The sequence below is a fragment of the Triturus cristatus genome, chromosome 7 (genome assembly GCF_964204655.1).
Source record: "Triturus cristatus chromosome 7, aTriCri1.1, whole genome shotgun sequence".
NCBI lineage: Eukaryota > Metazoa > Chordata > Amphibia > Caudata > Salamandridae > Triturus > Triturus cristatus.
The window spans coordinates 1,594,489,374-1,594,561,462 of record NC_140590.1 but is presented as its reverse complement, the minus strand read 5'-3'; the positions used below and the strand labels follow the sequence as shown (position 1 = coordinate 1,594,561,462).

The 72,089-nt window shown below is 45.0% G+C and overlaps 1 protein-coding gene across 2 annotated transcripts; it reads left to right on the top strand.

Moving 5' to 3' along the window:
* The first annotated feature begins 41,722 nt into the window (after positions 1-41,722).
* Positions 41,723-58,682, top strand: PRELID3B (PRELI domain containing 3B). Of its 2 annotated transcripts, none has more exons than XM_085619457.1 (6): positions 41,723-41,877; positions 50,916-51,084; positions 51,210-51,299; positions 52,215-52,285; positions 53,229-53,331; positions 54,863-58,682. In XM_085619457.1, exons 1-6 carry the CDS (start codon positions 41,846-41,848, stop codon positions 54,980-54,982), a joined length of 585 nt encoding a protein of 194 aa, XP_085475583.1. In that variant the 5' UTR covers positions 41,723-41,845; the 3' UTR covers positions 54,983-58,682. The 2 variants fall into 2 exon arrangements, with proteins under 2 accessions (XP_085475583.1, XP_085475584.1); XM_085619458.1 differs by lacking the exon at positions 41,723-41,877 and adding an exon at positions 43,100-43,298.
* The last annotated feature ends 13,407 nt before the right edge of the window (positions 58,683-72,089 follow it).

Here is a 72,089-nt window from a genome sequence, read left to right as displayed (position 1 = left end):
TACTTTTCCTTGCATGAATTTATTTTAGAATAAAAGTTGCAGCATAGAAACAAATCTCAGGCTCTCTTAGTGTAAGCAGCAGACTCATAGCAGCATTAGTGGTTAAGGCGTTATATTTTTTAAAAAGAGGTTTTAAAAAAACAATTCGGAAGTTCAGATACAAATCGCATAAAAGGAGAAAGTGCAAGGTGCTTTGTTTAGTGTGCCCATCACATGGACAAGGAGAGACTGGTCGCTGTTTCATACTAGGGTATGCTACTAAATAGTGGACTAGGCCTAGTCTCATTCTTGTTAACAAATAGCGATGTGAGGGTCTCGTAACCAGGGAGAGATAGGATTGAAAACCATTAGAATCTATGTACAAATGATAAAACTGATAGGTTGTTTGCTTCCCTACAGATCTCAGTCTGCACTCCTTCTTATGGGACAAAAAAGTATTCTTTATCTCTTGTTTGGACAGCTCTGTTACTTCATTTGGATTTTCCATGATCATAAGTTTAAAAAGGTCTTTACACATATTGGCTATATATTTGAGCCAGGGGATCTTTAAACAGTTGTCCAGTTGCAAGCAGTCCTTGATGATGGATTTGTTAAAAGTGGTCTCCTCTTTTGACCATATTGATCTCCAAAGTAAAAGCGGTCTGAGTGCAATCAAGTCTATCAGGTAGTTAAACCCCACTTCACAGTGAATTAGTTCAGAGGATTCTGAAGCAGGCAAACATAGGAGCTTTTTAAGAAAAGGATTTTCCTCTATTTGCAGTTCTTCACTGGGATGATAGTCCCATACACCTGCACTATATAATACAATAGAGGTACATCTGGCTTTGTAAATATGTGTCATGTCTTTAATTCGGCGATACCCTAGTTTGGAGGCAAACCTGAAGACCCCATTCACACTTTTAGACTTCTTAGTACAAACGTTAGACATTTCCCGGTTCCATTTACCAACAACAGTTAAGGATATCCCCAGGTAAAAAAAATTATCTACAGTTTGCACTTTTTGCCCATCTATAAAAAAGGATTTCAAATTCCTTGATTTCGGACCACAGACCATGGTATATGTTTTGGCCTTGTTGATAAGCAGTTTCCTCTCCTTGATAAAATCTGCAAATCTATCAATCAACCGTAGTAGGCCCACCGGTGTTCTGGATAAGAGTACATACTGGCCCTCGACTCGGGGGGCGTCCGCCTGGACCAATTTTAGGGCTGAGTCTACTTCATTAATAAATAGGGTAAAAAGCAATGGTACTAGGACGCAGCCTTGGCGGATGCCATATTTTACTTTAAAGTTACTCATTCACATTCACCCCTTTGGCCAAATCGTACTCTGGTAGATAGTTTCTCATATAGCCTGGCTAAAAAGTAAATAATGGGCTCTGGGGCACTGATATTGAGTAGAACTGACCAAGGTATAGCGTGGTCCACTAGGTCAAAGGCGCTACTAAGATCAGCAAAACATTAAAAGAGGCACCCTTGCTTAGCACATGTATATTTTCCAATTAAAAGCTCTAAATTAATACACTGTTTTAACGTACCCAGCCACTTTCTAAAACCATATTGGTCCTGTCAGTATCCCCTTTTCCTCAACCCACTCTTCCAATCTTACTAATAAAACCCTGCTCATCACCGTTACAGATGAGTCTAATAAGGAAATTGGCCTGTAGTTCTTGGCTTCGGATTTGTTCCCCTTTTTATAAATGGGGATAATGACGGATTTGCCCCAGGTGGTGGGGGCTACCTCCGTCACTGCGGCATTAAAAACTCTAGTGAGTATCGGGCCCCAGAGGTCTGGCACAGTTTTATAAACATCTATGGGTACACCATCCGGGCCCGGTGCCTTTCCTTCTTTGCTGCATCTAATTCCTTGCTCAATCTCATTAAGGGTAATGTTTAGGGGGATAACAGGCCATGTACTTGGGTTTATGGGATCCTCAGTAAAGATATCGCGGGGTTAAAAATGCTGAAGAAATGTGCCACCCACTCCTCGCTGCAAACATGACTTAAAAATTTGGGGTAGGATTCATTTTTTAAAAATGTTGAGTTAACAGTATCCCAGAATAACTTATTATTAGATGAGTCTGCAGCCAGCGCAAGTTTATCCCAGGCATCCTCTTGGAGTTCCCTCTTCCTCTGTTTTAATGTTAATTTGTATGCTAGTCTTAGTTTGTTAACTAACACTTTATCCCTAGGGCGGCTGGAGAGTGCTAGTTTGAACTGGTTCAGTGAGTAGGTACAGGAATGGTTGAACCAGCCCCTAGTTTGGATATGTTTCCTGCTCGGTGGTGCAGTTAGTAACTTATCAATAGTGGTGCTGATTTTACAGAAGTTAATTAGTATCAAGGCTGGTTCGGCCTCGGTTTCTAAACTATCGTGTATCTCATTACCACATTCTAAAACAATGTTTTTTAAGATCTTATCAGGGTTAATACCTTTCCATCTTATTCTCGTGCCCTTTGGTCTGCACGGGGCAATATTACCTATGGCCGTTGGTTGTACTATAGATCCATTGCCCCATACCACCATAGACATAATAATACAATTATGATCGCTAACCAACAATTCAACAATCCACGGAGTGGAACAAAATCGCACAATGTTAGCGGACACCAGTACATAATCAATTATGCTGTTAGCATTTCTACCGGTGAAAGTGGGTATCTCTCTCCCATGACCGTCTCGTGCACATTGCATTATATCAAGGTCGTATTTGGCCAAAGTAGTGTTTAAAGGTGTCCCCGTAAGTGTTATGTGGGAAATGTACACAGTCATCGCTTTCGTCACTCCTATACCCACACACTCTAATCATGGACAAAGTGTAAGTTGGGATTGTGAGAAAGTGGCTCTGTATATACTGTTCCCAAATAGGTACAGTGTGCACAGAGTCCACAATCCCAAGAGGTTTGGCAGAGGTTAAACTACCACTTTAGAGATATAACCTTACTCTCTAAAGTGGTAGCTTGGTCGAGCAGTAAGGCAGTATCAGAGGACAGTGTAAAGCATTTGTTGTACACACTCAGTCAGCAAATGGTCTCACACACTCAATAACTGAACTCTAGGCCAATGGTTTATATAAAAAATATATGTTTTTTTATTTTAGAACCAACAATAGGTATTAAAATATACTTTCTCGGAATGAGAAGCTTTAGTTGAATACTTTTGCAATATGCAATTGACTTTTGTAGATAGTTACAGATTGTTGCAATAGGCAACACAATTTCAAACACAATAATGCATTGAGCTCAATGGAAGTACTAAGTTATTTGCAATAGATTACTTTCAGGACTACTTTTCTAACTCCAGGACTGGATTCTCGATTCAGTCCTGGGACAGTTCTTGGAAACAAGTGAGTAAAGTCGACTTAGTTACTGTAGTGATTTTTAGGCAATATTTTGCTATTTTAAAAGTTGACAGAAGAAATTTCATAGAAAAACAGTCAATGATTCCCTATGGGAGAAAATTCAAGTTACAGGTATGGTATGTTCTCGTTACTTTTGTAATCCAGTATTGGGCTCCTAGGCTCAGTACTGGGACCTCAATCTAAAACAGGTAAGCAATTACGTTTTCAGAGTTGGTACGATTTTTAAAGAATATTTGTAGTTTGCAAAAATCGACACTTAGAAGAACTTTCACAAAAAAACAGTCAATGATTTCCTATGTAAGAAAATTGGGATAATGGTAAGTATGGTTGTGAGTACTTTTCAGGGTTAGTGCTGGGCACCAAGATCCAGCACTGGGATCTCTCCTAATAGCAGGTGAGTATTTTCGTTTTCGTTACTCGGTGGATTTTTGGTGAATATTTTACGTTTTAGAAACTCCACACTTAAAAGAAATTTCAGAAGAAACCAGTCAATGTTACCCTATGGAGCAAAATTGGGTTATCAGCTTTTGGGTAAGTACTCGACTGGCAGAGTTAAGGTTCTGGGCACAGACTCAGAGGTCTCCCAGGGTCAGGTAAGTACAGTTGTTACACCCTCAGCGGCACAGGGGCAGCCGGGTGCAGAGTGAGTTAGGCCCAATGTTATCCTATGGGAGGCAGGGGGGCCTTGGTTGGTGGCTGCTGACTAGCAGGCCACGCGGCTGTGGGAGCTGGGCTCCTGGTCACTTGCTCAGGGCAAATGGGGAAGTAGATAGGTGTAGAGGTTACACTGCCAGGGCCACTCGGGCGGCTGGGTGCAGGGTGCTTTTGAGCCTTCTGGAGCTCAATGGATTTCAATGGGAAAGCTCCTGGTTGAAAAAAGGCTGCAAGCTCGGGGACGAAGATTCTTCAGGTGCCCACCACCACTTCGAGAGGTAAGTTGGGTATTTGGAGGATAGGTAGGTACCCAGGAGTTAGGCACAGGGGGCCGCAGGGTGCCGGGTGCAGGGGTGCCTTTTGGTCTCGGGAAATCTTACCCTCTGTTGATCGCGGTTGGGGTGGTACCTGGTTCTGAGGCTGCAGGCGTCGTCAGGAGCGTCGAGGTGAGTCCTTGGGTGCCGGATTCGGGGTCATAGTCGCCGGGGGGACGTCCTCGGGGTCTCTGTTCACTCCCGTACAGGCCAGGCTTGGTGGGTGCAGAGTGTGCAGGGTTCGTGGTTCCGGGCGGATGCCAGGGGTTAGAAGCTGGTTTTGAGCAGAGCCTCTGCTCATGGGAGTCCCAGGTGCTTAGAGCCAAATAGGTAGCCAGGTCCTCCGGGGTTTGTGAGGTTGCTGGCCACAAGAGGTGCCGGGATGTAGCAGGAGCAGGTTCGAGGGTCGACAGGCCGGTAGGGCTGGGGCCAAAGCAGTTGGTGTCTTCCTCTTCTTAGCAGCTGCACGGCAGGTCTTCTTTCTTCTTGCTCTTCTTTGTTTTTTGGAATCTGGAATCTGAGGAAGGAAGGTTCAGGGTGCCCCTAAATACTAAATTTAGGGGCGTTACAGGTAGGTAAAGGGCAGGGACCACTGGGTCCCTGCCCTGGGGTGGATACACCCCCTATCCTGCCACTCTCCTGTGGGAGGGGGGCAGTGGCCTAGTCCTGATTGGGCAGGGCTCCCCATCTTCAAGATGGCGAGAGCCCAGGGACATGTTTCACCTCGCCTCCCCCACCTGAGGGGTGGGGTTGGCAGATGCTGGCACACTCCCTGTCCTTCCTTGGGGTTTCCGGCCAGTCTTCCCGCCAGAGAGGGGTTTGAGAACCAGTAGGGGCCAGTTGCTGGGTACAGCAAGTGGCCTAGAGAAGCTCACAAAGGCGGAATGCCTTTGAAGCTTCCCCTGCCCATCCTGGGGGAGGAGAATTCGCACCTCACCCAGGATGTGCATTGTTGCAGGCACAGAAGAGCAGATGGCTCTCTACCCAGGGGTCCAGCAACCTGTCTGCTGTGTGGCAGCCTAGACAGCCCCTCAGACAAGACGTGGATTGTAGGTTAGGTTCAAGGGGCATCTCTAAGATGCCCTCTGTCATGCATCTTACAGTAAATCCCACACTGGCATCAGTGTGGGTTTACTGTGCTGAGAAGTTTGATACCAAACTTCCCAGTCGTCAGTATAGCCATCATGGTGCTGTGGAGTTCATGTTGACGACCTCCCAGCACCATATACTCTTAATGGCAGCACTGCACTTACAGTTCCCAGGAATGGACCTGGGTACTGTAGGGGCACAGGGCTCATGCACCTGTGCCAACACCTCTGGCATAGGGCACCCAGCTAGATGGGTGACTGAGGTATGCCAGGGCAGTGTGTTGTGGGCATGGCACACAGGGATGTGTGCCATGTCGACTCTTTGTTTTGTTCTGCACCCAGACACTCAGCCTGCAAAGGCAGAGGGTGTGTGTCAGGGTACAGGGCCTCTAAGGGTGGCACAATAAGTGCTGCTGCCCTTAGGGGCCTTCTCTGGTCACAAGGCCCTGGGCACCTAGGGTACCATTTACCAGGGGCTGACAGGTGACCAGAGATGCCAATTTGGTTTTGGCTGTTAGGCAGTTTTTAGGGAAGGAACACAGGCCCTGGGCACCTGATTGGCAGGAGCCCAGGGCACAACAAGGAAAAGTGCATCAGTTATCAGGCAAAAAAAGGGGGGGTTACTGCAACAGAAACCCACTTTCTTACAGGGATGTTAAAATCTCCGACCCATACAATATCGAAGTTAGTATTTACTTCTCTGACCACCTTATCTACTTCCATCTCTAGTTCGGTAACTAAGCTGTGGTGGGTAGAATCAGATATGTTGTTGTAGAAGTTAATCGATAAAACATCCCGATCTTCTTTATGGTGCAGCCACAGTATCTGTGAGTGGGAGCCTACATTGATAGCCCTTTTAACTACTAGGGGCAGTTTATTAGACAAAAGGATTAGCAGCCCGCCCTTCGCTCTGCCAACCGTGGAGGGTGATGCTGGTAAATCATACAATGTAAACCCATCAAAATAAGCAAGGTCGGTACTCCATATTTCTTGAAAGCAGATTATATTGTGTTTGTTGATAAAATCCAACCAGCCTAACATATCTTTTTTACTGGCTAGCCCAGCTATATTCCAGGTGACAATGGTATAGCCGCTAGCCGAGGGACTTCCTGTACTATCAATAAGTTGAGCATTTGTACACATACTGCCCTCTTCCTCGCTGATTAAAGGTTCCAATATAGGTGGGGTAATGACCTTTTCAGTTGATTGTCCTGAATTTCCATCTAAATTGGCCCCTAGCACCCTATTTGAAAGATTTGGTGCAGGCAGAATTATATCCCCGTCCGCTTTACTTACACTACACTAGCCCTGCACCCGTCTGCCCGGGACCTACAAAACCCACCCTCCCAACCGGTAGACGGGCAATGCTCTGTCAATCGTTTTCCTCTAGTGTGTTAAGTGGGTAAAATCTATTGGATGTAGGCAAAGCATAATGCAGCAGGGGTAACAATGCTAATTTAGTTCTATGTGGCTCCTGATCACCTCCCATATTTGCTGGTGGTCCTAAATGTCTATAAAAGAAGCCTAGGGGGAAAAGTGATATTTTGGAATCATTGTAAGGTAAAGCCGCTGCACTGTCCAGAGAAGTCCTAGCCCAGTTGGGGTTCCTAAAATTAATAACTACACAGTCACCTTGTGATGTTTTCCTTAAAGGGCCTATCCAGTTTACTCTTCTGGTCAAGAGTATCTGGTCTGCATGGTCCACAGGGTAGCCACAGTTTTGATTTAACCAATGCACCGCCTTATTTTTTAAAATAAGGTGCGTTTCCTTTTGGCTGGGCTCAAGTTGGGGTACGTTCACCAAGACTGCCACGTAAGGGCAGCATTCAGGGGGTAAAGTAATCGTCATGCCGATTGTACCCTCTGGGGCCTCCTTTTCCCTCAAGTTTTTAGGGACCTGAGTTGTCTCTGCGTTTAAGGTCTTAACCTCTTTGGTATAGCTGGAATTGTTACTAGTTAATGCTTGTTGTCTAGGGCCTAGTGGTGTCTTGTTCGCGCCAGTTTGGAGTGCATGAGGGTTGGTGCCTTGCTCCCCTCAGTCGCTAATATTCCTGGCGGTGGTGGGTGTGACACTAGTTGGTATGTTTACAGTAGTTGTTCCTAGTTTTTGATGTACGGGTGGGCCCCCCTGTGGCCCACTCACATTCTCCCTGGGGTAAACTATAGTATGTTTTAGTAAACTGTTGAGTTTAACAACAACTTCATTAAGTTTATCTATTTTATCGTGTAGAGGTTTGGTAAAGGCTTCTAATTTTAGGGATAGGAGTGCTACGATTTGATTAACTTGTGCATCGGTCAGGGGTCCTATGCTAGGGGATTTCTCTAATACCATTTGTTGGTGGTCCTTTTTTGGCTCTACTAGTGGTCCCTGTTTTTACAACTCCTTTTCGGTGTCGGTGAGCCGCTAGGTGAGTGCAATCGTGGTACTTTGAAAGGGAGAGAGGGATCTGGGTCAGGATCCGGTGTCCCGCTATAGGCAATGGGGATAGTATCTTGCACAATTAAAGGGGTAGACTCAACTTCCAGTCCGATAGTTGCTTCAGTCGCTGTGCCTACACCTAGTGAAAGGCGGCATTCAGCCCTATCTATTTCGACATTAATAGCGCTAACAGCCCTCACTAGGTAGGAGTCAATGGTGGAACAAGAGGGATCGGCTGCGACTTTATGGGTTTTGTGCAATTTGCGTTTCGACATCCTGGTAGGGGGTACTATAACACCACAATCTTAATTAGGTGGGCCACAGGAACACGTGGCAGGGTCCAAGGGAATCCTAATTCTGGGCCTATTGTATGCAGAGTTGCAGTATGCAGCCCTTAGAAGTGCTGAATGCCAATGATATAGGGTGAGACTAGAAGTAGTGAAGGAAGGGAAAATGCAAAAAATACAAGCACTACTACCCCGGAGCAAAAGGTAATAGAAGGCCGTGTCCTAAAGTGAGCGATATGGGCTAAAAGATTAAAACCAATTAATTCATGATATTTATCCAGGAAATATATACCATTAACAGACAAACAATATTATACTAAACACACGACAATGGTGGTAACTAATGTATTAAAAGCTGATAAGCTACACAACCCTAGCTATGATTTATATGTACCCAGCTTATTGATCCTCAAATGAAATCAATTAAGATCACAGTGGTCACAGTCACAATGGCCCAGACTCTGAGCGGAAAGTTCAAAGGGATGGATACAGGGGGATGAGTTATTTCAGAAAATGCCTCCCCGGAGGATATCCAGGTCCAGATCTGATGCCACCCTAGCACAATATCCCGGGCCTTAGAGGGGTGGCCCTGCCCTGTCTCGACCGGCCGCGGACGGGCCCGCCCTTGGCCCGGGCATGCCCGCGCTGCGGGAGTGTTGTGGGCCTTAAAAGCGCCTTGCGGCGCAGCGGAAGAGCGTCGGCGGCGTGTCCTGCCACTAGCGGTGCTGGGCGATGTGGTCCACGAACCCTCTGGCCCCCGGTGTCTGCTGGCGTCCAGCACTACGAGAGTGTTGTGGGCCTTAAAAGCGCCTTGCGGCGCAGTGGAAGAGCGTTGGCAGCGTGTCCTGCCGCTAGCGGTGCTGGGCGATGTGGTCCACGAGCCCTCTTTCTTTCCCCCTGTGTCTGCTGGCGTCCCACGCTGCAGGAGTGTTGTGGGCCTTAAAAGCGCCTTGCGCGCAGCGGAAGAGCGTCGGTGGCGTGTCCTGCCGCTAGCGGTGCTGGGCGATGTGGTCCACGAGCCCTCTGGCCCCCGGTGTCTGCTGGCGTCCCGTGCTGTGGGGGTTAAAAGCGCCTCGCGGTACAGCGGAAGAGCGTCGGCGGCGTGTCCTGCTGCTAGCGGTGCTGAGCGATGTGGTCCACGAGTCCTCTGGCCCCCGGTGTCCCGCGCTGCGGGAGTGTTGTGGGCCTTAAAAGCGCCTGGCGGTGCAGCGGAAGAGCGCCGGGCGCGTGTCCTGCCGCTAGCGGTGCTGGGCGATGTGGTCCATAAATTGGTGCAATTACGTCGCACTCTTAAGAATTGCGAAAAGGGATTACTTTGCTTCTGGGAGCGAGGTTGGCTGCTTTTAAAATGAAGTAGTGTATTTCTAGCTGTCGATTTAACGAACAGATCCACCTCTAGTATGCCTGAATTATGTCTAATTAGGATGTCTAAGAATTCTACCTGTTCAGTGCTAATGTTGGCAGTAAATTTAAGATTTGTATCTGCCAAATTTAGCCATGTTAAAAATTAATGTAAGTTCTGTTCCCCATCGGTCCAGACAAAAAAAATTTAATCTATATATCTGGACCAATGGGAAACAGACTCAAAAAATGAGGCTACCTCATTATAGATATATTTATCCTGAATAGCCGTATAAATATTCGCTATGGATGGCGCCACTGTGGTCCACGAGCCCTCTGGCCCCCGGTGTCTGCTGGCGAGACCTTTCAAACTTGCAATGAACTGTTAGTGCACTGCATGTTATGCTTCCGTTGTTGCAAAACTTGTGATGTTGTGAATCACAGGCCTTCCAACTGCAAAAACACTTCTCACTTTTGCCTACAAGTGCATTCTGAAAGGTGATTCGTTGTTGACAACTTGAACCAATTGAAATTAAGTATTGTATTTATATTGGAAGCACCCAACACTGTCAGTACTCTGGGGGAGTGAGTGGTAGGCAGAGTTTTGTATTTATTATGATCCCATCTTGGAAGTATTTTGTTGTTGTTCATGAGTGAGCACAGAGGTGCTCTGATCTTGACCTGGAGGTGCAGCACCCATTGGTGTAAGGGAGGAAGAGTGAGAGAGAGGACAGAAAAATATCATTGTAATTATCTGGTGGTTATAATCTACTCTGCAGGTCCTGTGTTATGTTTCTTTGTTTCTATTATGATAGAGGCAGGGGAAGAGCAGGACTCATCCAGGTGGTTTATTTCATCAGTAGTAAAACATGGGGAGAAGATCGGGACTGAAGGCTACGCAGCACTAGCTTAGCCAGAGGGTTAGTGGGGTAATGAGTGCATGTCCACTAACAAGCATTGAAAATGCAATAGGTCTCGCCTTTGACTTAAGTTAAAGCCATTTTCTTTGCTAATGGTATTGTATAGCAAAGCAAATGGCTTTAACTTAATAAAAGGCGAGACCTATTGCATTTTTAATGCTGGTTATTAGAGGTGGGTGAAGCACTTGCTTGCACTTTGCGGTAGGTATATAAATCGATCATAAACCGATGCCCTTGAGCCTTCTGTGCAAGCACTGACCTGAAGACACTCAGTTAACACCCTAACATAACTGCTAGGTTATTAATTATACTAATATTGCCCATGCACAGATACAGCTTCTTTTTTGCGTTTAATAGTAAGCATTTATTACTGTAGTATTGTTTACTACCTAATTCAATAGTACTCTGCTTCTTACCCTCAAAAGAATTAAAGCTTCGGTTAGCGCTGTATGCACGTAAACGTTTCCATGCACAATAGTCCCAGGTCTTTGTCAGGGCTGCATAACCCTCTGATGAGGACTGGAAACAGTTACCTGTGGGTTCCATCTGGAACACAATATTAAATACATGAACCTACAGACCAAAGTTCTAGGGTTTGGATCTATGACCTAGAGATGATACGTGGTGCTCTCTGCAGCAGGCACATTGAGCGCCTGAGCTATTTTATTAGTACTGGAAACTGTGTGCTACTGCAAAACAGACTCACCACTGTGCTAACATACTAGCTGACACGCTTAGTCACCAGATAACCGCATAGCTCAGTCTATTGAACCTCCTACTGTGGAAATCTTAAAGCATTTTTAAACTTTTACAGCCAATACAGCGTCCGAGCCTGCCGACTTGGGAGACTGGCAGCTATTATTTCTAGTGCAACTGAACAGCAAGACTGGGGTAAAATGCATGATGTACAAAAATTTGTGATGTATACACCTATGTGTGCATGTATATTGCCCTGGTTGGTTCTTTTAATTCTGTACTTGCACTGATAATCGGAAAACGAAAACTGAACTAACCACAGCAGTTAAACATGAAACCAACATTCAAAATAATTAAAAAAGAAAATCACCATAAAAATGCTAACAATTGCTGAAAAGGAAAATCAAACCTGAAACTTAAATAGTTACGGCAATTAAACAGAAAACCAAAATTAAAGAAGGTTACCATAAAAATACTAAACGCGTGAGAACGAAAATCAACCCGCGCATTCGGCCCTGGGGTGGAGCATCATAGTTTGCCAAGTTTCTGGGCAGGGCGGGTGCGCCTCTACATTTTTCCGGCTGCAGACCCCTAGGTGTTAAGACCAGGATGGATCGCCATGGTGACCCAGGAGCCTATCGGACGTTTGCATAGCGCGTGGCAGGGCAACAGACTAGCCCCGGAGAGTCGGCGCATGTGTGGTGGCCCCCTCAGAGGTGGGTGCATCTGCCTTCTACACTGATCTGTACTGGTCAGCACTTTTGGGGTGCTCAGGAGGGAGGGGGGGGCGGGAGTCAGATGTTGCGTTCACAGAGGTACACTAGTCAGGCGCCCCTCCCAGCAGTGCACAGAGGTAGAGAATGCCATGAGGAATATGGAAGGGAATCCGTGCCTCGTGCTGACCCTGCAACCCTGGGATCGTAAATCTAATCCCGGCATTGCAACTGACTGGCACATCTTGTGATTCTGCGCAAACCAACTGAGGCGCATTAACCTTTTTGTATTCACAATGCAAATATCTCTAACAGAAGAAAGCACTGTGCGGTGTGCTGCCTAATTCTGCCCAGGTACATATGCCATGCCTCGCTGCCCACTGAACTGTTGATACATATGCCATGCCTCGCTGGCCACTAAAAGGTTTTCTGTGGTCTACTTTAAACAGGACCCAAACTCCATGCTGCTTCTGCATTATAAATGTTCCTTCAACTTGATCCAGTGTTACACGGGTGACGTGTGTGCTGCATCTAGTGAGAAAAAGTAGTTTCTAGACCGTAATAAAATAAGTAAATACAAATATAATTAACGCTTTCATACACTTTTACGGAGCCAAAATGTGAGAATGGGTGAAGATGGGCGGCCTTACAAAACATTTTAACTTACCATTCTAAAATATATATTTTTTTAAATAATCACATCTCCGCAATGACGCTGAACATCCTGTGAATCTGTGCACATCACTTAATCTCCCCGTGCCTAACAAAAACAAGCTCTTGCCACCGACCTTCCAAAGATGGCTTCCTCCAGCGTCCACCCCTCTTCTTCCTTCCTCTATATTGATTGGTTAAGTCGTCAAGTCTGCCGCTGCTATTGGTGGAGCAGGGGATTTGGCCACCCTGCTGCCGGTGTGGATTTGGCTGTTTGGGGGATGTTGAGAACCGTCATGTCCAAAGAGGCAGCAGCGGCGCTTAGAGCCGTAAGGAGCAGGGTACAAGCGGCGGAGGCCCGAAGACCGCGGGTAAGATATTGAGGTGACAGAGGGCCGGGGATATGGGTAAAATGGTGTTTTGAGATATCAGGCTTTATACGTAGTAAGTGTTCAGGAGTAGCGGGGGCAGTGAGATCCGAGAGTTATAAGCAGCGGCCGCGGTGAGACCAAGGAGAACGTTAGTAAAGTGTTAAATGACTTAAGATACTTGAGGATTAATAAATACCTAAGGTATGTATGGCTGTCTAAAAGCTTTAGAGACATTGAGGCGTAGCCAGCATGTTTTGTACTTTGGAATACCCGCCACCTTCCTGCCAGGAGCCGAGGATATTCCGGTGAAGAAGGCGGGGTGATGGGTGCTTCCAAACTGACAAGTGGGATCAGGCCTAGTATGGCACCTTCAGCTAGTTTAGGCGGATGCGGTTAGGCGGGTCGGCAGCGGCGGGGTGTGTACGCGCGCGTGTCTGTGCGTGTGCGCGTCTCAGAAGCGCATCCACAGACCCCGATCGCTGCGCGTGCCCCTGTCTGTCTCCCTTGAGAGGCATCACGCTAACAATAGTTCTCGTTGGCGGCAGCGCTTCGCGCTGCAACGCCAGCGAGACCTAAAAAAGGGTAATGAGAGGAGTTCCAGCAGGCCATATGGCAATATGCGCAAAGCAGGGATACTGTCAAATGAGATAAATTATGCCAAGTGGCCAAAAACAGGAAGTGGTTAAATCAGCAGTGGCAAATCCAACAGTTAAAAAATATTCTAAGGAAATTTGGCATGGGTACGGAGATGTCTATGCCAGGCTTAGTCACAAATTACATTGAAGTACTTTTCAAGAAATGGTTGAAGGAATTCCTATTAACCGCTCATCTGTCTTCCTAAACAGTCCTAACACTACGAGGCGTCTGCCTCCATTTAGATTAATCACAGAAGTGGTTTACCAGCATCCTAAAACTAAAAATGAACCTTAAAAACTACAGGAAGTAGCCCACCTAATACATGTACAAAAGAGCAGTACTCCCCTTGCACCTCCTGTTTTTTAGGTCAAGCCTGGGCAGCGCTTTTCCTGCTCTGCAAGGCATATTGTATCCAGTATATGAGCTTAAAGCACACCCATTGATTACCAGTGGTTTTGTTGTGCCATTCAGAAATCCTACCTTTTGATTGGTGCATTTCTTGTCATTGGCCCTCCTTTAGGTGTTTGATTCCCACCCAGGCGACATCACTCATTTATCATTGTTTGGCCATCCAACGTGTATGTGCTTCCTACTGATCGTCCATCCCAACGTGATTTATACTGCTTATTGGAGCATTGTCCCTCATTTATTGTTACTTTCCCTGGTCACTTCTTGCGGTGGCATGGAAGCGCTCCTGTTTACAAGCTCAGGAGCTCGTATGGGAGCATCGATACCAATGCACTTCCATTCTGTTGTGCGGGTGTTTTTTATATGGGCATTTTTCGTTCTTTACATTTTGCCACTTGGAAACGATCCTATTCATAAATAATGCTGTACTTTAAATGCACAGCATAAAACTTTTCTCAAAACGGGCACTGCGCTTCATTTCTCAGCATGGCGCCCGATAGTCATTTGGGGATGTGTTGAATTCAAGATTGCAGGGTGCTGTACCTTATGTGGCCAAAAGCAATCCCAAGGGACACCTAGTGACAGCCTGTGATAATGCACCCTTTCCCTGCTTCGTGCACATTAGCTATAGGCTATGTAAATATCATCACTCCACTGCATACAAAAAAAACTAAAGTTAAAAAACACTGTTATTTTCAACACTAACAGCTATAACTTTCACAAATGCAAGAACGATTGCAAGACCTAAGCTGCTTGTAGTAGCGCTGCATGTTATATATGATACTGCCACTAACGAGTTATCTTTTTAGGCAACTACGGGCACCTGTACCTGGGTGGCCCCTTGTGGGCGAGTCAGGGAGAAAAGATGCATATTCTCCTTCCACCAAGCCGTCTTACTTGAGAGCGCATTCCCCTAGAAACCCTCTCTGATACTGTTGGCTCTGCGCTTCGTTGACAGCATACTGCTCAATGGGGAGCAATCTGGCGCGATCGCTGCTCTGATAGTAGCATCAGCAAAATATACTTCTATATATTAATTGCTGCAGAAACTCCAACTCCAACAGTACCACCATGCCTGTATTACAATACCTCCTTCAGGGGGTCTGTATTAAAGCATCTGAACCGACCCAGGAAACAGCAGACATAAAAAAAAATAAGCATTTACAATGCAATGGTCTCTGCATTGTTAAAGTTAGAGCTATTGGCATTGCTCATGACATTATTTTTGTTTTTAAAACATTTAAAGAAACTGCATTGTTATTTACAATGTCAATAGCTTGCTAGGGCTAGTGGAAATTCTAGTTGACTTGTCTTCAAATGGTTCCATCTGGATCCGTCTGGCATGTGGGTTCTTGGATATGGAGAACTGATCTGCGTCATCATAGTTAACCAGCAAATAATCAAAAGGAAAATCTTTTAAAGGCTATTGAAACTGATTGACACAAGTGGAGGAAGGGTAGTATGTCAAGTCCTTTAGAGAAACTGATAAGAGCACCGATTCCGCCTGAGTCCTTGTCATGCTGTTAGGCAGCTACAAAGGGAGGCAGCCTACTTTCTTTATGTGACATTAGGCACGATTTCTGAATCTCATGGAAGTTTTCGTCAGACAGGGGAGTTCTGCCTTCTGGCAATGGTGTAAGGAGCAAGTTGCCACCTCAGCTCTATAGGAAAGCTCTCCCCAGATATACCCTGACCTGGCTGGTAAGTGGCAGTCATCCAGGGATTCCCAATCACACGGTAGAAGCAGGCCCATGCCATCCTGTCGTTTCCTTTCGCCACCCAATGCACTATCTTCTAAACTAGATTTTATATTCTGCTGCCTTGCGCAGGGATAGGCGGGGGTGGGGTGGCTGGTGGTGCTGTGTAGGTGGACCCAGTGCCTGGCCTGCGTCGGCTCCACTCCACCCCTTTTTACGTCATGAGTTAACCAAGACCTTTTGAGTTTCCTACAATTTTGTGTAATATACTCATATTTAGGGTATGTTAGTCAGCCCTCTTCATCCATTGGTCTGTTATTGTGTCATTAACAGTTTTTTCTGCCCACTACAGCATATAGCATGGGGCTGTGAGTTAGACCCTTCAGTAACCTTCACTGTGAGTGACGGCATTCAGACCTTTCCGGAGAAGCACATCTGCACACACAGTAGTTCCTGTCAGGGCAGCAAACTACTGTGTGCTTTTTGAGAATAAAATATAATTATTTTTCTAATTTCTGTCTCTAGATTGACAAGGGTGCTGCAGCTTTCACAACAATAAAGTTTTGCAAAATCAATCAATTACGTTCTTTTTGGGTACAGCCCATAAAACACAAAGGGATGAAATAAGCCCACCACAGATTGAGCCATGCAGGGTAAAGGTAACAAACTTTGTAAAAATCATGACAAAACAAGCACTGACAAAGACAAAAGGGTGAACACCCAATGTTAGACCTATAGGCCTTGCCAGTGCCTGTTAATATAATTTTGTGGCAAGAGGACGGGGCTTAGCCTCTTACCATAAGCACCTACTCAATAGCAGACTTTTGAACCAGCAGATCTGACTTACAAGTCTGTCTTCCTCCTGCCAATATTATGTCCTCCTCCTCCTCCTAGGCAATCCAGTTATGACCCTGGATCCCCGCTCTCTTTTGTGCGCTTCCTGTCAGAACCAAATTTGACTTGCCGCATTTGTAGTCAACTAATACAAACACATTTACACTATTTGAAATGAGTTAACAATGATACCACAAACATTTCCAGCAGGGTTGTTACTGGAAAGATGGGTGTGCCTTAATTTGACATTCATGGAGGACAGAACAGATGAGGGTAAAAACATGAGGGAATAAGCAAAACAATGCGTTTCACGTTCAGATGTTTCATTTCCATTTGTGAAAAAAACCTATTTAGGGGGCATATTATCAATCCAGGCGATAAAATTATCGCCGCTTTAGCGGCAGAAAACTTCCGCTAAAACGGCGATAGTGGGCTTGATAATATGCTCTATGGAATTCCAATTGAAGCCTATGTTAGATGTGAAGGACATCTAACCTGAGCTTCAATTGGAATTCCATAGAGCATATTATCAAGCCCATTATCGCCGTTTTAGCAGCAGTTTTCTGCCGCTAAAGCGGCGATAATTGTATCGCCTGGATTGATAATATGCCCCCAAGTTTGTATACTAAAGATTTGAGGGTTAGCGGACAGTGTGTTGCCTCTACAGAGGGATAGTGCTTTTCCTACATGTTCCTGCCAGGGCTTCAGACCAGTTTACCACCTTCTGAAGGATGGCGTTACGATACGAAAACACAGTTTGTTTGAGATTATCGGATTCTGTCTAAATATTTTCTTTTAACTCGTCCTAAGCTCATTATGTCCCTTTTGTGAGGGTTTGTATTAAAATCTGTCAGCTATGACTGGTCTTATAAGCAGGGCCAGCGGAGCAGAATAAGTTAATTATTTACTTGTGTCACTAGTGCTCTCCATCTAATGAAATGCACAGCTGTGTTGGATCTGCGCCGGCCTGTGCAGCCGCCATTGTCCCGCGAGCCAGCTGAGGGGAGAAGCCGCGATGATGGAGGGCCTTCGCTCCTTTCTGCTGTTCGCCCTTTCTCTGGCGATTTCATGGATCTTTTATCATTCACTTTCACACAAAACAAACAACACAGCGGCTGTCTGCTCTGGGAACCGGCCGAGCGCACGAGGGGGGCTCAGAAATCCAACTCATTTCACTCGCGGCCATTTCACTTTTCCACTTAGCGCCGAGGCTCGTGGCAGTCGCAGTGCTCGGCAAACTCTCTGTCCAGCCACATAATTAGGACAATGTGTTTGAATTAGCGCATATTATAGCAGTTTTTACTGTTCGAAGCGTCTATGTAACAGGTGTTGCCAAATTAAGTCTACTCGATTTATCGACATCTGAGAGATAAACTATCGAGTTGGCGCTACAAGTCACAACACCTTTCTGTGGTGAGACGGGTTCTCGCCCAACAGTGTTGCTTAACCCCTTCGCTGCTAGGCCTTTTCCCCTCCTGTGCTAAGCCCTTTTTGGGCTATTTGAGGTAGTGCGCGCTTAGGCCCCTGTAACTTTTTGACCACATTAGGTATCCACGCCAAATTTGCGTCCTTTTCTTCCAACATCTTGGGGATTCTAAAGGTACCCAGGGTTTGTGGATTCTCCTAGAGGGTTCCCAGAAATTAGTCAAAATACAGCAATTTTTTTTTTTTTTTGTGAAAAATGTGAAAAACGGGCTGCAAATGAAAGCTTCTGGGTTTTTCTCTGCAAATGGTATCAAAAAAGGGTTTGTGGGGCTGAAATCACAATTTCTCCAGCTTTTAGGGAATGACAGACTTTTGTTAGAAAACCAACATTTTTTACACAGTTTTGGCATTTTTCTGGGACATACCCTATTTTTGCTATTTTTTGTGCTTTCAACCTCCTTCCAGTTAACGGTAGAAAAGGGTAACAAAACAATAATGGATCCTGGAAAGCTATACATTTTTGAAAAGTAGACAAAATTCTGAATTCAGCAAGGGGTCATTTGCGTAGATCCATCAAGGTTTCTTTATAGAAATTTACAGGCAAATATAGGAAAAATTAAAAATTTGTTGAAAAAAGCAGCCTCGAGTCAACGTTTTTACCTGTAACTTCTTCGAATTATGACATCTCTTTGAAAGCAATGTACCGTTACATCCGGTAGACCTTCCTGGTTGTGGGGACATATAGGACTTGTAGGTTCATCAAGAGCCCAACAAACCCAGAGTAGAAAAATGAGCAGCATTTTGTAATGTTTTTTTTTTTTGGTCCGGGTATATAGCAATTATTGTGGGAAAATGTGTACTTGGAAAAATCGGTATGAAAGTCACCTATGTATTTCTGAAATGGGAACAAATTACAGAGTTCAGAAACAGTGCATATTTGCACATTTTCGAAATTGGGAATACTCATATTTGCATGACAATTATTGGTCATTTTTCAAAATGACTTTTTTTTTACACAATGTCTTTCATTTGGAAGGGAGAAATGCATCAAAAATCAATAGGTAATAACAGTTGCTTTACAAATTTGAACTACCCTAAGTCTCCCGAGAAAAATGGTACCTCACTTGTGTGGGTAGGCATAGTGCCCACGACAGGAAGTGGCTCAAAACCTAAGGTGAACACACCACATTTTCACACTGAAAATTTACACTTTTTTTGCAAAGAGTCTAGCTGTAGTTTTTGAACCCTAGCCCTGCCGGCACCTAGGGAAACCTAGCAAACCTATACATTTTTGAAAACTAGACACCCAGGGGAATCCAGGATGGGGTGACTTGACTGCCTCCCACCATGGTCTGTTACCCAGAATCCCTTGCAAACGTAAAAAATTGACAAAAAAACACATTTTCCCCACATTTCTGTGATGGAAAGTTCTGGAATCTGCGTGGATCCACAAATTTCCACCCACCCCGCGTTCCCCAAAGTCCTACGAGAAAAATGGTACCTCACTTGTGCGGGTCGGCCTAGTGCCCGCGGCAGGAAACGGCGCAAAACGCAACGTGGTTTTGCAGTGAAAAATGACCCTTTTTTTGGCAAAGTGACTAGCTGTAGATTTTGTACCCTAGCCCTGCCGGCACCTAGGGAAACCTAGCAAACCTATACATTTCTGAAAACTAGACACCCAGGGGAATCCAGGATGGGGTGACTTGACTGCCTCCCACCATGGTCTGTTACCCAGAATCCCTTGCAAACGTAAAAAATTGACAAAAAAAAACACATTTTCCCCACATTTCTGTGATGGAAAGTTCTGGAATCTGCGTGGATCCACAAATTTCCACCCACCCCGCGTTCCCCAAAGTCCTACGAGAAAAATGGTACCTCACTTGTGCGGGTCGGCCTAGTGCCCGCGACAGGAAACGGCGCAAAACGCAACGTGGTTTTGGAGTGAAAAATGACCCTTTTTTTGGCAAAGTGACTAGCTGTAGATTTTGTACCCTAGCCCTGCCGGCACCTAGGGAAACCTAGCAAACCTATACATTTTTGAAAACTAGACACCCAGGGGAATCCAGGATGGGGTGACTTGACTGCCTCCCACCATGGTCTGTTACCCAGAATCCCTTGCAAACGTAAACAATTTACAAAAAAAACACATTTTCCCCACATTTCTGTGATGGAAAGTTCTGGAATCTGCGTGGATCCACAAATTTCCACCCACCCCGCTTTCCCCAAAGTCCTACGAGAAAAATGGTACCTCACTTGTGCGGGTCGGCCTAGTGCCCGCGACAGGAAACGGCGCAAAACGCAACGTGGTTTTGGAGTGAAAAATGACCCTTTTTTTGGCAAAGTGACTAGCTGTAGATTTTGTACCCTAGCCCTGCCGGCAACTAGGGAAACCTAGCAAACCTATACATTTTTGAAAACTAGACAGCCAGGGAATCCAGGATGGGGTGACTTGACTGCCTCCCACCATGGTCTGTTACCCAGAATCCCTAGCAAACGTAAAAAATTGACAAAAAAAACACATTTTCCCCACATTTCTGTGATGGAAAGTTCTGGAATCTGCGTGGATCCACAAATTTCCACCCACCCCGCGTTCCCCAAAGTCCTACGAGAAAAATGGTACCTCACTTGTGCGGGTCGGCCTAGTGCCCGCGACAGGAAACGGCGCAAAACGCAACGTGGTTTTGGAGTGAAAAATGACCCTTTTTTTGGCAAAGTGACTAGCTGTAGATTTTGTACCCTAGCCCTGCCGGCACCTAGGGAAACCTAGCAAACCTATACATTTTTGAAAACTAGACACCCAGGGGAATCCAGGATGGGGTGACTTGACAGCCTCCCACCATGGTCTGTTACCCAGAATCCCTTGCAAACGTAAAAAATTGACAAAAAAAACACATTTTCCCCACATTTCTGTGATGGAAAGTTCTGGAATCTGCGTGGATCCACAAATTTCCACCCACCCCGCGTTCCCCAAAGTCCTACGAGAAAAATGGTACCTCACTTGTGCGGGTCGGCCTAGTGCCCGCGACAGGAAACGGCGCAAAACGCAACGTGGTTTTGGAGTGAAAAATGACCCTTTTTTGGCAAAGTGACTAGCTGTAGATTTTGTACCCTAGCCCTGCCAGCAGCTAGGGAAACCTAGCAAACCTATACATTTCTGAAAACTAGACACCCAGGGGAATCCAGGATGGGGTGACTTGACTGCCTCCCACCATGGTCTGTTACCCAGAATCCCTAGCAAACGTAAAAAATTGACAAAAAAAACACATTTTCCCCACATTTCTGTGATGGAAAGTTCTGGAATCTGCGTGGATCCACAAATTTCCACCCACCCCGCGTTCCCCAAAGTCCTACGAGAAAAATGGTACCTCACTTGTGCGGGTCGGCCTAGTGCCCGCGACAGGAAACGGCGCAAAACGCAACGTGGTTTTGGAGTGAAAAATGACCCTTTTTTTGGCAAAGTGACTAGCTGTAGATTTTGTACCCTAGCCCTGCCAGCAGCTAGGGAAACCTAGCAAACCTATACATTTCTGAAAACTAGACACCCAGGGGAATCCAGGATGGGGTGACTTGACTGCCTCCCACCATGGTCTGTTACCCAGAATCCCTTGAAAACGTAAAAAATTGACAAAAAGAACACATTTTCCCCACATTTCTGTGATGGAAAGTTCTGGAATCTGCATGGATCCAGAAATTTCCACCCACCCCGCGTTCCCCAAAGTCCTACGAGAAAAATGGTACCTCACTTGTGCGGGTTGGCCTAGTGCCCGCGACAGGAAATGGCGCAAAACGCAACGTGGTTTTGGAGTGAAAAATGACCCTTTTTTTGGCAAAGTGACTAGCTGTAGATTTTGTACCCTAGCCCTGCCGGCACCTAGGGAAACCTAGCAAACCTATACATTTTTGAAAACTAGACACCCAGGGGAATCCAGGATGGGGTGCTTTACTGCCTCCCACCATGGTCTGTTACCCAGAATCCCTCGCAAACGTAAAAAATTGACAAAAAAAACACATTTTCCCCACATTTCTGTGATGGAAAGTTCTGGAATCTGCGTGGATCCACAAATTTCCACCCACCCCGCGTTCCCCAAAGTCCTACGAGAAAAATGGTACCTCACTTGTGCGGGTCGGCCTAGTGCCCGCGACAGGAAACGGCGCAAAACGCAACGTGGTTTTGGAGTGAAAAATGACCCTTTTTTTGGCAAAGTGACTAGCTGTAGATTTTGTACCCTAGCCCTGCCGGCACCTAGGGAAACCTAGCAAACCTATACATTTCTGAAAACTAGACACCCAGGGGAATCCAGGATGGGGTGACTTGACTGCCTCCCACCATGGTCTGTTACCCAGAATCCCTTGCAAACGTAAAAAATTTACAAAAAAAACACATTTTCCGCACATTTCTGTGATGGAAAGTTCTGGAATCTGCGTGGATCCACAAATTTCCACCCACCCCGCGTTCCCCAAAGTCCTACGAGAAAAATGGTACCTCACTTGTGCGGGTCGGCCTAGTGCCCGCGACAGGAAACGGCGCAAAACGCAACGTGGTTTTGGAGTGAAAAATGACCCTTTTTTTGGCAAAGTGACTAGCTGTAGATTTTGTACCCTAGCCCTGCCGGCACCTAGGGAAACCTAGCAAACCTATACATTTTTGAAAACTAGACACCCAGGGGAATCCAGGATGGGGTGACTTGACTGCCTCCCACCATGGTCTGTTACCCAGAATCCCTTGCAAACGTAAAAAATTGACAAAAAAAAACACATTTTCCCCACATTTCTGTGATGGAAAGTTCTGGAATCTGCGTGGATCCACAAATTTCCACCCACCCCGCGTTCCCCAAAGTCCTATGAGAAAAATGGTACCTCACTTGTGCGGGTCGGCCTAGTGCCCGCGACAGGAAACGGCGCAAAACGCAACGTGGTTTTGGAGTGAAAAATGACCCTTTTTTTGGCAAAGTGACTAGCTGTAGATTTTGTACCCTAGCCCTGCCGGCACCTAGGGAAACCTAGCAAACCTATACATTTCTGAAAACTAGACACCCCGGGGAATCCAGGATGGGGTGACTTGACTGCCTCCCACCATGGTCTGTTACCCAGAATCCCTTGCAAACGTAAAAAATTGACAAAAAAAAACACATTTTCCCCACATTTCTGTGATGGAAAGTTCTGGAATCTGCGTGGATCCACAAATTTCCACCCACCCCGCGTTCCCCAAAGTCCTACGAGAAAAATGGTACCTCACTTGTGCGGGTCGGCCTAGTGCCCGCGACAGGAAACGGCGCAAAACGCAACGTGGTTTTGGAGTGAAAAATGACCCTTTTTTTGGCAAAGTGACTAGCTGTAGATTTTGTACCCTAGCCCTGCCGGCACCTAGGGAAACCTAGCAAACCTATACATTTCTGAAAACTAGACACCCAGGGGAATCCAGGATGGGGTGACTTGACTGCCTCCCACCATGGTCTGTTACCCAGAATCCCTTGCAAACGTAAAAAATTTACAAAAAAAACACATTTTCCCCACATTTCTGTGATGGAAAGTTCTGGAATCTGCGTGGATCCACAAATTTCCACCCACCCCGCGTTCCCCAAAGTCCTACGAGAAAAATGGTACCTCACTTGTGCGGGTCGGCCTAGTGCCCGCGACAGGAAATGGCGCAAAACGCAAAGTGGTTTTGGAGTGATAAATGACCCTTTTTTTGGCAAAGTGACTAGCTGTAGATTTTGTACCCTAGCCCTGCCGGCACCTAGGGAAACCTAGCAAACCTATACATTTCTGAAAACTAGACACCCGGCGGTTTCCAGGGAGGTATGGCTTGCGTGGATCCCCCAACGTTTCCTTACCCAGAATCCCCTGCAAACCTCAATTTTTGCTCAAAAAATCACTTTTTTCACACATTTTGGGGTGGGAAAGTAGTGGCATCACCGGGCTCACACAAATTTACCACCACCCAGCGTTCCCCCAGGTCTCCCGGTAAAAATGGTGCCTCACTTGTGTGGGAGGCCCAAGTACCCGCGGCAGGCAAGGGCCCCAAACGTAGTGAGGCGACCTCAAGATGGCCTATCGCCAAACCACCTGGTTTTGCAAGGGGGGTCACTTTGGTTTTTGGCCCGGTGCGCGGCGGCCATCTAGGGAAACCTACCAAACCCAGGCATTTTTGAAAACTAGACACCCGGCGGCTTCCAGGGAGGTATGGCTTGCGTGGATCCCCCAACGTTTCCTTACCCAGAATCCCCTGCAAACCTCAATTTTTGCTCAAAAAATCACTTTTTTCACACATTTTGGGGTGGGAAAGTAGTGGCATCACCGGGCTCACACAAATTTACCACCACCCAGCGTTCCCCCAGGTCTCCCGGTAAAAATGGTGCCTCACTTGTGTGGGAGGCCCAAGTACCCGCGGCAGGCAAGGGCCCCAAATGTAGTGAGGCGACCTCAAGATGGCCTATCGCCAAACCACCTGGTTTTGCAAGGGGGGTCACTTTGGTTTTTGGCCCGGTGCGCGGCGGCCATCTAGGGAAACCTACCAAACCCAGGCATTTTTGAAAACTAGACACCCGGCGGCTTCCAGGGAGGTATGGCTTGCGTGGATCCCCCAACGTTTCCTTACCCAGAATCCCCTGCAAACCTCAAATTTTGCCCAAAAAATCACTTTTTTCAGCCATTTTGGGGTGGGAAAGTAGTTGCATCACCGGGCTCACACAAATTTACCACCACCCAGCGTTCCCCCAGGTCTCCCGGTAAAAATGGTGCCTCACTTGTGTGGGAGGCCCAAGTACCCGCGGCAGGCAAGGGCCCCAAACGTAGTGAGGCGACATCAAGATGGCCTATCGCCAAACCACCTGGTTTTGCAAGGGGGGTCACTTTGGTTTTTGGCCCGGTGCACGGCGGCCATCTAGGGAAACCTACCAAACCCAGGCATTTTTGAAAACTAGACACCCGGCGGCTTCCAGGGAGGTATGGCTTGCGTGGATCCCCCAACGTTTCCTTACCCAGAATCCCCTGCAAACCTCAATTTTTGCTCAAAAAATCACTTTTTTCACACATTTTGGGGTGGGAAAGTAGTGGCATCACCGGGCTCACACAAATTTACCACCACCCAGCGTTCCCCCAGGTCTCCCGGTAAAAATGGTGCCTCACTTGTGTGGGAGGCCCAAGTACCCGCGGCAGGCAAGGGCCCCAAACGTAGTGAGGCGACCTCAAGATGGCCTATCGCCAAACCACCTGGTTTTGCAAGGGGGGTCACTTTGGTTTTTGGCCCGGTGCGCGGCGGCCATCTAGGGAAACCTACCAAACCCAGGCATTTTTTAAAACTAGACACCCGGCGGCTTCCAGGGAGGTATGGTTTGCGTGGATCCCCCAACGTTTCCTTACCCAGAATCCCCTGCAAACCTCAAATTTTGCCCAAAAAATCACTTTTTTCACACATTTTGGGGTGGGAAAGTAGTGGCATCACCGGGCTCACACAAATTTACCACCACCCAGCGTTCCCCCAGGTCTCCCGGTAAAAATGGTGCCTCACTTGTGTGGGAGGCCCAAGTACCCGCGGCAGGCAAGGGCCCCAAACGTAGTGAGGCGACCTCAAGATGGCCTATCGCCAAACCACCTGGTTTTGCAAGGGGGGTCACTTTGGTTTTTGGCCCGGTGCGCGGCGGCCATCTAGGGAAACCTACCAAACCCAGGCATTTTTGAAAACTAGACACCCGGCGGCTTCCAGGGAGGTATGGTTTGCGTGGATCCCCCAACGTTTCCTTACCCAGAATCCCCTGCAAACCTCAAATTTTGCCCAAAAAAATCACTTTTTTCACACATTTTGGGGTGGGAAAGTAGTGGCATCACCGGGCTCACACAAATTTACCACCACCCAGCGTTCCCCCAGGTCTCCCGGTAAAAATGGTGCCTCACTTGTGTGGGAGGCCCAAGTACCCGCGGCAGGCAAGGGCCCCAAACGTAGTGAGGCGACATCAAGATGGCCTATCGCCAAACCTCCTGGTTTTGCAAGGGGGGTCACTTTGGTTTTTGGCCCGGTGCACGGCGGCCATCTAGGGAAACCTACCAAACCCAGGCATTTTTGAAAACTAGACACCCGGCGGCTTCCAGGGAGGTATGGCTTGCGTGGATCCCCCAACGTTTCCTTACCCAGAATCCCCTGCAAACCTCAATTTTTGCTCAAAAAATCACTTTTTTCACACATTTTGGGGTGGGAAAGTAGTGGCATCACCGGGCTCACACAAATTTACCACCACCCAGCGTTCCCCCAGGTCTCCCGGTAAAAATGGTGCCTCACTTGTGTGGGAGGCCCAAGTACCCGCGGCATGCAAGGACAACAAACGTAGTGAGGCGACATTTGGGATAGGCAATGTTGATGTTGCCTCACTACGTTTGTTGTCCTTGCCTGCCGCGGGTACTTGGGCCTCCCACACAAGTGAGGCACCATTTTTACCGGGAGACCTGGGGGAACGCTGGGTGGTGGTAAATTTGTGTGAGCCCGGTGATGCCACTACTTTCCCACCCCAAAATGTGTGAAAAAAGTGATTTTTTGAGCAAAAATTAAGGTTTGCAGGGGATTCTGGGTAAGGAAACGTTGGGGGATCCACGCAAGCCATACCTCCCTGGAAGCCGCCGGGTGTCTAGTTTTCAAAAATGCCTGGGTTTGGTAGGTTTCCCTAGATGGCCGCCGTGCACCGGGCCAAAAACCAAAGTGACCCCCCTTGCAAAACCAGGTGGTTTGGCGATAGGCCATCTTGATGTCGCCTCACTACGTTTGGGGCCCTTGCCTGCCGCGGGTACTTGGGCCTCCCACACAAGTGAGGCACCATTTTTACCGGGAGACCTGGGGGAACGCTGGGTGGTGGTAAATTTGTGTGAGCCCGGTGATGCCACTACTTTCCCACCCCAAAATGTGTGAAAAAAGTGATTTTTTGAGCAAAAATTGAGGTTTGCAGGGGATTCTGGGTAAGGAAACGTTGGGGGATCCACGCAAGCCATACCTCCCTGGAAGCCGCCGGGTGTCTAGTTTTCAAAAATGCCTGGGTTTGGTAGGTTTCCCTAGATGGCCGCCGTGCACCGGGCCAAAAACCAAAGTGACCCCCCTTGCAAAACCAGGTGGTTTGGCGATAGGCCATCTTGATGTCGCCTCACTACGTTTGGGGCCCTTGCCTGCCGCGGGTACTTGGGCCTCCCACACAAGTGAGGCACCATTTTTACCGGGAGACCTGGGGGAACGCTGGGTGGTGGTAAATTTGTGTGAGCCCGGTGATGCCACTACTTTCCCACCCCAAAATGTGTGAAAAAAGTGATTTTTTGGGCAAAATTTGAGGTTTGCAGGGGATTCTGGGTAAGGAAACGTTGGGGGATCCACGCAAGCCATACCTCCCTGGAAGCCGCCGGGTGTCTAGTTTTCAAAAATGCCTGGGTTTGGTAGGTTTCCCTAGATGGCCGCCGCGCACCGGGCCAAAAACCAAAGTGACCCCCCTTGCAAAACCAGGTGGTTTGGAGATAGGCCATCTTGAGGTCGCCTCACTACGTTTGGGGCCCTTGCCTGCCGCGGGTACTTGGGCCTCCCACACAAGTGAGGCACCATTTTTACCGGGAGACCTGGGGGAACGCTGGGTGGTGGTAAATTTGTGTGAGCCCGGTGATGCCACTACTTTCCCACCCCAAAATGTGTGAAAAAAGTGATTTTTTGGACAAAATTTGAGGTTTGCAGGGGATTCTGGGTAAGGAAACGTTGGGGGATCCACGCAAGCCATACCTCCCTGGAAGCCGCCGGGTGTCTAGTTTTCAAAAATGCCTGGGTTTGGTAGGTTTCCCTAGATGGCCGCCGTGCACCGGGCCAAAAACCAAAGTGACCCCCCTTGCAAAACCAGGTGGTTTGGCGATAGGCCATCTTGATGTCGCCTCACTACGTTTGGGGCCCTTGCCTGCCGCGGGTACTTGGGCCTCCCACACAAGTGAGGCACCATTTTTACCGGGAGACCTGGGGGAACGCTGGGTGGTGGTAAATTTGTGTGAGCCCGGTGATGCCACTACTTTCCCACCCCAAAATGTGTGAAAAAAGTGATTTTTTGGGCAAAATTTGAGGTTTGCAGGGGATTCTGGGTAAGGAAACGTTGGGGGATCCACGCAAACCATACCTCCCTGGAAGCCGCCGGGTGTCTAGTTTTCAAAAATGCCTGGGTTTGGTAGGTTTCCCTAGATGGCCGCCGCGCACCGGGCCAAAAACCAAAGTGACCCCCCCTTGCAAAACCAGGTGGTTTGGCGATAGGCCATCTTGAGGTCGCCTCACTACGTTTGGGGCCCTTGCCTGCCGCGGGTACTTGGGCCTCCCACACAAGTGAGGCACCATTTTTACCGGGAGACCTGGGGGAACGCTGGGTGGTGGTAAATTTGTGTGAGACCGGTGATGCCACTACTTTCCCACCCCAAAATGTGTGAAAAAAGTGATTTTTTGAGCAAAAATTGAGGTTTGCAGGGGATTCTGGGTAAGGAAACGTTGGGGGATCCACGCAAGCCATACCTCCCTGGAAGCCGCCGGGTGTCTAGTTTTCAAAAATGCCTGGGTTTGGTAGGTTTCCCTAGATGGCCGCCGTGCACCGGGCCAAAAACCAAAGTGACCCCCCTTGCAAAACCAGGTGGTTTGGCGATAGGCCATCTTGATGTCGCCTCACTACGTTTGGGGCCCTTGCCTGCCGCGGGTACTTGGGCCTCCCACACAAGTGAGGCACCATTTTTACCGGGAGACCTGGGGGAACGCTGGGTGGTGGTAAATTTGTGTGAGCCCGGTGATGCCACTACTTTCCCACCCCAAAATGTGTGAAAAAAGTGATTTTTTGGGCAAAATTTGAGGTTTGCAGGGGATTCTGGGTAAGGAAACGTTGGGGGATCCACGCAAGCCATACCTCCCTGGAAGCCGCCGGGTGTCTAGTTTTCAAAAATGCCTGGGTTTGGTAGGTTTCCCTAGATGGCCGCCGCGCACCGGGCCAAAAACCAAAGTGACCCCCCTTGCAAAACCAGGTGGTTTGGCGATAGGCCATCTTGAGGTCGCCTCACTACGTTTGGGGCCCTTGCCTGCCGCGGGTACTTGGGCCTCCCACACAAGTGAGGCACCATTTTTACCGGGAGACCTGGGGGAACGCTGGGTGGTGGTAAATTTGTGTGAGCCCGGTGATGCCACTACTTTCCCACCCCAAAATGTGTGAAAAAAGTGATTTTTTGAGCAAAAATTGAGGTTTGCAGGGGATTCTGGGTAAGGAAACGTTGGGGGATCCACGCAAGCCATACCTCCCTGGAAGCCGCCGGGTGTCTAGTTTTCAAAAATGCCTGGGTTTGGTAGGTTTCCCTAGATGGCCGCCGTGCACCGGGCCAAAAACCAAAGTGACCCCCCTTGCAAAACCAGGTGGTTTGGCGATAGGCCATCTTGATGTCGCCTCACTACGTTTGGGGCCCTTGCCTGCCGCGGGTACTTGGGCCTCCCACACAAGTGAGGCACCATTTTTACCGGGAGACCTGGGGGAACGCTGGGTGGTGGTAAATTTGTGTGAGCCCGGTGATGCCACTACTTTCCCACCCCAAAATGTGTGAAAAAAGTGATTTTTTGGGCAAAATTTGAGGTTTGCAGGGGATTCTGGGTAAGGAAACGTTGGGGGATCCACGCAAACCATACCTCCCTGGAAGCCGCCGGGTGTCTAGTTTTCAAAAATGCCTGGGTTTGGTAGGTTTCCCTAGATGGCCGCCGCGCACCGGGCCAAAAACCAAAGTGACCCCCCTTGCAAAACCAGGTGGTTTGGCGATAGGCCATCTTGAGGTCGCCTCACTACGTTTGGGGCCCTTGCCTGCCGCGGGTACTTGGGCCTCCCACACAAGTGAGGCACCATTTTTACCGGGAGACCTGGGGGAACGCTGGGTGGTGGTAAATTTGTGTGAGCCCGGTGATGCCACTACTTTCCCACCCCAAAATGTGTGAAAAAAGTGATTTTTTGAGCAAAAATTGAGGTTTGCAGGGGATTCTGGGTAAGGAAACGTTGGGGGATCCACGCAAGCCATACCTCCCTGGAAGCCGCCGGGTGTCTAGTTTTCAAAAATGCCTGGGTTTGGTAGGTTTCCCTAGATGGCCGCCGCGCACCGGGCCAAAAACCAAAGTGACCCCCCTTGCAAAACCAGGTGGTTTGGCGATAGGCCATCTTGAGGTCGCCTCACTACGTTTGGGGCCCTTGCCTGCCGCGGGTACTTGGGCCTCCCACACAAGTGAGGCACCATTTTTACCGGGAGACCTGGGGGAACGCTGGGTGGTGGTAAATTTGTGTGAGCCCGGTGATGCCACTACTTTCCCACCCCAAAATGTGTGAAAAAAGTGATTTTTTGGGCAAAAATTGAGGTTTGCAGGGGATTCTAGGTAAGGAAACGTTGGGGGATCCACGCAAGCCATACCTCCCTGGAAGCCGCCGGGTGTCTAGTTTTCAGAAATGCGTGGGTTGGAAAGGTTTCCCTAGATGGCCGCCGAGCCCTGGGCAAAAAACCAAAGTAACCCCCCTTGCAAAACCAGATTACCTATTGTTACTACAGCGTGAGAATTTAGGAATAATACTGCAAAGAAAATGTGGCAGACAATTTGAGGTTTACAGGACAATGGGGATAAAAAATATTTTTCAAATCACTAGAGAAACATCACCATGAACTCCCAAAGGTTTTCGACAATATCTACAGTTGGTGGGTTATTCTTACATGGAAAGTGTACCTTGGCAGAGAAACAAAAAACAAAGATTCCTGCACAACCATCTATTCCTCAAACACACACACATACTGGTTGGATTTGGCACGAGGGCAAGTCATGGTTCCGTGTATTAAATTTTATTAACAAGAGATTTCACAAAAATGAAATGCACTGTCAATAATTAAATTCACAAAAAACCAAACCAATGACTTGCAGCTCGTGAGCTGTAAAGCCACGTCAAGGCACCAACCGCTTTACAGGCCATTCACACACCTTTCATACGTGATACAAACAAGACCATTCGCACCACCAGGTACAAAAGCAACACAGTACAAAAATCACCAAAAAGGGACAAGGTACACCCTGCTTCAGAAAGACAAATATTACTGCACAGTCATCTAACCCGCAAGCACACACACATACTGGTTGGATTTGGCACGAGGGTGAGTGATGGTTCAGTAGATAAAATTGTATTACCAAGTGATTTCACAAAACATGAAATGCACTGGTAATAATTGAAAGGGCAAGAAACTGAACCATTGACTCACAGCTCGTGAGCTGTAAAGCCACGACAAGGCACCAACCTCTTTACAGGCCATTCATACACCTTTCATACGTGTGAGACATACAAAACCATTCACACCGCCAGCCGCGGGCCCATCACATAACAAAACTCACACCAGCACACAGCGCCATTCAAGGGCCCATCACTTTCACACGCCCACAATCCAGACACAGCAACTACACAGGCTGAAGGATTGCGTGGAGTGGCACTCAGCTAGCAGTGTGTGTAGTGACCAGCAGAAAGTCACTACTCACACACAGCCAGCCAAGCACCAGCCGACACACACCGCTAGCCAAACGCCAGTCCACGCACACCGCTAGCCAAGCGCCAGTCCAGGCACACCGCCATCCAATCGCCAGTCCAGGCACACCGGCAGCCAATCGCCAATCCACCTACACCGCCAGCCAAGCTCCAGTCCACGGACACCACCAGACAAGCACCATTCCACGCACACCGCCAGCCAAGCTCCAGTCCACACACACCACCAGACAAGCTCCAGTCCACGGACACCACCAGCCAAGCTCCAGTCCACGGACACCACCAGCCAAACACCAGTCCGCACACACCACCAGTCCACACACACTGCCAGCCAAGTACCAGTCCACGCACAGCGCCAGCCAAGCACCATTCCACGCACACCACCAGCCAAGCACCATTCCACGCACACCGCCAGCCAAGCACCATTCCACGCACACCACCAGCCACGCACCAGTCCACGCACACCGCCAGCCAAGCACCATTCCACGCACACCACCAGCCACGCACCAGTCCACGCACACCGCCAGTCCATGCACACCGCCAGTCCATGCACACCGCCAGTCCACGCACACCGTCAGCCAAGCACCATTCCACGCACACCACCAACCAAGTGCCAGTCCACACACACCAACAGCCAAGCGCAAGCCTACACACACCGCCATCACATTTTGGATTTTTTTAGAAAAAAATAAAAACACAAACAAATTGCAAATAGATACAAATCTTCTAACAGAAAATCAGCAACTAAATACATTGCACTAACACCAACATTGAAACAGAATCAAATTATCCAAAGAATACAGACCAGGCAGTTCACTTTACCACTCAAGAATCCTCCCAAAAATTCTTTCGCGTGTGGTACGCTCTAAAACAAGCAGAGAGACACAGTGCAGGATGAGAGGGACAATCGGGACAGTACATACGACTCTCCTTCCGCAAACCTCTTCGCCAACAGACTCTACATCTCCTACTGGGAAAATCTTTTGCGGGTGTGGGAGGAATGTGATCTGGAAAGTGGCGTTCTTTCAATCTAGCAACATCCTCCACCAGTCCAACCCTAGGAACACTTGCCTGTTCCACTACATAAGGCTGCCTATTACAGACTCCTGAAACTTAGCAAAAGTCATCTTTGACTCAGGGCAAGAATCCTGGAACACAACAAAAGCATTAAACATTGCCAAGTGGAAAAGATGGATAGCCAACTTCTTGTACCAAATGTAAGCCTTACGAAGAGCAGTGTAAGGTTCCAACCTCTGATCTACTCTGTCAACACCACCCATGTACCTATTATAGTCTAAAACACATACAGGTTTGCGCGCTTCAGCGACCTGACCCCAAACAGTCACAGGTGCAGTGATTTCATCATGGATGGAAGTCAGCATGTAGACATCTCTCCTGTCTGTAAACTTCACAGCAAGAAGCTCCTGGCAACGCAACGCACTGCACTGTCCCCGCACAAGCTTTTGACAAACAAGTTCTTTCGGAAAACCTTTACGGTTACAGCGGACTGTGCCACAAGCAAAAGTGTCCACTTTGGCCAATTCCCTGAACAACCGTACACCAGTGTAGAAGTTATCTACATATAAATGGTGGCCTTTGTTAAAAAATCCTCTTCCAAGTTCCCAAACAATTTTCTCAGTCACTCCAAAAGTGGACGGACAACCAGGGAGGTTAAACCTAGATTCCTTACCGGTGTACACCCTGAAATTAGAGACATATCCAGTCCTACTGTCACACAGCATATACAGCTTTATTCCATAGCGTGCCCTCTTACTAGGAATGTATTGCCTAAAAACCAAGCGGCCCTTGAACAACACCAAAGACTCATCCACTGCAATTTCTCTACCAGGGGCATAAATCTCAGAAAATCGATCAACAAAGTGATCAAGGACAGGCCTAATCTTAAAAAGACGGTCACAATCAGGGTGATCTCGTGGCAACGCTAAACCATTATCTACAAAGTGCATCATCCGAAGCAGAAGCAAATACCTGTCACGACTCATGACTGCCGGAAAAATAGACGTTGCCATCAAGGGACTGCTAGACCAATATGAAGCCAATGATGGCTTCCTTAGCAAGCCCATCAAAAAAGTTAAACCCAAGAACTTCTTCATCTCTTCAACATTTGTGGGAGTCCACCGGGTAGCTCTAGAGTGTGGCTTAAGACTGGCACTGTTGTCCCTCAAAAACTGTTCGGCATACAAATTAGTCTGCTCAACAATCTCTGCCAAAAACACATCGTCCATAAACAACTGAAAAAAATTTACAGGCAAAAAGTTCTCGGTATTCACTCTAGACCCTGGAACACCAGTAAACTCAGGAAATTCCGGCTGCACCATGCCAGGGGCAACCCAGAGGTCATCACTTTCAACGGGAAGACTTGCAGCCCCAGCCTGCAGCCCAGATGTCTCTTGCCGCACTACACCAACGGAAAGGCTTGCAGCCCCAGCCTGCAGCCCAGATGCCTCTTGCCGCACTACACCAACGGGAAGCCTTGCAGTCCCAGCCTGCAGCCCAGATGTCTCTTGCCGCACTACACCAACGGGAAGCCTTGCAGCCGCAGGCTGCAGCCCAGATGCCTCTTGCCGCACTATCGGCACATCAGTCTCCTCCTCTAACACAGGCACTTCATCCGCACTAAGAGTATCTTCATCATCCGATGACCCCATACGGAGAGAAAACTCACTGCCAGAATCGTCCCCTGCCCCCTCTCCCTCAGAAGCAGAGTCAGTCTCTGACCCAATATCAGAGGAAGACTCAAACAGCAAACCAACAACCTGCTGAGCAGTCATCCTGCGGCTAGCCATTATACCTACTAAGATGGAAGACTGCACAAACAAGTCAACAACAACCAACAATGTGCAAACCAAGTAAGTAAAGAAATGTGTACCTTATATCAATAAGATCAATGTACTCAAAAACTATACAATCCAAAATCAAAAGAGACAGCTACACTCACCAGAAACAAACTCTGCAGTGACACAGCAAAGACCAACGATATCAAACTAGAAAGAAGAAAAAAAAACAAATTACTCACAAGACAACAAAATACACATCGTGCACCAATGCAAAAAGTTTTTGAAACTCAAAAACCAAACATACTGCTATTATTACACCATTTGCCAAAAAAAAACAGGCAGAGAAATCAAACACATTTGCATTGTACAAAAAAACAGTCTCTTACCAAACTACACAAACAGCAAAACCACCAGAACCAAAACGTCACCGTGAACAGAAGAAAAGCCTTCACCTAGAACAAAAAAGTAAACAAAAAAAACATTACAATTGGAAATCACAAAAAATATAACAATAAACATTATAACATGCCATGTCACTACCCAAATGGTCAATCGGTTTGTGTGCCAGGTCAGGCAGAAAACAGCAGGAAAAAAAAGGCTATTCAGTCCCGGGGCAGGTGAGCCAAATACATATAACAAATTGCACCCTGGAAGCGAGGGGTCACTTCTATTTCTAATTGAACTAATTCCCTGGTGTCTAGTGGGCTTTTCTGCCTCCAATGGGAGCAGAAACGGCAAAAAAATAAAACCGATCTGCCCACAGAGGGGCAAGAAAAGTCTTCAAAACATTTAGGGGCCCAAGGAAGCGACCCTTGCCCAAGGGGTCGCTTCCTACAATAATATTTATATCCCTGGTGTCTAGTGGGCTTTTCTGCCCCCCCCCAAGGAGCAGAAACGGACAGAAAGACGACCAATCTGCCCCCAGGGGGGGCAGAAAAGTATTCTACATAATTAGGCCGCAAAGGAAGCGACCCTTGCCCAAGGGGTCGCTTCCTACATAAAGAAAAAGACATCCCTGGTGTCTAGTGGGCTTTTCTGCCCCCCCTGGGGGCAGAAACGGGCAGAAAGACGACCGATCTGCCAGAAAAGTCTTCAAATTATTTGACCCCCCAAGGAAGCGACCCTTGCCTAAGGGGTCGCTTCCTACATAGCATAAACGACATCCCTGGTGTCTAGTGGGCTTTTCTGCCCCCCCTGGGGGCAGAAACGCGCAGAAAGCGGACCGATCTGCCCCCAGGGGGGGCAGAAAAGACTTCCACAAATTTTGCCCCCAAGGAAGCGACCCTTGCCCAAGGGGTCGCTTCCTACATAGTAAAAACGACATCCCTGGTGTCTAGTGGGCTTTTCTGCCCCGAAAGCGGACCGATCTGCCCCCAGGGGGGGCAGAAAAGACTTCCACAAATTTTGCCCCCAAGGAAGCGACCCTTGCCCAAGGGGTCGCTTCCTACATAGTAAAAACGACATCCCTGGTGTCTAGTGGGCTTTTCTGCCCCCCCTGATCTGCCCCCAGGGGGGGCAGAAAAGACTTTGCCAAATTTTCATCCCCAAGGAAGCGACCCTTGCCCAAGGGGTCGCTTCCCAAACTCAAAATACAAAATCCCTGGTGTCTAGTGGGGCATCCCTACTCCACGATCGCGACGCTGTGCGCGATCGTGGTGCAGGAATGCCCTGTATTGAGACATCGGGGGAGAGGAAATACTCTTTCCTCTCCCCCGATGCCTCAATACTACAGATTTCACCGCCGCGGCCCCCACCAGACGACAAACACCTACCTCTGCTCCCCTTGGACGCGCTGGAAGAAATGGATTCCAGCGCGTCCAACGCTTCCTGATGACGCCGGCGCGCGCTGTGCGCGCTGACGTCATCAGAAAGCGTGGGGGGGCTCGGGGGGGGTCGGGGGTGGCAGCGGAAGCTCTTCCGCTGCCACCCCCGTAAAGGGGGGCAAGATCGAGGCACAAGGGGGGGAGCGCCAGCGCTTCCCCCGGGGGCTGTCCTCATGACGGAACGGTTCCGTCATGAGCACAGCCCAACCGATGCTCATGACGGAACCGTTCCGTCATGAGCATCGAAGGGGTTAATAAGGTTTTTTTCTCCTATAAATCGTGGTGGTGTAGATTTTCTTCAAGTAGAAATATTTTACAGGAGAGAAATTGAAGGCTAAAGGAGACAAGCACACCACTGCCTTTCTCCGAGGTCAAGCAGAAATGCCTCGAGAAAGGCAGCGGCGTTTTCGGATTCGGGGGCGTGCGAAAAAACACGCCCCCGAATCCGAAAAGGACGGGGCCTGTTCGGAGTGACGAAGCTCTTCTCCAATGGCTGGCCAGCATTCAAGAGGCCAGCCAATGGAGAAGAGGGGCGGGTGCAAGCCCCACTTCTCCAAAACATTAATTCTCCGACTTCCGGTTCTGCCTTCGGCAGACCGGACGGTCCTCGACCTAACTATAAGTCACTGAATGCAATTTTGTCCATTGAAAATAATGGCATACTAAGTCACTCCAAATTGTGTGTAGCGAGCGCAGGTAGATTTATTAATATCCCTATGGGGGCACACAGTCTGCACACCATGCAGAGAGGAAACCATATATTCTTGGATATGGCTGGAGAAGAACTTGTCCCTTGGAAACAGTCTCTCTGATGAAGTTAACCCTCAGTAAAGAGGGCAATGAACAACGCCCCAGTGGCTCTTGTGAAGCAACTCCTTCTATTTGCTTCTTGTCATTCTGAACCTCTCTGATTGGGGAAAAACTTGGGGTTCCAGGAACCACATAACCACAGCGCCGCAGGGTCGGACTACTGTCAAGCCAAAAGCCAAATGAAACAAGCATTTCCAATGCAATAGGTCTCGCATTAACCAAAGTTAATCTCCACTTCTTTGGCAGCTTTCAAGCAGGTATACGCAAGTGACATTTGTAATGCTGTCATTTTGGTATCTCCCAATACATTCATATCTCATTATCAGTTACAGGTTGGATCTTCATTATGACCTGCAAATGTTTTGAGCTCTGTGAAAGAAAGAAATCTGTCTTCTGATTTTTCACGTAAATAAATTATTTTATTTCAGCATCAAAAAAATCCTCCGTTTCGTAAAATAATACTCTGTTTCAGAACTTCTGAGTCTGCTTGGAAATATCCTCATAGTTTTAAAACTGTGTAGAGGAAGACAGATGAGGAGATAATGGTTCAGTTACTTACTAGTAATGTCCATTATTTAAAGTCCAGGTTTTACTCAACAAAGTCGTAGATTTCCTCATTGCCATCCCGTGGATTCAGAAGTTCTAAAGATGTATCCTTTTTATAATTGCTTGGTATGTTCAGAAAGTGTAAGGGAATAGCCAGTCTTCTGTACATGTATTAGTTGGGCAACTTCTTGTAAATTTTACGGTTATTTTTATTTTTAGGTCGTTAATAAACTACTGCAATGATGGAGGCTGAAGCATCACCGTCCATCATTACAAGCAGGCTGGTTAAGTATTGTTACTGCACTTATTACATTGTCATTTTTGACATACATATTGCCAGGTCACATCTGCCAACAGTTATTTGTGGAAAAAATGCCAGGCATTTACCAGAACTAGTGGATTTGTAATTATTTCTATTTGTTTTTGTGATTTTATATAAGGTGGACATGGCCGGAAGGCATCAGAGAGCTTTACAAGAGTACAGTTACTGCAGGAGTACAATACAGATACAATCTGATGTAGAATTAAGAACAGATAGTAAAAAGTAAGTGGAAAAATAAGCAATTTACATGTACAGTTCCCTCAACAATCAATGCAGGGGTACATTCAAGATAAAATATAGGAAAAATGAGTAGTAGGAGTAGTTAAGGTTATTGGGGCCCAATGATTGTTTCTTTAGAAGAGGAGAGATTTGGCCAACTTTTAGACAGTATGGGAATGTATCCTGTTCAAGGGAAGAGTTGACCAGGGTGGATCAGAAGCGTGTAGCTATTTGGCAAGGTCTTTACTTATGGAGCCAGAGATGGCTTTGAAAAGATGGTTTGAGGGTTTCACCTTGGATATTATCACCAGTAGTTCTGTCTCTGAAAATGGGGTAAAAGAGGACCAGGGCTGCTCTGCTTTGCAACATAAATTCTTCTCTGCTTTATTGTCAAAAGTGGCCAGTATGGAGATGTTTATGTCTTTGACATTTTATCAAAAAACTCTACAAAGTTGCATGAGGCCTCAGATGACTTGGGTGGGGTATTGGAAGAAGGGTTATTAGCCTGTTTGATTACTTCAAATAGGAGTTTAAGTCTTTTCCTAGAAGTGTCGAGGAGGGATCAGACTTGGCTCTAAAGATGTGGTCCTTGCATCTCACAGATCTTAGCCTTTCCACACTCAAGGGGGGATGGGGCATTATTTTCTCCATTTTTTCTCAAGCTTGTTGATATTCTTCCTTTCAACATTGAGGTCTTTTAAAAACCAAGGTAGAGAAGGTTTGGGTTTACTGCACTTGCTCTTGAGGGGGTGTGGATTCCTCTATCAAGGATTCCAATCGGTTATTAAATATGTCTGTGGCCTCTCAGACGTTAAATTGGGGAACTACGGAGGTGAGATTTAAGTGAGCAGAAAGGAAATTAATTGAATAACTAAAGTTTTCTCAAAGCTTTTTATAGCATTAACAGTTAATGCATTGGAGATCCATATTTTAGCAAATGTATTTTAAATGCCAATGATTTCATCATGTAATGATTTTAAGTAATCGACCATGAATAAATACATTTGCGAGAGCCATGTTCGCAAGGACTTCAATGTTTTCCATATTTGGTTGACAGACGTTTTGGTGTAGATAAGAGACATTGTGAAGGGGATTTCAAAATATACTAGGAATTACGAATGCACTTTTTTTGTAATTCAGAAGTGGGATGCAAACAAAGATTGGAATAGGAGCAAAACAAATCAGAACACTTTACTTGGTGATGCGCAAATTACAAATATTTGCAGAAACTCGATTTCCAAACATTACTGTTTGTATGCTATATCGTTTTATCAGTAAATCTGCATGTCGGTGGGAACTTTTGTGGCCATTTCAATGGAACATCTGCTGATTGCAAATGACAGTGTGCTACCACTTCATGCTTTTGTTATGTATTTGTTAAAAGTGATAGTTTTTAAACATTCTTCAATAAAAGTATTAGTTTTGCCTGGGACATGTAATAGGCACCAAATTCTGCATGTTATATCTCAAAAACTAGTAAAGGGATGGAATTTATCGCACCCGATAAAAGTCCTACTCACTACATTTGGATTTCATCTGGTATAATAAATATCACATCACTGACCGGGATACTCATAATGAGGGCTCTAGTGATAGGAACCTATTGAGGGAGACCAGGATTTGGAGTAATTAAGACTACTGGCATGGGCGTCTGCAGAATTTTTCCGGGGGGGGGGGGGGGGCTAACCTGGCAAATGAAGGGGCGTGGCTAAAGTTAATCAATAGGGGCGGGGCTAAAATGGCAGACAATCAGGCTCGGGTAATGCTCAGGCCAAGCTGAGAAAAACAAGCATTGGCATAGCCAATAGGTCTCACCTTTGGGACCTTATAAGTATTTAGTTCTGAAACAGGTCCCAAAGTCGAGACCTATTGGCTATGCCAATGCTTGTTGTTATATCTGGGCATGTTGAGAGGCTAGGGGACTGGGTCTCGATGTCGGGTTGGGTGCACAGCAATGACCTACTCAATTTGAATGCGTAGGTGATACAACCGGAGAGGTGAAATGAAAGGTTCACTACCAGGAATAACAGGAAGGTAGAAAGTTCGGCTGGTTAGAAAGGTAAGGAGGGGTAGAGGCAGGCATGGTGGTGAGGGGAGAAACAGATGCATGCTAGGAGAGAGCTGTGAGGGAGGGAGGCAAAATGGAAAGAGGCACTGAAAGGTGGGTCGGGTAAAGACCGTAGCGAGGCAAACAGAAGGGTAGCGAGGGGTGAAGGGTAGACAAAGAAGTGAGGTGTAGAAGAAAAAGATTCAGGAGCAGAGACCGGTAAATCAAAGCTGGAGAGGGGAGAATAACGCAGTCGTAGAACGTGAGAGGGCCAGGTACAGAGAGGGAGAAGTGTGTCAGAGACAGGTAGAGACAGCTGAGGAAGAGGGAATAATAAAGACTGAAGTAGACAAGTGAGGTAGAGGGGTGTGTTGATATAAAGGAAGTGCAGAGATGTGTCAGAGAGATGTTACTGAAGAGGAATAGAAGTAGAGGTATTGAGAAAGGAGTAAGGTACTAAAAGAAGTAAGGGGGTGAACAGAGGTAGAACGAGTGGAAGGGGAGAGAACACGTAGAAGATGAATGGCAGGGTAAAGTGAGCGATCAGGCAGTGAGTGTGAGGAGTGGGATACAGAGGGGTATGTGGCAGTGAGCACGAGGTGCGGGGTACAGAGGGATATGTTGTGGCAGTGAGCAAGAGGTGTGGGGTACAGAGGGATATGTTGTGGCAGTGAGCGCGAGGTGTGTGGTACAGAGGGATATAAGGCAGTGAGCGCGGGGAGTGGGGTACAGGGGGATATGAGGCAGTTAGACACAGGGTCGGGACGTCCTGCCAGACATGATAGGGTGCATACTGGCAGATAGATAAGTTATTGACACGAGTCTGTGTACGTTTTAGTGGGATCTGAAATTCAGGCTATGCTGCAACACAACCTCAATTTTTGACTTGGGAGGATAATGTATGGACTCCTCCCAGAACTTCATTCAGAAAACCCCTTGCTCTCAGGCTACACAGTGTTAAAAGGAGGTCTTGGTGTCCAGACCTAACCACTCAGTGCTTCTGGCCCGCAGCTCAAACTGGCCATTGTCATTCTGTTTGTGATAATCAGCCACAGATAGAATGACAATGGGCGGGAGGGGCTGCGAGGAGGAGTGCTAGGCGCCCCATTAGGGAGTTGATGCAGGGAACACCTCTGCTCCCTGCAGGGCCCGGAATTATGCGTCCGTAAAAGCATGGGCGGCCGCAGGGGGGGGCAAGCGCCCCTCCTTGACACCCCTCCCCCGCAGACGCCCATGACTACTGGTAAGCAATCTAGCAATGAAGCATCTATCCTAGTCCACAAAAAGCAGCAAGGTAGCGAACTCTCCCAATTCAGGCAAACTAAACGAAAATACCTTTCATCTTGGGAACAATGATGGCAAGAAAACAAACTGAAATCTGGCAAGGTAATGTTACGGTTATGTCATGATTACGTTTTTATACCTACAAATATTGTAGCAAATGTGCAATGAGCTCTAAAGCCGACGCTGTCGGACAGTGCGGTCACAAACCTCAACTAAAGAACCACATAAACCTTGATAGTAATACATTTTTTTTTTTGCATATTTATATAGCGCGAACTCGACCCATGATAATTACTTTGACAGAACTGCAGTAGTAAGTTATTAAAAGCACGAGACTTGAAACTTGTGTGATGGTCCTCGAGAAAATAATACGTCCACTTGCCCTACTAATACTCTCCGACTCCCATTCGTCTGGGTTGCGCTCCCGCCCTTCTTGCACCACAGCAGCCCGCCAACCCATTGCTTTCCCTTCAAGGACACTCTATGTCTCCGGGCCGTCGGCGCCCTTAAGGGGCGTACGCTCTGACGTACTGAAAGCGCCGCGACGTCACTGGAATGTTTCATTCCGTCTCCGGGTGACACTGCGCAGCAGTCTTTCAGCTCCTGACGACCCAGCCTGCAGAGCGAGGCAGCGGCGGCGCGCTCATCCTACAGTCCAGCCATGAAGATCTGGGCCTCCGAGCACGTCTTTGAGTGAGTCCGAGGGGGGAGTAGGGAGCCGGTTGTCGGGAAGGAGAGTGTCTGTTCGCCGGTCCTCTCTCCCGGCTTGACATGGCCGCCGCAGGCGAGTTTCAAGGTATAGGGGAGCGCGGGGTGCAGCTTCGCGGCGGAGACTAGGCGGCCAAACCCTCGGGCCTTCTCTGGCTGCCTGTAGGAGGCCTCAGTGCGTACGGGGAACTCGAGTGGAGGTTCAGGCTGGTAGACATTTGGAGTCCATTAGAATAACAAGTAGCTGACTCAGAAAATTAGATAATTTTAAATGAAAACATGACATATCGGTTTTGCGTGTTGCGGCTGTTGGGCCGTTATCTGTGCAGTTTTTTTATAATTTATTCAACTGTAAACGTAAGTAGACTCGATACGCTACGGTTAGGGGGTTGTTGAATGAGTTTAAAAGGAAGGGCACCCACGTAGGTCATCGTGCCCACAATGCCTTGTGATAAAGATGTCTTTGGTCCGGCCGTTCAGGCATACTACAGTCACCCAGCAACTTGTCAATTGGAGCTCAGTGGCTTAAAAGCCTGCCGCTGACATCTGCTGTCGCGAGTGCAAACCTCGGCATTTCTATTTTCGAGATCAGTTTATTAACGTTATGTATGTATTACGCTGCAGTAATGGGTAATCTCTTCCAACTAGCTTTCCTGCATTTACGTGCTCGTTCCCTAACACTGTGGTAATGGTAATGCAATGCGCCTTGAGGCTGCTGCATGTGGTACTGTGCCACAAAATGAATAAACGTTATTGGTGTTTTCCATCACAGACTAAGAGGCAAAGTCCTCACACTCTTGCGTGTTGAAGCGCATTAAAGCTTAAGTGTTATTTCTCGCGTTTTTTTACTCGGGTGTGAGCTTCATATTTTGAATTGAATGGCACAGTTTAAAGTGCTGACAACTGAATTACAATTGAGGTCTGCTGGATTTACCATAGATTACGTAACTGCTTCCACCCACGTTTCAATTGGGTGAGGTGTTAATATTCCCCTGCCAAAAAAATGGAGTAGTGTATTTCCCCACGATCGATGCATAGTGTCATCGATGTCAAACGTGTAGGATTTTAGGAGATATGTCTTGTCTCAAGAATATGTATTAATTTGATGTACTTTAAAAGATTTTTTTTCTTCGTGTGCAATTTGTGGGCAACCTTCTTATGTGTGTCAGACTGAAATGTCGCTGTCCTGTTTATGTCCTCCTACAAAGGCGTGCCTGTGCGATTAATGTGCGGCCACGTAAGAACTGGAGGTAAAGCAAAATGAATGGAGGCGTCAAGTTTGGCTTATTTATAACCTTGTAGATGGTCGACGTGCCAAGTTCGTACAATAGCAGTGCCACAGCATGATGATGATGATGAACGCGCACAGCCCCATCTTTTTTCCTTGGTTTGGGGTGGGGAGTGAGGTATGGAGGTGTGTTCTTTAAATCGTTTAACAGATTGCATTTTTGTTGTTGTCTTTTTTTAGGTCTGTCCAACCAGGGCCTCTTAATTAGGGTGACCAGATTCTCAAAACAAAAAATGGGGACAGGTCATAGACATAGAAGTAGGACTACGGTTTGCAGTAACCATCGACATAAAAGTAGGACTATTTGACAGCTGTCATAGACATAGAAAAGGGACTACAATGACAGCTCCCTCCACAGACCGAGTGGGCACTGGCTATGCAGAACCTGTAGGTTGCGAAGGAAACTCACACTGTCACAGGCTCCTTGAGCAGGACCCTGGGTGTACATACATCTGTGAAGGAAGCTTACAGTGCCACTGTTTGTACTGAGCCTGTACTGTATAAGAGAAATGCGCACTGCCACTGCACATGCTGCCAGGCAAGTGTGCGTGTGTGTGACGCTTGCATTGGTGCTGCGTGCATTATACCTGCTCTCTACAAGACAGGTGTTTGCCCTATCACTGCCTGTGCTTTCGCTGGTGTGTGTATGTGGTGTGTTGCAGCCTGAGTGGAATAAATTTAGCGGTGGGGGTATCGGCGCAGTTCTCACGAATGCACCTGAGGTGATGGGGTTTAGTGGATATGTCACCTGTAGGATTAGGAAGACGTGTTGTTATCCTGGCTGTCCTCACTTGACCGGATTGTGGGATCCTACGCATGACTTGCTCTTATGTACTTTTCAAGGAAAGGTCAGGATGTAAGCAGGCACAACGTTTGAATATAAGCATGATGGAAATTATACAAGAAGCAATCGAATTCCTCGCCGCATACTTTGGAAGCAGAAGACTGGTGCTGACAAATGTAACTTAATTTCCTGTTCTGTGCCTCAGTTCACAATGTGGGCTACTCGAGAACATTAATTAACTAATTCAAGAGGTTTACACTGCATGTCACATAGGGAATTCATGGGTGTTCCGTATACAGGATATGTAAGAAAGAGAGCCATTTTTTTCTCTGTGTCACAGAATGTGCACTCATCAACTTGCAGGGTGTTCTCCATACAGGTGTATGCCTCGGCTAAAGAGTGTCCCCACCGGGGAATCCCTCATGCATTATATTAATGTGCAGATTATTCCTCGGGTGGTAACCATGTTTAGGTTGAATTCTTAAAGTACGATCTTGGTAAATGTCTAAAGGAAGATGCACAACTTTATCAGGAGCATCAGTTTGCAACACTTTTTTTTAAAGCGCTTCAAATCATCACTTTGTTCAGTTCGACCAGATGAAAGTCATTTGTGGGGCTGCAGAAAACCTCACCGAACATCCCTGACGAAATGGTCAATTAAGCTGAGCAAGCATACGTTTTAAAGGAGAAAATTAGTGTACTCAGTAGCGGCCTGCTGTTTAAAAGACTGTATTCCAAAAAATGCAACACCCACTCATTCCAGTAAATTAAATCTTACTTTTTTTCCTCCTAAAAACGGGTTTGACTAGACATTTCTTTTATTTTTTTTTTTTTTTTTTTTTTTTTTAGTCACGCAGATTCTCCTTGATGTATCTGGCTGTGTTTGACATCATTGATGTCCAGATTCTGTTACATCAGATGGACTTTCTGCAGATTGGTGGTAGTGTGTTAAACTGGTGTCAAAGTTTTCAGACTGGTCAATAAGTCCAGATTTAATTAAACGGTCTGCTCTGAACAAAAGCAGTTAAAATGTGGAGTTCCGCTGGGTTCAGTACTGCCCATCCTGATTTTTAACTTGAATGTAATGCCTCTTACATCTTTGCTTACATTGTCCACTGCAATTATAGGTGCAGGTGATGCACAGATTGTATTTCAAATCCATAATCATCAAGCCTATCTGATGTTTTGAGGTCAAGCCTCGTTAACGTGTAAACCTGGGTGTCATATAATAGGTTCAATTTAAATGGTGTAAAATACAGGGGTTTTGCTACCACATACATATTTGCAACTACGAATTATGGCCCCCATTGATGGGAGCGAAACCAGTACTGGAGCAAAAGGTGAAAAAACTGGGGATGTTAGACTCAAACCTGCAAATAGAGGATCAGATTGACTAAGTAATTTAAAAAATTCCGCTTACGGATCCTGAAAATAATTATTTATCTTTTTAATATTCTTAAATAATGAATGCTTTCATATCTGCTGGGTTGGGCTGCTGCAAAACATTCTACTTGGATCTGCCACTAAAATCTATTATGAAAGTGCCCAAAGACTAAAATTGAAAGCACTGTCTTGTTCACAAAAGTCTACAGAGACCAGCTGAGTCCTCAGTGTGGATTTTTCTCATTTTATAAGCTGAGGCGCACTATGAGGTCTAGGGAGGGGCGCCTATTGGTGATTGTCTCTGCCAATACACCCTCAGTTTGAAATTCCCTTCCTTTATCGCGATGGAAGGAAGCCTGTTTTCTAAGATTCTGGAGTTCTTTGAAAACCTGGCTGTTTGCTGCAATAGCAGATTCATAATTGTCAGTCGGTGACTATCACTAGACAGGTTCCTAGTACAAACGACTTGCACCAAGTTACCCTCTTATGAACGTTTTAAATATATAAATGAGCTGTAGTGATGTTTTTTGTGGTGCATGTATTAGTTTGTCTGTAATCCGCTGATAAACTTCACGCCCACATTCAGATTAGTGTTTACAGTTGAGAGGTCCACACACTGACGTTGGTGTTTTTTTTTTTTTTTTATATATATATTAAGTAAAGGGGCTCTACTCTATCTATTGGGTGATCGGATCCATAATAGTTCTTTAAAATTATACACCAATGGTTGTATTTGTGTACTCTTTAAACATGTTCAGTCTAGATGCTCCAAGTAGTTTAGACAGCAGCTTTGTTGCTGCACTTGCTAATTGAGTGTGTGAAAATTCATAATACACTCCCAGATGGCTGGAAGCAAAATACATTGTGTTTTTCAAGCTATAGAAACTACATTTTAACTGTGCTTGTTTCTGCAGTCCTCGTGCAAAGACCTGTCATAAAGAGTGTTTAAAATGACATATAGCAGTGCTGGTACCCACTATCCATAGTACCTGCTTGCTCATGAGAAGTGCTGGTGCTCACAGTAAATGTACTGCAACAGTGCTAAGTAGTACAAGTACTCTCCCGTTGAAATTAAAGAAGTGCAGGTACTCAGTACCAGACAGTACCTGCCCATTTACGGCAGTGGTTATTAACATTGCTTTTGGAAATACCCCTCACCTTCACATAGATGGATCTTTCACCAAATTGAAACCAAGCATTTGGCCAACAAATGGACTGAGTTCCTACCATTCCTTGAAGACATGGGGCCAGAAGTACGACCCTCCGTATTTGAGACTCAATATTTGCATTTTTTTCAAGTTGCCAACACTGATGTACAACACTGTTTGCGAAATCCAAATGGGTTGCAAAAGACCTAACTCATTAATAATCATGAGGCAGGTCTCATTTTGCAACCTATTGGGAATGGCCGAACCTCAATGGGATGGTGGCCAGCTGAGGTCATCCGACCAGCATGTCTGTGACTTCTTATTCAATAAAGCAGTTTATTTTTTATTTATTTTAAATGCAGCCAGTTTTTCCTTAAAGGAAAACTGGAAGTATTTAAACAAACATTTAACTTTTCAGTTTCATTTTTTTATGAGCAGGCAACTGTCTGTGAGACCCCTGCCTGCTCTTAAAATGCATTTCATTGTCAATCACAAAGGGGAAAGAGTCCCCTGGGGACCCCTTCCTGTATGGGACTGGCTTACCACCAATTTGAATTTGGTGGTAAATATGATTTTTCGTGGAAAACAATCTTTCATCCTCCTGCGACGCGCTATTAGGAAGGTACACCCTTTGCACGCCCCTTACTAATCGTGAAGAGTCTGTAACAGGGTACCGTCCCGCAAAATAGGTTTGGTGCATGCTACAACCATTTTTAGTGATTGCCAATTGGATTTTTTTTTTTTTTTTTTCCCCCGTTTGCGGCCAATAAAAATGGTGGTACATCTGTCGATTTATTTTCTTGATTTGGCTGGCACTTTTTCAGAATAAACTTACTCCCACTTTGGTACCATAGCCACCCCCATCTCATCACCCCGCCTCCCCCACCCAGCTTCCAAAACTGCAGCAAAGCGTCTTTCATTCTGAAGTCCTTAAAACCCACCTGTACCCCGCTTCTGTTTCAATGAATTCATATTTACCACATTTGATAATCGTTGCCAGAACGACTGGCCCATCAACCTCCACGAGAACTATGTACAGTCCTGTTAATTGTGAAAAGCATAACTGTATGTTTCTTCGCCACCACCTGTGCGATAAAGACATTTCAACACTCAAGTTGTTTCTAGGGGTGAAACGACTTAATGGTTAAAAAAACTAGTAAAGGAGCCTTCCTTTTCTGAAGCTTCCTCGTTCTAGTCTGGCACAACACATGGCTACTCTTCAGATCCCGGCGGTCCCGTCACACACCTTCACACGTGGCGGTTCCGCGTGACTTGAAACCAGCTGCGGTCGGCATATTGCGAGTATCGGGGGCCGCAGGGCGTCGCTCTTGTGACGCCGCGCCCGGAAGGCGGGTCCAGTGTCTCAGGCCATGCTGTTCCTTTCCATTGATCCCGCGCGGCCACTTCCAGGGCGCCCGGGGTCTTCCCTCGTGCTTCAGATGACGCAACATTCCACCCTCCCCTCATACTGTCTCACCCGAGGAGAGCGGAAGAACGTACAGTTGCCTGGGAAGTCTCTTTCCCCTTGTCAGGGTGTTGTCTGTCACTCTGTAATAACCGGTAGATCAAGTTCCAGCTGTGAGAGGCTTCAGTGCAGCTGTCAGTGTTAACATTTTATCTCGTTTGTAGAGTCCTGTCACATAGCAACTCTTGTCTTGTCGGCGCGTCGCCTCCCTCTGAACGTAAGCCGGTTGTGACACCTCAGAAGGTGACCTTGCGGGGTCCAGTCTGTCATGTTTGCCAGCGAGTTATGGCTAGTACAGGGCTGTGTAACTATCGCGAATAATCTTTACTTCAGCAGGTAAAAGCAAACAATACATTTCAGTTCACATCACCCTGTGGCTTTAAATGTGGACAAGCAAAGGTCACCTTCAGTCCTGGGTGGGTGTCCTCTCGGTCAGCCAAGAGTAGCATGTTGTGGACGGCCATAGTAAAATGGCGTACATCTAACCTACTATATCCCTCTTTGATGCTCTGCTGACAAAGCAACAATAAATTGCTGACACCTCGAGCTTTCAAGGGAAGACGAAATCTGCGCTTGATTCACTGTGACGATGCTGACCTATGAGTCATTCCGGTGAGTAAAGAGGTCCAGTCAAACGTTTACCCTGCCAAAAGCTGTTTTTTTATTTCATTCGAGTGCCCCTGCTGCTCGCCGCAAGAGCCGCTTTGTTGATTAACCAAATGACGAACGTTTGCTATTTTATAATCACATTTCTCCAAAACTTGAGTCTTGCAGCGTTTGTTGAGCGATGCTTTGTCGCAGAGGTACTGAGTAAACCTGCCTAGCTTATTGTCTGTGTGGTTTGAAGTAAATCTCTTAGTAGACGTAAACTTGTGGAAAAGAGGATTTTCCGTGGTTGGTATGGTAATTTCTACATTATTGTAGTGATTTTAAAAGCAAGGCCTTATTGGAATTTAATTGTGGATAAATATTGCACGCTCTATTCTTGCGGCAAGGTTCAGGGATACATGTATTGGAAAAAGTATTTTGCCATTACCACATAGCGATTTTTACCTAATTGCTATTTGGTAATCGCAAAATGCTATCAATGTATGTAGGGAATCGCCAAGGATTTATCGATATATCACCTAATAGCGATTCAGTAAATACGTAATCGCTATTAAGTAATACTACTCCATTCGTTCCTATGGACCTAAAGGCCCATAAATGTGAATAATTTTGCATTAGCTAATTTGCGATTACTTAATTGGTAATCACAAATTAGGTAATGCAAACCCAAGGGGGTCTAAGGCCCCCCTGATGCACCTTGTGCACACATGCCCCCAGGGCATTTGTGCTCTTCACGGCACTTAGAAAAATTTATTTTTGTGCATTTTTCAAAATTTGCACATGGTTACCATCGACGTGGAGTCGATGGTAATAGCGTTTTCCTAAATGCACAGTTTACATTTAGAACATTCTTGGTACATGTGCTAAGGGAATCGCAGATTGCGATTCTCTATTTGTAGTGGCAATTTTACATAATCGCTTTTTTTGTGAGTCGGCAGAGCAGTTTTAAAGTTACGGGGACGGATGCTTGATAGATGAAATACTGATTGTTTTTCCTGGATTGGTTGTTCCCAGGGATTGAATCTCTTTAGAACAAGATACCAGATATACAACATTCTATTAAGACATGGACAGACACCCTTTAAAAATAGATGGAATAACATGGAGGACACATGATAACTGCAATACAACAGATCGGATTGTAATCAACCCTGTTTATTTGCATGAGAGCACATCCGTTAGGGAACTTTTTTTGCAACATAACAATCGTCTGATGACAACGTTCCAGACGTCCTAATCAGAGATACTTCCATGTTCTTAAATATATATAGACCCCCAGACCACTCCACAGATGAAAAGTTTACTTCTCTTTTGGTCCTGAAGAAGGTGATATACGTTTGTTGGTTGTCACCGAAACGTGCGTAGACCAGTGATTACACTGCTGGGAGTCCTACCCAAGAACCAAGTGAAAAGAACAATCCACCAGAAATAAATTTGATGGATTTGAGAATGTCAAAACTGTGTTTTTTGATAATTGTGACCAACAGGATTAATGAGTAGGACTCCATCACAGATGTGCTTTTATTGTGACTCTTTTGCTTGTGTTGGTATGATTGATGGTATGTATGAGTAGAATGAAAGGTGAGATTGGAAAGATCATGGTGTCTATTTGGGGGATACTATAATTTGTTTCTAAACTAAGAGGCAAATAATGGTCTCTTGAAAACTGAAATGATATCATGATTTTGTACATTTTTTTGTGTGAAGTTTACACATTATAAAAAAATTATGACTATATATATATATATTATGATAGATAAATAAACAGAAAAGTAATGTGTGTACTGAGATTCTGTGCTATGGGGAAATGTCTAGTCTGAGTAATTACCACTGTAGAAATTAGGCCAGTAAAGAGGCTTTCTTATTGTATTCATGTGCTAAGGGAATCGCAGATTGCGATTCTCTATTTGTAGTTGCAGTTTTACGTAATCACTTTTTTTGTGATGACCTAATATTGCAACTACAAAGCCCTTCATACATCTTGAAAGTCTAGTTTGTATTTGCAAACGACCAGAATTTGCTTTTCGCACCATTTGCGAGTGAAAAATAGTTTGATACATCTGGCCACAGTGTCATGATTCATAAATATTGAAAAGGAAATACTCTAACTGCTGAACACCGACACCATTAGTTGGTGGATCCTACTCTGTTTTATCAAAGGTAGGTTAGGGCTACTGTTTGGCATTGAAGCATCACAGAGCATCCTGATAGCTGGTAAATGCTGTGTACGTGTTTAGTTTTGCATTTTACTTTGCCATATTTTAAGAAGCCTTAAATGTCACGGCTGCAAATGCATTTAGTTTGGTCTCTGGGGATACTGATTATTTTCTTTGGGTTACTCCACAGCCACCCATGGGAGACCGTGACAACTGCCGCTATGCAGAAATATCCCAACCCTATGAATACCAGTGTGGTTGGAGTTGATGTGCTAGAAAGGAAGGTAGACACCACGGGAAAGCTGCACAGCGACAGGCTGCTGAGTACGGAGTGGGGTATGCCCTCTGTGGTCAAATCGGTAAGCATGGTTTGGACTTACATTAGGGCGGGTATTGAAATTGCTGCCTCTTGAGGTTTCAGGTAACTTTGTATGCTCTCAGCTGTAGTAAATAATCCTGTTTTTTGTTGTTTTTTCTCTCGTAGCTAATTGGTGCCACGAGAACAAAGACCTACATCCAGGAGCATTCAGTTGTTGATCCTGTTGCAAAAACGATGGAACTCAAGTCCTCTAATGTAAGTCGCGACACACATTTTAAAAACAGAATAAGGAACATGCTAGTTACGGGAAGCTTATTGTAGCCTGGCCAGAATTTACTCTGTGATAAGTGTCCCTTACACAATAAATGCTCCAACTATTGGAGGAATAACAAATCAAATTGTAAGACTAATGCAAAAAGGTTACTACCTTGACTAAAATATATCAAAGGAAATTAAATGTAAAGCAGTAGAAATACATGCTTGGTTCATTTGTTTACCTTGAGAGCACTGTGAAACAAGGCCATTTTGAAGTGACATTCGATTGCCTGCTCTCATTGTAATAGTATCCGTCTCTATAAAGACTGGGGATAATTTGATCCAGAAAGGGACATTTTAGGTGAGGCTAGTCTTTCTTTCGAAATCTTAGTGGTGACCTGAAGGGGCCATGATGGATTGTTTTTTGCCATTTTCCTGGGCTTCATGCCCGTGTTATGTGCTCGGTGTGCTTGCACGTAAAACAGGAGGCAGAACAAAATATATGGAGGTGTTCAGTTTTGGCTGTTCTCTTGTAGATGGCCAGTCTGAACATCTCTTTATTCTCTGTAGAAGGGATACGTTATATTTGGAAATGATTTATAGATTAAATTGTTTTATGTTTAACCTCTAGAGCAGAGTTCTAATTCTGGTTGACCTCTCATACTTGACAAAAGGCTTTCTTGTGGTTAAGATCCATTACCTCCGGATATCGGGGCATTTCTGAGCCATATATTTAATTATATTTGCAATTAACAAAAACTGTTCCACTTTCTATCCCTCTGTGGTCATTAAATAAGTACACAATTCTTTTGGTAAATAGCACTGATGGGGAGCTTCAAATGCCTGATCAAAGCTGATGGATTGTTGTGCCAAGTACCTATGTAACGCCTTGTATTTATTCCATTTTGTGAACAGATCACATTTACAAATTTGGTGTCTGTAGATGAGAGGTTGATATACAAGCCACATCCCCAAGATCCAGGAAAGTAAGTATATTTTTTTTCTGTTCAGTTTGACATGGCATCCCCGTATCCAGTAGATAAAATGTGAAGACCCTATAGACATGCCAAGATTTTTCGTTGTGATTTTTAATAACTGAGATGGTTTAGATGTTGTCCAAGATGGTATGGGTCACTGGCACATCTTAAATTACGATTCCCTTAGCACTCACTGTCTCTTTCATGACTCCTCTCGCCTCAGCCGAGCCCAACCATCTATATAGAGAAGATTCGATCAGCCACCCAGTTTCATAAAGAACTCAAGCTGCTTCTGAGCTGCCTTCTTCCCCCACCCCAATTTTAACTTAAACTGGTTGCTGTTTGGTATTGAAATGTGATGAGGTGGCGGTTTTCTCTCTGCTCTAATCAATGGTGACAAGAGATCCAATCTGGAGGAGCTGTGATGGATTGTCATCTCGACCTTGTTCACCCCTCCTACAAAGGCGTGTCTGTATGTTCAGTTTGCAGACACGTAAGAACAGGAGGAAAAGTAAAAAGAACGGGTACGTTACATTTTGGCTGGTCTCTTGTAGATAGTCAGTGTGCGTTCCTGTTCATACACCATAGAAGTGATCTTGTTCCACAGTATGTTGAACATGTACTGTCCACATCTATTTGTTGGCCCTTTTCTCCCATCTCGCTCTCGTATGTTCATCGTATGCACCCTTCTAGCCTATTGAGTGGCTTAGTTTTAATTTTTGCATTTGTTTCTGAATTTTCGGGAAAGAGATGTGCTTACTGTTCAAGTGGATCAGCACTGAGAAAAGTAATGCTTTTAAAGTTTAAGTTACAGACATTGTTGGAGTTGAGGTGCAGCGAAGGTCAGAAAAAAACTGCCTTTGTAGGGCTGTACTTGCCTTCATATTAATTTACTGTTCTAATTGAATATAGCCTTGATGTTTATTTGCCTCATTTTTTTTATATCCACCAGGACGGTGCTAACTCAAGAAGCAATCATCTCTGTGAAGGGGGTCAGTCTCAGCAGTTATCTCGAAGGGTTAATGGCTAACACAATATCTTCTAATGCTCATAAAGTAAGTCTATAGGTGTCTAATCAACACATCCACTATTCCGCCTGAACTTTCCATCCAGGTTATCATGCAAAAGATTCCCATTTAAAGGTGGTCCTGTTTTACAGGATGTGAAGGTTTGATAAGGGATCTTTGGTCTCGGCTCCGCTATGACGCGACTGCACATTTTTGTAAAGCTATATGCTTGGATGCATTCGAGTCGTTTGTCGTAGGAGACATTGCTCAACCTGGAAAAATAGGTTTTGTTTCCCCCCCCCCTCTTGGACCTTTTCTAAGGTGGCATGAGCAGTTAAAAATACATGAGGCTTCAGTCTATGGGGAGTCCGAGGACGGCAAAGTCTACACTGTCGGTGAATCCATCCGAGGCCTCCATTCTTCTTGGGCATTGAGATTTACACTTTGGTCTCGTCTTGGGCATGCTTAATATATTATTCAGGCCAAAAATCACCCCTTCTTTTACATGTATATTTATGAGTCTCTTCTTCTCCAGAAAGGAATCTCCTTGACTGCCGATAAAGATATTCAGCACTCATGAATCCTGACAGGATACCCTTGCTGAAATGCTACTGCGCCAGCCAAGCATAGCTCCCTTTCATCATTGGTATCCACCGAGGCTCCGTCCCTCTAATTCAGCCTGGTTTATGCGCAGTAGGGTGTAGGGGTGTGTGTATACACCCCAAGCCATTTCGCTGCTGCTCTTTTTGACTAGAACTGTTTGCTAAATTAGTCTGATGGTGTTGCAACCCAAGGTCCATCATTACTGGTGTCTTAAAGTTCAGAATTTAAGCAGTATGCTGTTGCCTGAACCCTGCAATGTAACATATGTATCAGCTGCTTTACATTTTATGGTTGGTGTCTATTTTTTTTCTTATGCTTGTTTCCTGACACACAAATTTTCATTAGCTTAAAACTTAGCTATGTGCTTTGAGTTGCTAGTTTGCAGAGAGGACACAACACGGTTAGGACTGTGTTTAAGATCTTTTAAATCGGTTGCAAAATTACCTCTTTTGATCACGGGGCCTTGACCTTACACAATCCATTTTGAGTTGCTTCCATATTCTGCAAAATGTTGAATAGGGATGATGAATTAACATATTGTGAGTATTTCCACATGCGTTTTGGAAGTCCCCAATTGTTAAGCAGAAATTCAAAGTTCTAAACGACTTCGGTTTTAAGGATTTGGTAAACTTAACTGTCCAGGGCTAATGAGTGCTGGTTATCACTAATTAAAGACTGTTTCACATGTAATTGACTTCAACCTACCTTGATGTTTTGTATGACTTTCACACTATTGTTCGCATCATGAATACAAACGTGACTGCGAAGTTTACCAGATGTTTTCACATTGTATGTGTTTTGTGGGGTTTTTGTGTTTTTTTTTTTTTTTTTTTTTTTTTTTTTTAACGAAAAAATGGGCAACTTCTTGTCCTAAATACGGCGGTCTTGACCATCTTTTGCTTTGTGGCCACAAGGCTTAGAAGATTCCATTTGCTTATAGAAGATATCTAATTTACCATGTACCTCCTTGTTTCAGGGTCGTGATGCAATGGAATGGGTGATCAGTAAGTTGAATTCTGAAATTGAAGATCTGAAAGCATCGGCACGGGGCGGCATGCGGGCTTCCATCGCAGCAGCAGCATTTGTGGATGAATGATGATGAGGACCTGCAAGGTATAGGATCCAGGAGTAAACCATTGCAGCTTCCTTCCATGCCATAAAACTATTTATTTATATTTTGTTATTTAAAGATGCATATCTAATATAAAGAAGTTTTTAATAATGGACTTATGGAGAGAAGCTGCTGTCGTATGGAACGCATGGAGAACCTGTCGGTGCTTGACCATTTTGCGGGGTCAACTGGAGTACAGACTTTGCAGAGCACAACAAAAGTTCATTGCACTATGTGCAGATGACCACTTAAGATATGATAGAAAGCCCTTTCACCAAGACAAACCCTAGTACATGCAAGGGTAAATAAAGGCTGCTTTCAAGACTACAGTTGTGGTTGTGACCAGTTGTGAGTATACAGTGCCATTTATTCGTTATTAACCTATCATGGTTGTTTTGGGACCAGCCACTCATTTCAATAATCTCCTTTAAAACAGTTTGTTAGTTTATTTTTTATCTGCATTGGTTGAATGAAAGGTTTGTTACTTGAATCCTTTAAAGGGAGAGCGGTGCATTGTAACCTGGTGTACATTTTTTTGGGTCTTGTTTGATTTCCTGTATGCATATGCGACCACAAACTGACTGGCGTTTGGTCTCTCAAAGTGAATTTGTATGGCGTAATTTAACTGGGCAGTGGCCTGTTTTACTCCACCATCGTTGTGGTCATTGCTGAGCTGTGTTGCTATTCTCAGCAAATTGGTTACTCTTTGAAGGTGTAGCCACTGACGCCGAATCAGGTTAGCGAGATGTTGCCTGCACTGCATATTCGGGCACATGGATCGTCTTGATGTCCAGCTCCTCATTGGAAAAAATTTATAAGCACTTAGATTCACATCAAAACTTGAAATTTTGTTCACTTGATATGTTTTGAGCTATCCATTGTGCAGGAACCTCTGCCTCAGAGAAAAACATGCATACACTTAGCCTGGGTTAGTTTGTAAACGGCTCCCTTTTAATGAAATACGTACTGTAAGTGGTATTTATTTGTATAAAACTATTTTTTTATGGACTGCTAACATTCTAGTCTTTATTTTTTTTTTTTACGGTAAACATGCACAGCTTTACCAAGCATTTATCTGAATAGCAAATGGTTTTGATTGTGGTGCCTTAACATACTTTATCTTCCGAGTAAATTGTCTTCAAAATGTAACACCTTTTCCTTGGGGATGCCAGTTCGAGACCAGTGTCTACATAGGTGAATTAAGTTATCAATATGTATCGGTCTGGTGGTTTCATGCACAGCGCCATTGCAGCTAGACAGTCAAGCAGATTACCCATTGATATATGGTAAATCTATTCCCTTATACTAATAACAATCTCCTTTTAATCATACATTTTTGGAATATGGAACTGGAGGTCAGTAGTTTGTTGACCTGTTGGTATACGTGCCCTATGGGGGTTGCGCCCTCTCAAACATACCTCTTCCACCTACCTACTTCTAAGTGTCAACAATCGTTAAATATTTTTTCGATGACATTTAAATGTCTTGTGCCGCCTGTTGCAGCATAGTTTTTGAGGAGGACGGGACAGACCACAATTTTTCATTTGTAAACTAAAGTCAAACGGCACCAACTTGGCACTTGTTCACATAATCTCTCTTTTTGCTGATCACAGTATATGTGTAGTTCAACAAGAAAAATAATCGCAGTGATAACATTATTCTCATCCTAGCCTCTGCATCCCTCTGCTCGTGGGATGTGGGTGGGTCTATTACATCACATTTGATGTGTTGAATTTTCTACTTGATACTTGTGTGCAGCCAAACGTGACCCATGCATTTCTCTGGACTAGTCAGTTCCGTTGGTTTGGATAGTACCAACGGAAGTGACTGATCAGATAAAATTATGAAGAAACCGTTGTAACCATAAAATATAAATCCAGTAATTCGTCTCGTACCGTTTCTGATTTAAATGGTGATGGTATATGTTATGTGGCAAGAATACATGCTGCAAAACTCATTTGAGTGAAGACTGCCATCCGTTAAGAATAAGAAAAGGCATGTTAAATTCCAAGTTAACCACTCCAAGTGTGCTTAAGTCATGTCATTGGTGATATTACAAAAACGCAACTAGGTAGTACCGAATTCTGATCAGTGTGCAAAATTAAAACTGTCCCGACTGATGTTCAGAAGAGGTACAGAACCTTGTATAATATGAAATACGGTTGTCTAAATTTCTAGTAGAGAAGTCCCTTCCACAGTGTCCAGGATACCAGTTAAATGAAGTATTTACTCTAAATTGCTGGCTCTTTGATTTCCATGAAGGATCCTTAGGTGGTAATTTTCTCCTTAGTGCACATTGCCCAGAGATTTCATCCAGGCCCTCAACATGACTTTCTAGCTGACTTGAAGACGTTGACGTATTTACTACTCGGTAGTCTTATCCATTTTATGGATGTACATTGCTTTACACCCTTTGGGGACATTTTCTGTATACCGGAAAACGCTACTTCAAGGATTAAAGTACAGTTCAGTAAACTATTTGGTGCAAGTAAGAGTCATATTAAATGACTTTAAGTTTACATTGCGCTGAAATGTATGTAACTAAACCATGCCATGGGAATGTCCGAGCCTGACCTTCTTTGCAAGATGTTTTACAGTAGCCATACTGTATACACAACTTTAATTTGTGAACTAGAGCACCTGAATAAGTTTCCATTTACACTCAGTACATCAGCTAATGTGTTTTTTGTTACTTCAGGTACAAATACATTTTAAATAATCGGATGCCAGTGTCAAGCTGGCATCCGCTTGAAGAGCAAAATAAATCGCACATCTATTATATGTGCTATATATATTTTTTAATGCTGACCCCATCTAGTATTTTCAGTAATTTGCTGTTTCAAGTGCCTTCCTAAGGCAAACGTATTGTTCTTTAAAATAAAAAAGTCAATATCGCGCTCTACAGAATGTAGCCTTGCCAAACAATTAGACTTGACAGTGTACGCTAAACTATTATTTAAAAAAACAGTGTTTTTGTATATGAAACTTTTGTAGTAGATTTGTATAATTGTTGCTGCCATCAAGGTTGTTTTTACAGTGTTTAGACCACATGTAACTTATCCAAAGGTAAAAATACCAGTAAACGTTATTGTTTGATGACCTGTTGTGTGTTTCGTATTTTATAACATTCTGGGATGCTGAGAGAGGCATTAAAATGTGGGTATCTGCGCCTGTTAATAATATCTCCGAATATGTGCAGGCCATGCCTTAATGTTCATTGGAGAAGGTATGCTCCTGCCACCTGTCTGCTGAAATATTGTTAAATCACTCTAGCATCACCTGCTAAGGAATATGAACGTTTTGTGTTTTTTATCTGGAATGTTAAAGGCATTCGTTTAGTTGAGATTTTAGAAAGCACAAATTGAGTCAACCTTGTTGCACTTGTTTCCAAACTTGTAAGCCAGACTCTGAACATTTCCACCAGTTGACTGTATTGACAGTGTTTACCAGGATCCGTCTTGGTTGTTGTGGGGGGCGGGGTTGAATGTTTTATTTTTTTTAAGAGTGGTACCAGCTAAGACTTTAAGCTAGTCTTGACCCAACGCAGATTTTAACATTTGTAATGCAACAGACTGCATGAGACCACAAAATCTTTGAGTGTGTACTTATTGTTGCAGGACCTTGTTGCAACTTCGAGAGACCTTAAAAACCCTAGGCTTTTTGGCCAATAAAGTTGTGTAAAGGATGTGTTCTCAATCATTTGTCAAGGCGTATCTGCCAAGAAAGTCTGAAAGACGAATAGAAAAATAATACATTAATGTCTTTCACTGTGTTCTAGTGAAATTTCAACATGCTGTACATTGTTTCTTTTAGCATAAATTTACAGGGGGCAATATTTGTATAAGTGCTTTATTATCGAGTATCCATACCGATCCTCTGAGCACACTCCAACTTCAAAGGCTACTATCAAGTTTGTGGCTGGGTTTATCTTGGAACATCCACTGGACGGACGGACTGACTGATAATTCTAACAAGGGTAGAATTTAACAGTTTTGAATCAGGTGATCAATGCATCGAGTGGTATAATTCTGCAAGGCCTAAGATGAAAAAGCAAACTTGTCTCCGCCTGCCTGTGGGTAGATGCAGAGTCCCACAAAATCAAGGGTGTGGAGTTAAAAATAAATAAATATATATATATATCTACCTGTACCACTACCACCAATTGCCACATGACCCGTCAAATACACTTCCGGGTGGGTGCTCTTATTCGGGAGAGTGGCGTCCTATGCACAATATTGTCCACCAAACATACAACAAAGTAAAGCCGAGCACTCCGCTGGTTTCAGACACAGTTTATTGCATACAACAGATGTTTCAGCAAACAACAGATGTTTCAGCAATTTGTGGCTTTTTCAATGTTGGTTCAATAATGTGGAGTCAATTTCACAGCCATGTGTTTTAAGCTTAGTGCTTTGCTTTCATTGGATGAAGCATTGACTAAGAGCTGCGATGTTGCCATGGTGCATTCACCGGGTCCATCTCATTGTCCATAACATGGCAATGTTCCAAAAACCAAGCGCATTCGTTGATCAATGTTATAGTAACAGTACATATTCCTCAGTGGGAACAAATCGCATGTTTATTTGGCTCTTTGGTTGCATTTTGCAGTCATCAGCAATGATCTTCAACAGAATTGACAATTTAATTTTCAGGTCTGTATCCCTTGCCTGGCCACACATGGCTCGTTATTGCAGCGCATACCTGCAACAATGATTTTGTGATCAGCTAAAGAGCCAAATAAACATGCCGGGACTTCATCTCCAAGAGTAGACATTATTACTTTGAAGACTATTCTCTTTATGCTCCAGTGCCCATGTTTGTGTCCCTACTGTGTCCCTGTTAATGTGACTGATGTCTCACATGGTTGAATTTTATTGATACAATGACTTAAGCACCCTATTACAAGAGTCGGCCACCATTAAATGACTATTGCCACACTTAACAATTTTAAATACCTAAATGTTCACCTCTGCCTACAGGGTTTTGAGTGCGGCAGGCATTGGTTATACTGGTGAAGGCTTAAATGCCCTCTAGGGTTTTATTAATTTCAGACTCTAGGGGTTGCAGTGGTATGAGTGCAATACAGGTTCTATCCGTGATTCAGCTGAGGCAGAGTGGAGAAACTAACCCGGCCATCCAATCTGGCCTACTACGTTTGGAAGTTAAAAGGGTGGGCTGCCGTGGAAGTCCTAGTCATTCAGCTATGCAGAAGATGGTCTTCCTCAGAAAACCTTTTTATTACTTTTACCATCTCTGTAAAGATCAGAAGTAATTGGCTGTAGATCACTTTGCTATTGCCCTGACCTACTCCACGGACACCTCTGCCAACTAACAAATAGTGGAAATCCACCTGGAGGATAGGTTTCTGGCCAATAGCAGTGGGTGTCCTATTGGTGATGATATGCAGAGCAGCCATCTGGGTTTCAGCTCGCGGGTTTTCGACAGTACAGTGTTTGGTGAATCCAACTTTGTTGAGACAGTGCTAGAAACTTATCACTGAAAGAGATGTCTGCTCAAAAGCACGGTTCGCAGGATGATGCAACACATAGGCTGTTGCAGTTCAATAAAATCATGCATTGAATGAAGTCTGTTATTAAATCTTACTTTAAAATAAAACAGTGGACTGCTCCAACTAACCCAAATATGGGTATTCAGGTGCCTGTAGACGGGTTAAGTGAAATCGCAAGAGTTCTCTCCTACCCCCCCCCCCTCCCTCCCTCCCTCCTGTTTATAAATGGCAAAGGGAGTTTGTCGTCCTTACATCTTCAGGCAGTATGTTCCATAGCAAATATGCCTAATGAGTGGACAACCTTTCTTGTGGCCTAACGCTACCAATGATTAGGGCCACAAGAAATATTTCACCCCTGAATTGAAGTGACGTGTTTGATTTCAAATGAAATGCATACTCATAGCCACTACCATAGACTGTTTAATGTGTAAGGAGCAATTTTATCCTGGCTTGTAGCAAAGCCAATGTGTCGTCCCAGAGAAGGCAAGATATGATCTCTGATGTGCACATTAAAATTGTTTTGAGATACCTCATAGTAAGTAGTGTGAAGAGAAACATAAAGAGAATACCTAGATTATATACAATCGGGCTTTGATTTCAAGAGGGAGGAAGGTAGACCAGAAGATAGAATGAGAAAGAAAAGGACAGGAAACCAATGATAAAGGGAAACAGACTGAAGAAGGGAGAGATAAAAATGAAGAAAGCAAGGATGAAAAATAAACCAGCAAGAGTGGGCTGAAAGATACTGGACTTGTTGGGTGCCGGAAGAAAAGGGTAGGTTTGTTCTTTCAGAACCCTAGCATTTGGCAGCAAACTCTTAAGCAAAACTTTGGACAACTGCACTTTATTGCAAATTAAACCATGTTTAAAAAAAAAAAATATATATATATATATATATCTCATTCTATCCCTCCCTCATATTTTACTGATCAGTCCCTTTCATTCTGCCTGATTTGGCAAATCCTATTCTTGTGCGTTTAGAACAATTCAGAAGATTGCTGTAAAGTCAAGACTTATTTGTGGTATTCAATTGGGGTGGAAAGGCCTGCATTCCAGCAATATTCCGCCAAAGTTCCCTGTCTCGAAGGTTAACCCCACCATAAAGAGTGACTGGGGAAGAAGAAAAGTAGGACTAGGAGCATCGAGGGTACCAGTAAGTGATGTAGCAATTATCCTGTTGTGTGATTAAAAAGACGTAACTGGTGCCCTATGGTGACATGCCACAGCATGCATCTCACTGAGGCAGGGTAGCCAGAAAGGAAGCGGTCACACATCCCTTTCCATCCCAGAAAGGATTATGAGAATGCTAAAAATGTCCAGGCCTTTTGGGTCATCACGAGTGCTGCGAGTTTTGGTGTGGTAGGTAATGCCACACTAGGGAATTACCAATGCTGGAAATCTCCATATTTTCCGATGGTTGTATTTCTGCATCATGTTTTGTAGTTTGGAATAGAGAATAACGCAATATAACCACATACCGAATGTCCAGGGACAAGCTCAAAGTTTGCAATCTAGAGTTGGCTAGAAACTACAGATTTTCAGTGTCCACTACTGAAACCAGGAAATACTGGTAGAGGCAAATTAAAATTCTAGTGATGGAGGGTTTTGAAGCTTCACCACAGCTACCCCGGGAGCCTGTGATGTTACTTCAATGTGCAACAGGTACATTCAATACCAAGACACCTATATAACCCTAGTTGTATATCTGTGTCACAAGATTGAGTTACAAAATGAGCAATTTCTAATAGCAACTTTTGAATTCTCATGTTTATATTGTATGGGTGATTTGGAACTCCTCAAGGGTGCCATCGAGGCTCGGCAGAGAACAGGCCCCTTTGCCAATAGTTCAAATAGTGTAGAGATTAATATTCCAAAAGCGAAGAACATAGGCAAACATGAGAATTTAAAGAATAAATAGGACCAGTAAACATTCCCATAACTTTAAATGGATCAAATGGTGCGTTACTACTGAATATATATTGTGTTGAAAGCATTCTACCAAATGTCCTTACCAAAGCAACGTTTGGGGCATCATCGCACCATATATCTGGGGCGAAGGTAATTGTGGGAGTTACCTCGAGAGAAAGTGCTACAAACAAACATCCCTAAAACACTACCTGCTGCACCCACTCCTCTTATCAGTGGATTGTACCCTAAAATCAAGTTTCAAGTTGGTGATGTTCTAATGCAAATTTCCCCTGAGGTTATATCACCTTGTTCAATGTAAACCATGAGAACCCACTTAGTAGCGTTTATGGTTCCAAGCTTAAGGATGCTGAAGCCTCAGTGGCGGCAGGAAATAAATGGAGTATCACAAAATGTTACCCAGGCTTAATGATTATGTTGGCCGTTTTAACCAAATGTTTATTTTCCTTCTGGATTTGTTAAAATCTTTTTATTTACTAGTCACACAAGTAGCAGCACATCATATACACTGTTACAAGTCCAACATGTTTCTATCTGTCATGGGCTTCCTCAAAGCAGACACTGGGCTGGAGAAACCACAACATAATCTGTGTTTTTTCACACTATATAGTTAAATTCTTACTGCTTTTAGCACTAGACCACGCCTCCATTTTATTTTAAAACCGTTTATTGGCTTTTAAGTGTCATTTCAAAATACTGCACATATATATCATGCATAAATAGTTTGATCATATGGGCAGTAAACTCATCCATTTGTGGATAAAGATTCTCCATATTGGAACTTGTGTTTAGTCCAAAGTAGGAGGACATATCACATTATTAAATAAGTGCATAGTGTAATAACTTAATTCACTTCACTTCACTTTGATAGCTTTATTTCGGTCAGTGACCATAAAAGCACAGATAAAATATATACATATACATAAAATGCATAAATAATTCAGTATTTTAGATAAAAAGTTATTAAACAGCAGTTATCAAAGTGGGGACAAAGAACAATAAAATTCCATTTATATTAGAAGTTAATAGTTGATTGATTTATCAGGGCTGACCTTCTTCTCCACATACCATATAAAAAACGGGAGACAGAAAACACAATTGGGGGGGGGAAGTATCATAGCGTAAAATCCTGCAGGCTTGTGCACAGTTCTTTAATCCCAAGTTTCTGCACAATGGCACGAGCCAGGCTCTTCGTATTTTGTTATAAGCGGAGCAGAAAAATAAAACATGGGCAAGGTCTTCTTTGGTTTTATTACAGACGGGACAAACCCCCACACCTCTTCACGTGCAAGTCAATTCCCCAATCGGGAGACAGCCGTACCTTAGTTGGGTATATAACTTCTTTGCTCTGGGCGGCTGAATCAAGTCTAGGAACTCCTCCTTACTGGGGGTCAGTTTTACTTGCAGGAATTCCATTGTCAGCCTACCCATAGATGACAGGCGGTATAGTTGGTCCAGATTATGCTGTCTAATTATAGCTAACAACTCCGTTCTTTTTACCGCCAGACAGCCTTGCTCTGGGGTCTCCCAAAGTTGGGGAAGGCCAATCTGGTATAATGTGGCCTTTATATGGGATAGCCAAGGTATGTTTCTACTCTTCAGCTGGTCCCAAATTGCAAGAAACTCAGCTCTGTAATCGCCGAGCTCTGATGCTGTCCACAACCTTCTCCAGTACAAGAGGGGTCTGCTCGCCAGAAGTTCAAAGATAGGCTCTAGATCTAAATCTAGTCTCAGGGGTATCAGCGGGGTGCTCTGAGGGAGCCCTATCAAATTTCTAATGAATGTATGTTCGACCTTAGAAAGGGGTGATACACGGGTATGGCCCCAGAGTTCTGCACCGTACATTGCAGCAGGTCTAGCTTGGGCTTTATAAATTTCGAGACCAGGGGAGACTGGTTTAAATAGCGTTTTCCTTTGGAATTTGTTTATACCCCCTGCTATCTGTGTGAGCCTCAGGGCAGATTTGACCACCTGTGGGCCCCAGCCAAAATCTTCGGTCAGGGTAACACCCAGATAGACGAAGGTACCAACCCTTTCCAATGGGATGCCATTTAGGACTGGGCAGGGGCGAGTGCGCTTCGGGGGGCCGAAGATCATGAACTTTGTCTTTTCTAAGTTGATCTCAAGCCCCCCTCGAAGCACAGAATATTACAAAGCCATCCAATACCCTCTGGATGCCTGTAGAGGTTCGAGACAGCAATAAGGTGTCGTCTGCGAACATCAATGCAGGCACCCGTCCAGATGCCAACCGAGGAACATCACCATTCTTAACCTTGTCCAACTCACCCACCAAACCATTGATGTAAAGGCTAAAGAGAGTGGGGGCCAGGGCGCAGAAACTGGTAACTTAATTGACCAGAACTATTCCAAGATTGCTTTACAAGTTTGTAGGTAACTTTCGGAAAAGAGAAGAAAGTAAAAAAAAAAACAAAAACAACAACTGATCTCAGTGGGTCTATAATTGTAGGTGAAAGATTACTGAAATTAAACCAAGTTTTCAACTTTTTCCACCCATGAAAAACATATACGGTTTAAGGACAGTGAGCCTTTAAATTCACCTTAATTCTCACTGCATGATTCTTCCCAGTGAATTGTTTTGGGGTTATAAAATGTAAATAAGATTTCATCGCAGTGATATGCTATTGGCTGACCATGACCAGCCTTCCAGTCCATATACAAAACGAAGCTCTCTCATTTAGCCCACAGATTCAAATTGTGTTCTCAGTGTAGAATTTGGATCCCCAGAGCACAGCTATACACCTTTTAGCTAGTATCAAAGCCAAATCTATAAACTTATTCCAGCCCTCTTCGGTTTAGATCTTGGAAATTCACCCAGCAGGTAGGCCTCAGGAGTATGTAAATGCTCTCTGTCAAGTATCACTTCAAAAAGTCTTGTTACTCTTATTCAGAACATTCGTACAGGAACACTCCACCATACCACGTGAAAAGTCTGCATCGGGATAATCACATCTAGGGTAATGTATATCAGCTGATCTAATCTGGTTCAGATATCTGGGCAACATGTAATGTGTATGTAATTAAATTACGTGTATTCAAATCACGTATTCCTTACGACTGTCCCTGCTAGGATCCTACTATATCCTGTCTTACTAAGATCTAACTACCAATTTATCTTGCTCATGTTGAGGGAGATTTGGCCATATTAAGTATGGATTTGTAAAGCCACATAACTGTGTACTGTGTATTGCCCATTGTAAAAAGCAAATGCAGTCAGTACCTTGTGTGTATCCAGTTAAGTGTGGCAGCCAGCCCATTTCAGCTTCATGGAAAGGTATATTTTAAAAACTGTCAAAACAAGGCCACGATTGTCAAAGTGTGAAGGGGAATAAGACGTCCATCATAATATATACCATTAATAAGTCAAGCTCAGTCCTTCTAGCTAATGTAGGACTACCCGACCCACCTGGAAAATCAACTAAGTTAACTATGAGTGCTTATAAGCAGTTTTCATGACATGTCTCATCCAAAATCTGAGAGCTGTCTTCACTAGTTTGTTACTTTAAGATGTTTAACTTGGGCACCACCAATCAAGTCACCAGCGCACCTCTAATAGCTGTCTCCATTTGTCCCAGTTTGTGGAGCAAACCTTCACTCAACCACTTGGGTACCTGCTGAATCTGAACTGCCAAATAAAAGCTGGAAATTGGGCCAGCCATACCCACCTTCTGCCAAAGGAAATTACAATGTCATAATGTTGGCCCTTTGTGTATTTGGTGCCAAAATGATGTCCTATACATTAATCTCCAATATTCTGAACCAACTCGCCAGTACTCATAGCGATGGATTATTAAAGAATTGGCATAGTCTCTGCAAAACCACCATTTTAATAATGGCAATTGTACCCACATCAGACAACTTTTACAAAAATCCATGTGGGACTGCAAATGTCAAACTGCAAATCCCAAATTACCCTGTACCAAATCCTCATAGTCCTGGTAGATCTGTACTCCGAAGAATGCAAGCATGTACAAAGCCAAGTAATCCCCCATGAGGTTATGGTTTGAAGGTCCAACAGCACATCTGTCTTCTGGGAAGACACCTGCCTTTGACTGATTAGCACGTAAACCCAGACAGGACAACACAATCCTGCAAAAACGTTCGCAGGAGCAATAGCCTCCTCTGCAAACAGAAGATTGAAATGGGAATGCCCTGGTGAGCACCCTGGAAAATTCAGAAGGGAGCTGACATGGTCTTACTAGTGTGGACCGTTGCTGAGTAACCACTGTATAATAGATTAACACATTTAATCCAGACTTTATCCATATTAATTTGTCTGAAGATTTTGTGCAGAAATTCCCAGGTAAGAAAATCAAATGCCTTCTCCAGGTCTACTGCTTGTATAACAAGGTGGGCATATGTCTCACGTAAGACCAGCAGAAGGTGAAGAACATTGTGTGGTGTTTCAGGTGGGAATTAACCCATTCTGGTCACAATGGATTAGTCGTCAGGTTGAAGGATCAATGTTAGAATCTTGCTAAGTATCTTGTAATCCAGAGTCATCACAGAGAGGAGTCTATAAGGTGTTCTGTCAACAGGCTATTTGTGTTTTTCAGGAATTGGTATCATCAGCGCCTCTCTGTAAGATGATGTAACCAATCCCACCTCGCAAGCAGCGGAGTACATCTTGAGAAGGCAAGATCTCAGCAGCTCCACATATGTTCTGAAAAACTGACTGTAAACAGTCTATGCCCAGAGTCTTCATCAGGGCAGCACCTAGATTACTGACAGTCCTCATCAAGTTTCAGCCAAAGGATTGAGAAGACTTTGACACAAAATTTGATTTGAACATTTTGACATATCTGTAGTTTGACCTAAGTAAGCTGAGTGCTTAAGCATATTCATGTGAGCTAGCTTTCTCCCCTCTGAATAGGTTTCTGGTTATTGAGAATACCAGGCAAAATATATTTGGCCTTTGTTGGAATAGGTTTCCAGCACAGCTTTATCCCTCTGGGGTGAAGGATAGTTATTTTATCTTGGAAGCAGAAACTTTTATGAGGTGACATGCACCATGCTAGAGTTAGCACTTAGTGAGTGAAGCAGCTCTTTAGTGGCACCATTCTGTCTTTCATTGCAGCTGGATAGCAAGCATAGAGAGGCGAGCTTTGCCTAACAAAGCTGTATGGAACCATTTTGTCTGAACAGAAAACCTGTGTTATTTGGAGTGGCATCAGTTAATGCTTGAGTTGAGGGCTGTGTTGTCACATTGCTGTGAAGTTGATGCATTTGTTACTTGGGTCTACTTAAGAGTTTAGGGTTCACCAGCCCAGGTAGCAAGTTCTGCCTTTAATGTGTCAAGCTGTGTGACGCACTGATTAAACCATCTACCATCAAGCTCTTTTTCTTTTTTCTTTAGACAAGTCAGCATCTTTGTGTCCATGCAAAGTCAGCATCTTTGTGTCCATGCAATTGTACCACTGATCGTTGGAGGGTGCTGCTGATCTGCACTGCTTGAATGGAGTCTTACTAATCACCTAGGGCCTGGGGTACCTTAGAGAGGCCCTTCACAACTGATTGTTTGACCCTGGAAGAGGGAACAGCACCTTAAGAAAGAACCAAGTAGGGGCAATTTTAAATTCTGGTGCAGAAGCATCTGAATACTGCACTGCTTGATGGTGGTAGGGTAGACCAGTGCAGCGTATGGGAACCGGGTCATTTGGCAACCAGTTCTGAATTAACGATTGCTTGTATTTTGCAAAATCAAATGTCCGCAAACGTGGGGAAGAAGTGAAGATATCACATAGAAAAATGCTTAACCTTTTCAAAGATGAATCAAAGTGGCTCAGTGAAGCTGCAATATCACTGGAGGAGGGACACAACCTTACTGGCCTCTTAAGTCACTCTACCCTGTTTAGAGGTTTGATAGCTCCATTGGAACCCTTTACTACTTGTTCCCACTCGTATTTGCACTCCGGGAAACCTGCACTGGATTCTCTATTCAGACATCTACCTCTGGGAATATCTGATATATATGCATCTCATATGAGCCAAGCAGGAAAACCATCTCATTGATCCAGCGACATTTCCTGAAACATTTGGGGTTCTTGTCAAGGCATTCTGCAGGTGGGGTATTCCCTTCAGTTAATCCCCATAGCCAACACCTGCTATTTGACCTCACTTGAAGAAATTCAGGTCAAAGTAAATGAAGCAATGCAGTAGCACATTTAATGAAGTGTGTGCCCAGAATGGACCTTCTTTTTCGTGACACTGGATTGTGGCACAGAGTTCACCACAAGTTAGTTGCTGGGCAATCGTCCATGAATATGTCATGGTTAGAGGGCTGTATTTTTGCTTCTCCAGGGATTCTCTGCAGCTTTAGATAAAATTAGTTGTGGCTGTCAGCACAATGACAGTTGACAATTGTTTCAATGGAGTTCAAATCAGAGCCTGTCCCAACGTATTACAGTTTCCATAAGGTTTGATCTTATCCTCCATGTTATTCTGTTCATACATGATGCTTCTGGAGGTTCAGTTAGGGCAGATGAACACCTCAGTTCATCATAATTCTAATGATTCACCATTGTTTCTACAAGTGGCACCCATTTAGGACACCCAGACCATCGAAGTCCCTACACCTTAGAACTGCTTAAAACTGAATCCAGTAAACATTGCCATTCACCAATCCAGCTGCTGTTGAACGAGCTCAGTTGGAAGACCCAATCCAGCTGTTTAAACCAAAGTCCTTAAACATTGCCCTGTCCTTGGGTAGGAAATCAAATGTATTTATTAAAGTGATTGTATTTTCAGATAATATCCAAATGCTGCTTCTAAGTATGGCATGTTACCTGTTTACCATAGCTGGCATCTGGAGAGAGGGTTGTTTCATTGTATTATGCGTTTAAATTCTGAGATCAGATCCTTGTTTGCTTCTCTCAAGATAATGAACCCTGCTGGATAACCAGAGCCAGTACGTTCGACCACATATTCTCAGTTCAGACTCTACATTCGCTTACTCTGCAAGAAGGGTTTACATTTTAAGTTTGCCTGTCTGGCATTGAAAACAGTTTGAACTTGGAGCCCGAGACAACAGGATATAAACATCATGCTCTCTTTATACATTGTTTATGCTCCCTGTTTATGTACCAACGATATATACAGCTGCTCTGTCCCACTACTGAATGTATAATCTGCTATGACTATCTGATGGTTATGTATGATGGACAATGTCTGAAATATGAAAATGGCAATAAAAATAAGTTAAAAAAAAAAAAAGAAAAGTTTGAACTTCCACTGGCAGTCTTACTGATGAATTAAAAATTGGCAAACCTTTGTGACAAGGATTTTCAATTATATTAAGGACACTGAGGCGAGGATTATGCTTCTCTTTTCTTTACTACATTTAACAGCAGCCAATCACAAAGTTTTAATAATAATACATTTCCCGTGATACCACATTATCACGTGACCAACCATAGAGCCACTGCCCTATATATTCCCTTCACAACGTCTGTGTCCTCTTTCTTAGTTCAGAATCCAGTAGAGAACAGTTAATGCAGTTCTAAACCATACAAATCTTGGAAAACATCCGAAACATAATCCTGCCATGACTGGGAATCTTTCTTCCGATACACAACTTGAGACCCAACCGGGGTCCGTCTCGAAACTTCGACCAACGGGATGCAATGAATCCTCCAACAACTCTTCGGCTGCCCCAAAGGGAAGCCAATTCCTCACCAAACCAAGGTTTCTATAGACTAGGAACGTCCACTCCACTAGTGAATATTTGCCATCCGAACCTGGGAAAGCAAAAGGGGATACCGTAAAACTGACCTCACCACACATGTCACAAAGCAAGGACATTCAAAAGGGGAGGGAACAGCTCCATTACATCAATGAACTGTAAAAACGTCTAACCTGTGTGGGATAATCCTCGCCTCCGTGTCCTTAATTGAATTGAAAATTCTTTTCACGAATGCTTGCAAATTTTGTATTCTACATCCGGACCGGAGGCTCCCATTATGCTTGTTTAAAGCTTAGCCGCCGCATCAACAATAGAATGTCTTGAAAGTAGACTCTGCCGACCAGTCGGCTGTTTTCATATTGTCAGAGAGGCTAATGCCCAAGGCAAAAGATTTGGAACACATGGCCCCAATTGCCAAGTGGGCCCCAGACATGGACATATCAATGCCTGCTTCAACAATAAGCCAACGCGTCCATCTCGCCAGCGTGGCTGGAGTCACTGGCCGAAGGTTTCTGTAAGGTGATCAACAGTTGCCCCTTCATATCTGCACGAAACTCAGCAGTACTCACCTCATACACCTTCAAACATTGTACCACACATAGTTTAGGATTATCTGGGAAAACCGGATAAGAGACTGAAGAAGTGTCACATTTGGTGCATTTAGAAATGGAGAAGGAAACCCTATCCGAGGAGAAATTGTGTCCCGCCAAATCTAAAGCATGGACATACGACACTCTTTTACAAGACACGAGACAGAGCAACATAGTAAGGTTGGCGGACATCTGCTTCCTTGACGGGTATTTATTGTCTGGCCATGTTTCCAAAAATCATAGGACAATGGGCACATCCCACAATACCGAGTACTTCGGACAAGGAGGATGGACCATACAGATGACCCTCAAAAGCTTGCATACTATGGGATGCTCCCCAACTGGTTTACCATCCAACGGATCATGGCCTGCCAAAATGGCTGACCGGGAAGTATTAACAGTCCTGTAACCCATACCTGCAGAGGCATGTGAAGACCGGAAATTAATAACCAAAGTGTAATGCTCTCCAATGGGATTGACGTCCCGTTCACGGCACCAGCCACACTATTGTTTCCAAGCAGAGGAATAGCGATTGTGGGGATCGGTAGACCAGGCCTCACTAATGAAGTTGTTAGCCTCACACAAAAGTCCTGGAACACCCTATCTGTCCCGGAAACCCGCCAAGCCTCTAGGGAGAGGTGTCCTGACGATCAACGGATACGGAGAGCCCCCCGGATCCAGAAGGAGATTCCAGCGAAATGGGAGGAGGATCGGGCAGACAGTTCGAGAAGGACTGAAAACCATACTTGCGCTCTCCAAATAGGCGTTACCAACTCCAATTCCACCCATTCACGACGCACGTGTGCCAGCACCCTGGGAATCATTAAGAACAGGGGAACCGCATAGCACAGACTGGGATTCCAGTCCTGAAGAAAGGTGTCTGTGGCTAAGGCATCCGGATCCGGGCTCCAACTGAAGAAGGTTGGGACTTGTCGGTTGAGGCGTGAGGCAAACAAGTCTATCCTGCAGGGGCCCCAGAGATGATTTACCACATGGAAAACTCTGGAATGAAATCGCTGAAATCCCATAGATGACAGGACCTCCAATCCGCTACTGTGTTGCTGTGGCCCAGTAGATATTCTGTTACCACAGATATTCGGTGTTGAAGGCAAAAATTCTAAAAGTTCTTTGCTATCTATGCCAGCATACAATATTTCATTCCACCCAGCTTGTTCACATAACAAACTGCTGAGATATTGTCCATGTGAAGTAAGATGCAGCAGTCCATCTTCACCGGCGAGAGGCTGCGAATCGCAAAGGAACCTGCCAGAAGGTCCAAGCAATTGATGTACATGGCCAGTTCGTCCTGAGACCACTGCACCCCCGTGGAGATCAGCCTGCACCTGGCTCCCCAACCCCAGCGCCTGG

Excerpts from the sequence above, each read along its gene's own strand:
- PRELID3B (XM_085619457.1), top strand. The coding sequence starts at position 41,846 with ATGAAGATCTGGGCCTCCGAGCACGTCTTTGA. Across the intron at positions 51,085-51,209 it reads TGCCCTCTGTGGTCAAATCG|CTAATTGGTGCCACGAGAAC; the intron begins GTAAGCATGGTT and ends TTTCTCTCGTAG. Across the intron at positions 53,332-54,862 it reads TATCTTCTAATGCTCATAAA|GGTCGTGATGCAATGGAATG; the intron begins GTAAGTCTATAG and ends TCCTTGTTTCAG.